At 30.5% G+C, this 59,643-nt stretch overlaps 6 protein-coding genes and 1 long non-coding RNA gene across 8 annotated transcripts; 4 read left to right on the top strand and 3 right to left on the bottom strand.

Annotated features, from left to right (window-relative positions):
* Positions 1 to 3,280: 3,280 nt before the first annotated feature.
* Positions 3,281 to 8,076, bottom strand: LOC126659680 (protein EI24 homolog). The gene is made up of 12 exons (XM_050353006.2): positions 7,866 to 8,076; positions 7,584 to 7,649; positions 5,753 to 5,903; positions 5,290 to 5,342; positions 4,992 to 5,129; positions 4,806 to 4,869; positions 4,642 to 4,727; positions 4,476 to 4,558; positions 4,275 to 4,351; positions 4,064 to 4,179; positions 3,594 to 3,693; positions 3,281 to 3,519 (listed from the first exon to the last, which is right to left on the bottom strand). The coding sequence occupies exons 1-11, from the start codon at positions 7,979 to 7,981 to the stop codon at positions 3,627 to 3,629; spliced, it is 1,017 nt and encodes a 338-aa protein (XP_050208963.1). The 5' UTR covers positions 7,982 to 8,076; the 3' UTR covers positions 3,281 to 3,519; positions 3,594 to 3,626.
* A 16,254-nt stretch (positions 8,077 to 24,330) lies between these two features.
* LOC130014941 (uncharacterized) lies at positions 24,331 to 25,233 on the top strand. The gene is made up of 3 exons (XM_056104091.1): positions 24,331 to 24,591; positions 24,729 to 24,820; positions 24,899 to 25,233. The coding sequence occupies exons 1-3, from the start codon at positions 24,331 to 24,333 to the stop codon at positions 25,143 to 25,145; spliced, it is 600 nt and encodes a 199-aa protein (XP_055960066.1). The 3' UTR covers positions 25,146 to 25,233.
* A 374-nt stretch (positions 25,234 to 25,607) lies between these two features.
* LOC126661522 (uncharacterized) lies at positions 25,608 to 28,001 on the bottom strand. Its single transcript, XM_050355372.1, has 2 exons — positions 26,202 to 28,001; positions 25,608 to 26,051 (listed from the first exon to the last, which is right to left on the bottom strand). Exons 1-2 carry the CDS (start codon positions 27,999 to 28,001, stop codon positions 25,608 to 25,610), a joined length of 2,244 nt encoding a protein of 747 aa, XP_050211329.1.
* A 3,140-nt stretch (positions 28,002 to 31,141) lies between these two features.
* Positions 31,142 to 33,682, top strand: LOC126659991 (uncharacterized). The gene is made up of 2 exons (XM_050353323.2): positions 31,142 to 31,330; positions 33,121 to 33,682. Exons 1-2 carry the CDS (start codon positions 31,245 to 31,247, stop codon positions 33,227 to 33,229), a joined length of 195 nt encoding a protein of 64 aa, XP_050209280.1. The 5' UTR covers positions 31,142 to 31,244; the 3' UTR covers positions 33,230 to 33,682.
* Positions 33,683 to 34,695: 1,013 nt separating this feature from the next.
* On the top strand, positions 34,696 to 36,443 carry LOC126661308 (2-(3-amino-3-carboxypropyl)histidine synthase subunit 1). Its single transcript, XM_050355130.1, has one exon. The coding sequence runs from the start codon at positions 34,714 to 34,716 to the stop codon at positions 36,112 to 36,114; it is 1,401 nt and encodes a 466-aa protein (XP_050211087.1). The 5' UTR covers positions 34,696 to 34,713; the 3' UTR covers positions 36,115 to 36,443.
* Positions 36,444 to 38,511: 2,068 nt separating this feature from the next.
* LOC130014924 (uncharacterized) lies at positions 38,512 to 40,859 on the top strand. The gene is made up of 2 exons (XR_008789712.1): positions 38,512 to 38,884; positions 39,869 to 40,859. It is a non-coding gene; the product is annotated as an uncharacterized LOC130014924 (long non-coding RNA).
* Positions 40,860 to 51,446: 10,587 nt separating this feature from the next.
* Positions 51,447 to 56,679, bottom strand: LOC126660851 (probable magnesium transporter NIPA3). Of its 2 annotated transcripts, none has more exons than XR_007635456.2 (9): positions 56,004 to 56,679; positions 55,106 to 55,162; positions 54,605 to 54,695; positions 54,368 to 54,528; positions 54,140 to 54,267; positions 53,911 to 54,048; positions 52,858 to 52,950; positions 52,254 to 52,376; positions 51,447 to 51,952 (listed from the first exon to the last, which is right to left on the bottom strand). XR_007635456.2 is itself a non-coding variant. In XM_050354543.2 (9 exons), exons 1-9 carry the CDS (start codon positions 56,158 to 56,160, stop codon positions 51,846 to 51,848), a joined length of 1,038 nt encoding a protein of 345 aa, XP_050210500.1. In that variant the 5' UTR covers positions 56,161 to 56,674; the 3' UTR covers positions 51,447 to 51,845. The 2 variants fall into 2 exon arrangements, 1 of the variants encoding a protein (XP_050210500.1); XM_050354543.2 differs by having other exon boundaries at positions 52,254 to 52,359; positions 56,004 to 56,674.
* Between the last annotated feature and the right edge of the window lie 2,964 nt (positions 56,680 to 59,643).

Below are 59,643 nucleotides of genomic sequence, written 5' to 3'. Positions count from 1 at the left end.
AAAAAAAAAGATGAACTAATAACAATATAATGTTGTCATAAAACTTATCAAAAACTGAAGTTAATCTTTGAGTTTATATAAAAAATATAAACATTTTACAACTTTGTATTTTTCAGTTATTTAGCGTTATTTTTTGTATATTAAAATATTCAGTGCAGTTTAATGATGATTAGTTTTATTTCATTCAATAATTATTTAAATATTTTTTTTAGTTTTGTGTGATATATATTTTAATTTATATAAAATATTTATTTTTCTTTTTGTAAATTTCTTTTTTTTCTTTCAAATATACCTCATTTGATATTTTACACAAGAAATAGAAAAAGAGAAGGGCTTCATTTACTAGAAATTTATATAATTATAAATATATAATTAAATTTTGACATATTCTATTGTTTCTTTTGGAAAATTAATACGACATGTAACATTTGTGTAAAATAATTATTCAATTTTATAAACACTACTTCCACTTTCTTTTTTTAACTAATTTACGCTTCATAATTTTAGATTTTTTTTCTCTATCAACTATTGAGTTTAATTTTGTAGAGACAACCATTATGCTATTTATATAGTGCTATACTCTATTTATAAAAAGCGAATTTAACAGTTAAAAGAGCGAATTTAACAGTTAAAAGTAAGAAAATGATAAAGAAAAAAACTGTCAGAATCGTGAGTAGAGTTAGGAAATAGCCAATAAATAAAAATGATAGGTAATGAAAGATTGAAAAAATTTGAAAATAAAAAAAAAGGCGAGAGATAGAAATAAAATGTGGAGAAGAAATTAAAATGGTGAGTGAAAGCCAACAATGGTGGTTAGTGAAAAAATTTGAAAAGAATTTAAAAAAGAGAAAGAAAATGGTGAATGATAGAGATAGAAAGTGAAAATAAAAATAAAAAAAGGGCACCATGTGTGTAAGAAAAAGAGAGAATAGAGAGAATCACATGTGAGAAAGAGAGAGTGATGGAGAGGGGACCACGTGTACATGGAGAGAAAAAAAGGAAGTACCACATGTGTCAGAGAGAGAAAGAAAAGAAAGGGACCACATGTGTGAGAGAGAGAAAAAGGTAGGGGACCACATGTAAGACATAGATCAAGTATGTATTTAGTGTAAATTATTTCTATTTTAAGCTATTAAATGTAAATGGCAACTTAGCATTAAATGAAAGAAATTAGCTGACTTAGCATTTTTGAAAAATATGTGCGTTTTTTGTATTTTAGTGTAATTTTTCCAAAATATAATATGCAAGAAGATTTAGTGCTTATTAAAAAAAGCACTATATTTAATGTTTTATTATAAAAGAAAAATTCAAATCTACAAAGATAATTATATACATATTTTAACAATTGACCATATGTAGTAGTATTAATTTTATCTTAAAAAATTTGTCCAACTTTTTATTCCTAGATGGCTAGATGTCTTTATAAAATTATTTTTTGAAAAATTTAAAACTGGGATTTTTACTTTTATGTCTGATTTATATTTTACCTTATTAAAATACTAATACTTCACTATGATATGATATAAACTATAATTGTCTGCTTCTAAGCATCTCCATTGCATGTTGTATTTTTTATGCTATTTTTAGCATAAAATAAGATAAAATGCTACATATAGCACATATTATTAAAATTTGCTCCATTGCAAAATGCTAAACTAAATGCTAAATTTATAGTTTTATAAGTGATTATCATTATTGATGGAAAATCTGTAAATAATTTAGATATAATAAAATTTAGCATATGCTAAACTTTCTAACAAATTTGGCACAAAATTTAGCATATGCTAAATTTAGCACATGAAATAGAAGTGCAATGGAGATGTGCTTTTTATACTAAATGCTAAATTATAGCATTGTGAGGTATTTTAGCACTAGAGTGGAGATGCTCTAAGAGCATCTCCACTCTATGTTCTATATTCTGTGCTATTTTTAGCACAAAAAGTAGCATAATTCTAAATATAGCATAAATTATTAAATTTTTCTCCATTGTAAAATGCTAAATGAAATGCTAAATCTATATTTTTTTTATAGTTAATTTTATTTTAAATTCAATAATCATAAATGTTCAACCAAAAATTCAAATATATGATCCCTAAAACCTACATAGATGATTATTAATCAATAAAAACGAATTCTCTTTTCTTTTTTTTTGTAAATCTTGAATAATCAATTTGGCTAAAATTTAGCCAAAAAGAGCAATCACGGTGATTTTTTTTTATCAACAATAAACAATTTATTCCACAAATTTTTAATAGTGGAGCTGAATTATAATGCTTCAAAAGAAAAAATAGAGCGAGAGGTAAAAGAAGAACGTACAGCACGAAACTTGTAAAAGAATAATGGAGAAAAAATAGGAAAGGTAATTCCTAAACTTTAGAAAAATACACAAGTAAATAAATTTCACACGTGATTATAATTGTTAATGGCAAATCTGTAAATAATATGGATATATATTAGACTTTAGCATATGCTAAACTTCCTAACAAATTTGGCACAAGTTTTAGCATATGCTAAATTTAGCACATGAAATAGCACAGCAATGGAGATGTATTTTCTATTTTAAATGCTAAATTATAGCATTGTGAGGTTGTTTAGCATATGAGTGGAGATGCTCTAATAGATTAAATAAAAATATATAGTTAAAGGAAATGATACAGGTGCTAGGGAAAACATTCCATTCCCGAATATAATTTTATTTTATGATTAGCTATCAAAAGGAGATTGAAGACTAAGAATAAGTTAAAGAATCGGGGAGTTGTCTATTTGATTGTGAGATAGGAAAATTCTGCGGTTCTGATGGAAAATCTCTTGTTTTTTGACTAGAAAAATATTCATTTTTTTTAACAGAGATATTATTAAATACGTTAGTGGTTAGTTTTTCAAAGAGGATAATGACACATCATTAAAATGATGGCAATCTTGTAATATTACTATTTAAAAGTGTAAATAAATAATAAACGAATTTACAAGATTGCCATCATTTTAATGACGTGTCATTATATAACAGGCTAGTCCACGGATGACGTGGTGGACTGAATCTACCTCTCCAAAATATAATTAAATCCAAGATGGTGAGCATTTGTTAGAATATATAAGTCACATAATTACACAGCAAGCACGTTTATTTCCACTAATGTGTCATCTCATATGATTTCCAGTCATGATCAAGATTTTTCGTACTATTTAAATTTTTTAATCAGCACCATTTGAGTCATGTTTATTTGCAATTTGTTGGCATGTTGTTTTACTAAATTACAGTTGCTGTACATTTTGTAACAAATATAAATATATATGATTCACATTGATAACGTGAAGTGTTAGCATTTGATAGAAACCGAACCAAACTAAAAAAAATCAGTTTTCATGATACAAGAGCTGTATAAACCTCCCGTAATGCGTAATACGAGATGAACGAGAGATATAACTTCGATCTACTTAAAGGTATAAATGCTTCACCTTTGATTTCTGTACAATTTTGAGCGAATTTGCTTCGATGAACCACATGCCGAAATGTAATTGCTGTTGCAGATAAAAACTAAATTAGAAGTTTCAACCAGTAGAGCAAATAAAGAAATAGATAATTCTCAACTTACAATTTTTACAAAGTGTAAGAATCAAGTAGTAACTTATTGTGCTTTTGTATCTTGAATTCGTTCTCGAGATTCCAAGTGGACGAGTGACAATATCCTCATCCTACGAAAAATTAGAGCAATGATAAAAAAAAGTGAGGACAAGCAACAAGATAGAGTTCAAATATTAATGAAATGCATATTTTGTTTCTCCGGAAAGATTGTAATCCAATTAAAAATGAAGAAAACAAAGAATGGATAAAAAGAAAAGATCAATCAAAACAAGCAGCAAATATCGGCTTTTTCGCTTCCAATGCTACAGCTTCATCTTATTTCAAAACTCGAAACAAATTGACATGTAAGAATTGACGGGTAAAATTCCGTACAATGTAGTTCCTGGTTCTATCTTTGAAGCAGAAATTGACTGGTAAATTGGGCGATATAAAAATTTCCAATAATTGTCGGTAAACAGATGCTCAGATTTAGATACTTACGACAGTTTATCTGCTGCGTAAAATATAGGAAGTCGTCCATATCCAACACCTTTCCATTTTCTTCTTCGCGCGGAGATAAGTTGCTCAGCTCCTGAGCCAGTAGCCGTCAAAACAAACTGCAAGACGCATTCATCAGCCCAGAAAATACAGATACAAGTGCTTGATACATCGAAAAGTTCACCAACTACCGAAAGTAAAGAAAAATATGTACCATAGGAAAAAGAATAGCCATGACGCCGTAGCTTACGAGAGGAGAGAAAAAGAAAATAGCTAGAACACACGGGCTTCCTGCAAAATCGATGAGAAACTAAAGTAATTAATATAACATGCCTGTATATGAGAAGCTGAGAAACAATTACCATAGACAACACCAATGAAATGAACAATGGGCTCCAGTTAAGAAACTCCTTACCAAAACCAGCAAAAAACGCCCAATTTGACTCGAAGAAGTCCAGCCTTCTGTCCAAAGCCACTTCAGACAAATTCCACTTATACCTATGTTTAGAAGCACGATTAAAACTTATCTTACCCGAAGCAGGTACAATACAACAATTATCAGATGGGATCTTATAACGTACTCGAAACAGTAGTAAGCGTACATCCAAGCAAGAAGTATAAAGTTAAGTGCTTTCCCTATAAATGGTATGAATCCAGTAGCATAAACCTACATTTGATTGTTAGGTGCGAATTAAAAAGAACATCAGCTAAAAACGTACAAACACGTCTCGAGAAAATACTGTACCTCTAGAAAAAAGAAACTCAAAAGCAGTAGTGAATACAACTGTTCCCCAATTCCAATCATAACCCTGCAAAATATATTATCGGAATTCACAAAGATGAGCCGGATTTATTTAAAAGAAAAGAATGTAATAATCCGCAGGAAAGACTGAACTTCAGAAACCAAAGAGTAAATATTTTCGAGATTTACCCTCCCAGACCAGCAGGCTTTTCTGTTAGAACTGTTTTGTCAGTAGTTGTTGCTGCCTCGTTCTGGCTTGAGGGTTCCAATAAATTACACTCATTACTTCCCATTGCAGCGAAACCGTATTTAGCAATATCATTATACCTAAATTAAGTTCAGTTAAAACGAAAAAACGGAACATTAAAAGATTGTATAAGAAGCACCTTGTATTAAGACATACACAATTGTAATATTTGATTTCTCTCTCATCAAAATGGTACAGCCTTTGACAAAAGCTAAGGTAAAAGGAAAGAGAGAACAATACCAGATATTGCTCAAAATAAAGCTAAATAGGTATAACGGGTAGAACCAAAACACCTGCAAATAAAATACAGGCAAAAGAATCAGGGCTTGTGAAAATCTGTGGAACTGAAATAATGCCTTCAATAGACATGGAAGCACATCTATTGAGCAGAATATGAATACAAACGTCTTTTTAGTGTAGATTGATTAACTGAAAAAAATCTATAAATTAAAAGCTCTTTTGTGCTGTCACATGAACCCTTCCAACAAAATCAAATTATGTATGTATTATTATTTCCTGCCATCATCAACATTTGACGGCCAGAATGATATGTATCATAAACCAGTCCAAAAAGGATCTGGATTCTGCGAGTAGAATTAAGTTTCTCAATTCATGAACCTTAAAAGGAAAACTAATTACTTTTCTACACAATAATAAGCATACATGAGAGCAAGTGACAAGTATTTATAAAGAGCATACTTACGTAAAAGAGTTGTATGAGTCCATGGCGTAAGAACGAATAAAGTTTTAAAATACTGCTGAATGTTGATGTTTCTTGAGAACTAATATTGGAGAGCTGATCAGGTAGAATCAATTGCAATGTGGGGATGACAACTGAGTTTAGGACAAACAAACTGCATGAAAAAGAAGAGCAAAATATTCAAAACATAAAATTAATGTAATTTTTCAAAAACAACAAAAAGATCTTTAACCGAAAAAGATAATGTACTTCAAAGCATAGTTGTCAAATCGAGATTCGAATCGAGAATCGAAATGCTTGATTAGAGAATCGAGAATCGGGAATCGAATCGAATCGTAAGATTCGGTTTATGTTTTTAATACTATATAAAAAATATTTACTTGCATAAAATATATGTAAAATTTTATATATTTCTAAAAAAATGAAGTATACAATTATTTAACTCATGAAAGTCTTAACAAATAAAAGTGTTTGACAAACAAATTAGCGTTTCTCTAGTGTTTTTATTTGAAAGGGTTATTTTTGAGTTAAGAGAGTAAGTGATAAGTCACTTTTAAATTCTTTGTATTTATTAAAATGTTCTTGTTTTCTCTTTTAATTTATGGTATATGATTTTTTTGTTTAGTTTGATGAATCGTAGTGAATCGCATGAATCGTAGATTCAGTAAGATTCACTATAGATTCGGTAGATTCAGCATAGATTCAGTTTAATTTTAGATTCACTCAGAAATTCGAATCGATTTGGGAGTGAATCGAATCGAATCGTAAGATTCGAATCGCGAATCGTACGATTTTGATAACAGTGCTTCAAAGTATGTTAGTTACAGAAATTTTAGGTGGATTATATGTCGATACTAATTTGAAGTTGTTTTCTCCCAAGACATAGATACTATGTTGTATGCAAATTTTTTAAATCCTGTGTTTTGGCATTTCATTTTCATTTCTGAAAAAGCTTTTGAAACCCCAAATCTTATATTTATAACCTATTCTTGTAAAAACGTATCGTTTTGCAATTTTCTATTCAGCGTTTCTCGTTCAGCATTTCTGTTTCTGACGTGCTACATAGCACAGATAGATGCCAAAGTCATTTGTGATAATCACCAACATGCTTATAAGATGTGCCTCAAATCCAGAGTTAGACGCAATAGGACCAATAAAAAGCTGAAACTGGACCTCTTAGTTCTCCACATACATATCAGATCACTCAACACCCCCCACAAAATAATACCAATAGGGAACTACAATCATTTACACTTGAATCCCCAACACCATCAATGCTCCCCCTAGTTACGTAATGAATTTTACTAAAACGAAGGGGAAAAAAGTTCCAACCACCTTATGAAGCGTCTACAATGCATGAAGAAGATCTGGTCTACCAGTTCAACAATTAAGTTTAATTTTGTGTAATTGGAACAAAATATCTTCAAAAAACAGAAACACTTTTATTCAATTGAAAAAAGAAAAACAACTTCAGTTTAGTTTCAGAAAAATAAAATCTCTTTATGTAATCAATCAAACAACTAGCAGCAAAACCATCACGGATCAGTCTGATCCTAACAAACTAGCCAACTTTAGCTGGAGAACAAAATTTAGATACAGAAGCTAACAGACAGCCTAAATTTTGTATCATATGCAGCTATAATTAGATGAACAAGAACTAAGACTGCTCGATTGACTACCTTTAGCTCTAAATTTCACACTCTATCACTCAATATCCGTCGGAACAGGCCCCGTAAATACTCCAACTAAGATACATTACACCATTACAAAAAAAAAAAAACTTAAATCAAATTATGAAAAACCAAAGCCAGATGAGCAGGCTGAGTGAGATTACCTTCCTAAGAAGATGAAGCCATTTAAAAGAAAGCATTGTCCTGTTCTAATCAATAGCTTTCTTGACCTGCCACCCAAAAACCAAAATTAAACAAAAACACAAACTTAAAAAAAAAACACAAAATAAAATTTCAAAATCTAGACTTTCAACAATCAAACACTTAAAAAAAGGCTCGTTCTTTTTCTTGGGTTTTCTTCAAAACTAATTAAAAAACAAAAAAAAAGTTCTATACTTTGTGATTACAATTCAATAAAATAAAAAACAGTTTGTAAAAAAGGGAACCTGTAACAAAGAATGACTACTCTGTGAAGACAGCAAGCTTCTGTAAATCCGTCAAGCCATAGTAAAGCTGCTTGCTTTGCTTTTCTTGTTGTTAATTCTCTTCTTGATGTTTCCATTACTGAAGGAAAAGATGAACAGAAATTAAACTAAAACGACAGGTATAAAGAGTTTTGACGACGCTTTGTATAAATACGTTTCGTGTAAGTCAATGATAAGGAGAGGCTTGGATTGCAATTTGCAATTTTATGACTAACTTTAAATTTTGAGCAAATTACTCTAAACCCCTCATGTTTATCAAAATTCACAATTTGGTATTCCTTCTTTTTAAAATTCAAACAATTTGGTATCTCAGTTTTGATTTTGTAAACTATAAGGCCCTTCTGTTAGTTCCGTTAATAATTTAAAATTTACTTTCAAATGATTTGGTACCTCAGAATCAACTATATAAACGATTCGCTACCTCAGTTTCAATCATGTAAACGATTTGATACCTCATTTTCAAACGATTTAGTACCTCACAGTTCATTCTGTTAACGATGTAGTACCTATATTTAATATAAGAGCCTTATAATTTACAAAATCAAAACTGAATTATCAAATCGTTTAATTTTCAAACAAGTGGTATCAAACTATAAATTATGATAAACATGAAGAGTCTTAGAATAATTTACTCTTAAATTTTTACCATTTTGAAACATGCACTGTTAATTTCTCTTAAAGAAAAAAAATATGCACTTCCAATATTTTACAATTGCATCCAATTGTATTTCAAAAAATTTTAAAAAAAATATGAAATACAGCAAGTCATGTTATTTTATTAATAATTTTGTGTTCACCAAAGGATCCAAATTTGGCATAAAGGATCAATTAAGATAAAAAAAAACTCTGACAGTTTAGTTCGTTTTATGCCTTCATATTCAAATTGTCCGACAATATTGTAACACATCAACTCCAATTTGTATGTAATGCACCGGTCATTTTTTTGACAACTCATCGGACGGGATAAAATGAGTCAAAATGTTAAGTTTAGGATATTTTTTTTCTAAAACCATAAATTTGGTCTCAATTGTTTTTTATGCTAAGTGCAAGGATCAAACTGAACCTTTTTTAGTTATTTATTCTTCTAGACTATTAGTTCGAGTTTAAGGACTAATTTGATAAAGGGAGCGGTCGGAAATCGACTTAAATAGCAATTTCCCCTCTCAACTTGTAAGCAATGGACAATTAATATATAAATTAATTTTGTGGGCAAATTAGTCATGAACTTGTTGATTATGGCCAATTAGCCCTATTTTGAAAAATTAGCTTAAAATTTGATGGGGCAAATTGCCAATTGAGAGACAAATAACTTACAAGTTTAGGGGGTAAATTGCCAAAATGGGGTAATTGCCCATAATATGCAAATTCATGACTAATTTGCCCACAAAGTTAATTTATGTGTTAATTGCCTATTGCTTAAAAGTTGAGGGGTTAAGTCGTCGGAAATCATATGATGTTAATATTTTGAATAGTAATAAATTAATATTATATATCACGGATTTTACTAATATCGTAAATGTGATTTTTTTTAATTATAATTAGAATAAACTAATTTATAATAAGTTAGTTAAAAATAAAGTATTATTTTCTTATAAATTAAAATTTAATTTAAATAACGGGTCATGTGAATATCGCTCACGTGCGTAGCGCGTGGCGAAAAACTAGTATTATATATAAAAGCACAGATGGGGGGAGGCACACTTACATCAATATCCTTTTCACTTTATAAAATTTAATTTTTAAGTAAAAACTATTAAGATAATTTATAGAATTAGAGTAGTAACTAAAATAGACTACTATGTTAAGATAACTTAGAGTACTAATTAAGATAAACTACTATATTAAGATAATTATCTAGAATGCTAATTAAAATATACTACTTTGACTATCTAATAATTACTATTCTAATTATTATTTTAATCATATAGAATTTAAAATAAGATAAATTATCCCGATAAATTACTATTTTAATCATTATTTTGTATTTTCTATTAAAATATAATATAATTATAAAATATAATATAATTATAAAATTTGGGTATTAATTCAACATAACAAGGTAAACTATTACAAATTAACTACTATTTCAAATTATGTTTGATAATTTGACGAGTCACACTACGAGTCACGTGTGAAACACGTAAAGCAAAACTAATCATTTATAAAATACTCTTATCTTTTTATCTTTTTTTCTCTATATATTTCAAACTTTTGGAATCATCAATTGTACTCAATTTTGCGATATTAATTGCAATTGTACCTGTTTAAAAAAATTACATTATGAAAATATTCAAATATGTCCTTCATATTTGATACGTAATCTAAATAAGCCGTTAATATTTTAAAAATAAATATATTAAAATTAAGACCATGTGTCAAATATAAATAACATATTTGAACCTTTTTCAATGGAAAATTTCAATTTTAAAAAATAGATATAATTAAAATTAAAAAATGAATAATAAAATAAAATTGATGATTTTGAAAGTATAAAATGTGGATTTTTTTTAATTAAGAAATAGAGTCCTTATAATCTACTCATAAAAAGTTTCAAATAGAAAAATCTACTGATAAAAGTATATTATTTAACTTTAAAAATCTTAATTTATCTTTTTCCATTTTAATAGTATTTAAAAAAGCTTTAATGTGAGTCACTAATCCACTTAGGACTTACTATTCAGTAGCTAAATTTGAAAATTAGGCATTTTGTGAAGCAAACTCATGTTTTCTTAAAAAAAAAATAAGGCTTCTCCCAAATTCATCTCAACTTGAGAGGGTAAAAATTTATGATCTACACTATTTATTATTAATTGAATGAAATAGATTAATTTAGGCACCGTTTGCATTGAAGGTTTTTAAAATCCATGAATTTTAGCAAAATCGATGGATTTTAAATCAATGGAATTTAAATCCATAGATTTTAAAATCCATCGTTTGGATTGAATATAAAATCAATGGATTTTTAATATTATTTATGGAAAATAATAAATAGTATAACAATCCATCATCTATAAAAAAATGGTGGATTTGGACTTTCCCACCTAGTAGGTGGGAAATCAAAACCCTAAAAAATGATGGATTGTAGAAAATGAGGGAATTTGTAAATGCATGGATTCTATTAATTTTTTTTTTTAGGCAAACGATAGATTTTTTCCAAATCCATGGATTGTATAAAATCCATCGTTTAGAATCCATCAATCCAAACGGTGCCTTAGTTAAATTCATCAAAAAAATCAACTTAGTTAAAGTTATTTATTTGCACTATTCATTTGGTAATAAATGATGTAGATTCATTTAACTTGACTTTTCAAATTGAAATAAATTTAAGGAAATCCTAATTTTTTAGTAAATTAATAAAAAAATCATTTTACTACTCCACTTAACACAAATAATCAAATAATATTAAATATGTAATTTTGGATGAAAATATTCTCAAAATGAATCTTTTTGATTTATTTATCCCTTAATTGAGGTGGCAGATATCTATTGGGCCATGATGTACAAATTGAAACTAAAAAGATAAAATGAGTCAAACTAAATTTTTTATTGTTCGATAAGTATATGGGGTGTTTGGTATTGAGTTTGAGAAAAGTATTGTTTTAGAACATTAAATATGATATAATTAATTGAAATATTTTAATTATTCAAAAGATATTGTAAATTTTATTAGTGTGATGTGATAAAATGTATCAAGAAAATAATCTTGTCATGTGTTTGAAGAATGAGTTGAATAGGACAACCACCACCTATGTTAAGTAGGCCCTTGAATTTGAATTCAATCATCTCTTTCCAACAAAATATCAATTATGATCCTCAATCTATGCTCATGCAACCAAAATTTGATAAAACTATGAAATCTGTTCATTCATAGATTATTTGTTTGATTAATGAATTGATATTCGGTTGTAATTTTTGAGAACTAATTGATTTGAGGAATATGCACTTGAAGGCTTGATCTAGTGGTCAAGTCTTTTGTGTATAAAGTAGGGAGTTTTATCCCAACACTTCAAGCAAAGGATCAAATCACCTTAAAATTTGATAAAATCGGATCGATTTCACCTTTTTAATCAAAAAAGAGAATAGAATAACTTAATTTTAAACATTAACCTTAATTAAGTCTAATTAATCTTGATTAAAACACTAATAAATTCTATTTAATTTACACTTTAATTAATACAAAATTGAGAGTTATTTCTACCATTTTTCCTAATTAAGTCTAATTACTTTCATAATTAACCTAATTACTCCTAATTAATAATTAATCCTAACTCTTTTTCTTCCATTCTTCAGCCATCTACCGCCACACACACAACCAGCAACGGCAGCCATCAACCGCCTGAAACCTCCAACCATCTCCGCCGACAAACCACCGTCGAAAAAAACTTTGCGGGGCTGCTGGAATTTTTTTCTAGCTGCCGGAAATTTTTTCCCAATATGAATTTCCAATAGTTTAATGGGTTTAGGGTTTAAATGACATAAAGTGGTTAAAATTAAAAACAATTCTTTTTTTAATTAAAATTAATATGGTTTTCAAACTTTTAAAATTATAAAGAAAGAATACATTTTAAAAATAATTAAATGTCAATTTTGTCAATAAAATAAATATTAAGAATTATTTTAAACTTTTAACTATCTAAAACCGGAGAGTGTATTCACTTTTGAGGGTAAGAGTGGGGAAGGGGGTATTTGATACGTTTTTGCCAAGTTTTGGGGTGATCTGATCCACTTTTGCGAATTTGGACTTATTTAATACTCCGTACCAAGTTCATGGGGTTTTTTGATCCCTTACTCCCGACTCTTCTTAGGTCGTGGTTTGTCTAGTTTAAAAGTAAAATAATTCATAAAAATTATCCTACAAAATTACTTAATTTTCTAAAATACGTTGTAAATCAAAATTTTGAAATTTTATCTAAAATTAAAAAAAAAATCAGCTTAAAAATATGTTTTTGGTATATATTTGATATCTTAAATTTGTTTTTTTATTTGACCATGAGGTGTCTTGAACGGGTTCCAACTATGCCTTAAAATTTGTTATCAATATATATTTGATACATCTTAAATATAGTACGTACAAAAGCGACAACTTTTTAGGAACTAACTGAAAACTTTTTTAGAAGTATGTTTTAATAAAAAATTTGCCGTATTTTGGATATTTCTATAATTTTCCCATAAAAGTATTTAATATAATAACTAATATAAAGTAGTTTCATCTATTTATTAAAAATATTTATTTAAGAAATACTAAATAATTTTACATCCAACAATCATTGATTCAATACCGAGTTTAGAAAAAGTAGCATTCTTTAACAAAATTTATTAACCAAGAACCACTTCTCTAACTTGAAATTACATATATGCAACAAAATTAATAATACATTAATTTTCTGAAAAAGAAAACTATATGTAAAATTAAAAATATTAAACATATTAATTAAAAATCTTTAAATGCGATTTCGAATGTTTAAACAGAGAGATTGTTAGGTAGACTCAGTCAACCACGTCATCTGTGAACTAGTCTATCATATTATGACATGTCATTAAAATAGTTGCACTATTGTAATTTTGATTATTACCTTTTTACACCTTTGAATAGTAATATTACGATAGTGTCATTATCTTAATGACGTGTAATATAATAAGTTTAGTCCATGGATGACGTGATAGACTGAGTCTACCTAAACATTTCTCGTTGAAACGAATAACTTTTACTCAAAAGTGATGGAGTTTTCGACAAAGCTCATAAGTATTGAATATTAGTTTGTTTCCAATTAAATTAGATCCACAAATTGTCTAAATCCCAAACTTTTACATTCAGACAGAATTAATAAAATTCCCAATTCAGATTATTAATGGATTATTTCCATAAATTTCAAATTCACATCACCAACCCTGCAAATACTATATAAATTATGCAATCCGAAAATTTTATAGAGGATTTAAAATCCAGAAATCTTATAGAGGATTTGAACTTGAGACACGACAAAAATACAATATAATCTTTCTCGTTATACTGAAGTCTAACGAGTGAAAAAATAAGCAACTAGCCATTTATTTGGCAGTTTCCACTCCTACCCCTGCAAGAAAAGAGTTTTCAAGATATCAATCGTATCAACCATAAGTTCCTTTGTGTAATTTAGCATATGGTATTAGTGGAATGAAAACAAATATTGGCCTTTTTATACATCCCATCATGCATGAATACAAATGGCTACCAGAAACATGATAAGAACTATGCAGCCAAGAATGATATCTAAGTTAGGGAATAGGGAATGGTTATATCAGTGGCATAACTAGAAATTTTAATTAGGGGGGGGGGGGGGGGCGAAATGTAATACATTTTTCATATTATAGATATAGTTCAAGTTTAATAAAACTAAGTGGGGCAAAGTGTCATATTTTCTTATGTAAAATTTACAAAAATAAAAAATTAACTGATAATTTTTTTTCTTTTGTAAATTAAGAGGGGCGATTGCCCGTCTTGCTTCTCATGTGGCTCCGCCACTGGGTTAGGTGATTGATGCGTATTTTAAGTGTTTAACACTAATCTAATAAAATTTAAAAAAAAACACTAATCTAGTAAAAATTTAACACATGTCCCATTAATTAAACTATACCTTAAATCTTACCAATATGTCACAAACATAGCTAAATTGGTATTAAAATCTAGTTGGATAATGCAAAAGAATAAGTTGTGAACTGTGTACCGAAAGTCTCAACAAGATGCATATCCGGCGAATGTTCCAGCAAACATATGATGAGTACGAGGATCGAAACGCAGAGTCTTCATGCCTGGGACAGGAAGTTGAATCAGATTTATGCCAAAATCATTTGCAATGCAGAATAACATGAACAACAGTGCAATTGCCAACAATAAAAAAAACAAGAAGGTAAACATGTAGCAATGTTCTTTGTCATTAGTTATGTATGTGTACTAACAAAAGGATAAGAAACCAAATTCTTAAAGAGAAAGTATAGGAGGATTTGCAAATAATGGATAAAAACAAGATTATGACTAAATAGAATTAATTACAAAGCTAATTTGGACAAATTGAGAAAGTAATGTAACCTAGAGAATACGTTGGTTTTATTGTAGCTATCGTGATCCTCCCTAATGAGGAACCGCCAAGAATCAACTGATCATCACCCAAAGCCAAGCATGTCACAGGGTCATCATGCATCCTGCAGTCAAGAGATTGTATAATCAAATGTAATTTCATAAAGATAAAAAAGTTATTGCACATTGTATTTATGCAACACAACGTTTTCAAAGTGAAACTATTTTAATTGCAGAAGATGAATATGATCTTATTGTTTTCCATTTTACATGCAGAATCTTTTGTCAAATATTGTATTGACTCATAACAATCTGTCTAAGTTAGGAATTCAATGGTTTTGCAAGCATTATAAAAGTTTCTAATCTCACCATGACATATACCACTTGATAATAGATGTTTGCTGAAATAATTAACTTTTGAAAAAATCAATCTATACTTTAACACCAAATATAAAAATCAACATAAACGTAAATAAAGAGAAGAATGTCGTATAATTTCATACTTTGATCTGACGACCTTTATTTTTTTAGCTTGGATATTAGACGTTAAAAAATTACTTTAAAATTTATTTTTAAAAATGCATTAAATCAGGGTCAAGCGCAGACGGCCGCCCCCTTTCCGAACAAACATTTTCATAGAGGTAGCCTCTATCAATAGTTATACACTCCGTTAAATTATAGTATCAATACTTTAGAAGATTACAAACAAAATTAGAATTCGTATGGATATTTAAGAATAGTTCAGATGTATTTTTTTATGGACTATTAACTTAAAACTTAAAAATTTAAAATTATTTCTATAAAACAAATATGATGTTTAAGCTATTATTTTTTACAATAGATCTATTTCTTTAGTATTTTATTTTATGTGTTTTGTATTTATTTATCTGATAGTAAATTTATTAGCATTCTTAATGTTAAGCTATAGAATGCCATTTAAATAAAAAATAAGTAATAAAAACATGTCTTTGTGAAAGTTAAGATTATGATGGTATGCCATGGCTGTAAGCAAATTTTTAAGACTGAAAATCAGCTTAATGAGCATATTATTGTTGTTCATGAAAGGAAAATATACAATTGTTCACATCCTAAATGTTTATTGTTTTAATATAAAGAAAGAAAGGTATGGACAACGCAAATAAAGGTGTATTTTAGTAGCAAAAATATTTGCTGCTATTTCTAAAATTCATTTTTTAGTCATACCCTTTAATTCAAAAAAAGATGCATTATTGAACCAATTTAATATAATTCATGCATTGAAATAAGCAATTACATAAAAAAAATGAACAAAGGATCACTTTACCCCCTGAACTTGGCACAAAGTATCAAAAACGTCCAAATTAGCAAAACGGGATCACTTTTACCCTGAACTTGTAAAAAATGGTACAAAACCCCCCCTCCCCACTCTCACCAAAGAGAGTGAGATACACTCTCCGGTTTTGATGGTGGTTTCGGTTTTCTAAGGTGGTTTTTGATAAAAAAAAGTTTAAAATGGTCCTTATTGTTTTTAAACATTTTACATTAATACCTAATAATTAAAAAAATAAAAATTAATCCCTTTAATTTAAAACTTTATATCACAAATTAACCCACAAATTTCATTACATACAACAAATTAACCCTCAAATTAATTTTTTTAACAAAAATAAATTAATTTTTTTTTAATTTTTTTTAAAAAAAAAACAGACCCGGGGTCTGTTCTTCTTCCTCAAGAACAGACCCCATGGATCTGTTCTTGAGGAAGAACAGATCCAGGTCTGTTCTTGGAAGAACAGACCTGGGTCTGTTCTTCCAAGAACAGACCCTGGGTCTGTTCTGAAGAACAGACGCCGGCGTCTGTTCTTCGAAGAACAGACGCGGCGGTCTGTTCTTCGAAGAACAGACCGCGTCTGTTCTTCCAAGAACAGACGCGGCGGTCTGTTCTTCAAAGAACAGACTCCGGTCTGTTCTTTGAAGAACAGACCGCGTCTGTTCTTTGAAGAACAGACGTGGGTCTGTTCTTCAAAGAACAGACGCCGGAGCTGCTGCTCCTCAGGAGCAGCAGCTCTTCTTCTCCGGCGAGGAGCTCTTTCTCGCCGGAAATTTAAAAAAAAATTGATTTTTTTTTCTGAAAAAAAGTTCAAAAAGGCCCCTGGATTAATTAGGAGTTAATTATGATTAATTGGTATTTTGGAATCTCACTCTCCAATTTAGTGCCACATCAGCATTGGGGGGGTTTTTGAACCGGTTTTGCCAAGTTCGGGGTAAAAGTGATCCGGTTTTGCTAATTTGGACGTTTTTGATACTTTGCGCCAAGTTCGGGGGGTAAAATGATCCTTCGTTCTAAAAAAAATTGTCTGTACATTAATCTAAAGGCTTAATCACCAAAAAATGCCAAACCTATACGTTTTGTGTCAATTATAGCCAAACCTTTAAAAATCACCAGATTTAGCCAAACCTTATATGTTATGTTTCTTTTTTAGCCATTTTTGAATCGAACCGGTTTTTTTGACACCGTGTCGTCCACGTCACCGCCAACTAAGCAATTGGCTGACATGGCAGCTGAAATATTTAAATAAGGTTTGGCCATAACTGACACAAAAAATATAGGTTTGGTATTTTTTGGGTGAATAAACCTAATTTTAAATTCAAGCAATTTTTAAATTTAATAATTAGTAAATTAATTATATCATTTATGAAATTTATATATATTTAAAAATAATTAATATTTCCTATTTAATACTAATTAAAATTAATTTTAATTTTTTATTAAACTTAATTAAATCTAATAAATTTATATTATAATAAATTTTAATGAATATGTAATTAAAAAAATAAATTAACGTATTACTTAGGAATTAATATTGAATTAAACTTGGTAAAAGGATTTAATGTTTATGATGATTTTGAACTTGATTTAGTATTTTTAATGTTGTTGAGATCTTGTTATGACTGGATTTAGGTAATAAATAAAATAGTTATGTATAAATTAAGGTAATTTTTTGGCTATGCCGAGTAAAATGACATATGCGTTTATGCTTATAAACATCATGATATATATTGATTACACCACAATGAGCTTCACTTTATAAAGAAAAAAAATGAAAAAATAATTAAACTCGTCCTTTAAATAAACAGTCTATTCAGTAATTATTTTATATTTATATGTGTATAGTTGACTTATGAACACTGTCGTATGTTTGTTGTGTATATTACTCTCAGATTGTTCGTTGGAAGACGAATAATTGGGTCTCAAACGGCGGCGGTGTCAAAGAATCGACGACTGGAATTTAAAAAAATAAATTTTAAAATGAATATGACATTTTTTGTTTTTATTAGAATTTAAATTAATTATATATCCCTCAAATATGTAAAAAAATATTATAATTATTTAAATTTAGTAAAAATAAATTAATTTTAATTAGCGTTAAATAAAAATATGATTTTTTAAATATATATGAATTTTATTATAATATAATTAATTATTTAATTATTTAATTTTAAAATTAGTTTTATTCATCAAAAAATACCAAACCTATGCATTTTGTGTCAGTTATAGCCAAACCTTATTTAAATATTTCAGCTGACATGCCAGCCAATTGCTTAGTTGGCGGTGACGTGGACGACACGGTGTCAAAAAAACCGGTTCGATTCAAAAATGGCTAAAAAAGAAACAGAACATATAAGGTTTGGCTAAATCTGGTGATTTTTAAAGGTTTGGCTATAATTGACACAAAACGTATAGGTTTGGCATTTTTTGGTGATTAAGCCTAATCTAAAGTACCTATACAATATATGAATTCACTATCAGCATCAAAATATGCAATGAAGAGATGTCAAAGATTTGTCTCTAAAAAACAAGACGTTCTCATGCAGTACGACCAAACCAAATTGCTAACTGTAAAAATTTAGAAAATATAGTTTTAAATTTTAATTTAATTTTTATGATTAGTTAAACGAATCGATAATCAAACTTTAACAATATCATTTTTATTATGGCTAGGTCCATAAATTTATTTATAATCGGTTTATAAATATTTTTATTAAATTAATATCTTTTTAAAACTTGTTAATATCTATGATTGCGACTCTTTGTTTGTGTTGCATTTTTTCAATAAATTAATAAAAAATATATAAAAAACAAATATCATCCATCCGTCCTAAATACACTTCATATTTCATATTTGTATTTATTATTGAAAAAAATTATTTGTATTAATTGGTTAAATGTGATGATAAATTATATTGTTTTAAAAATTTAAATGACTGAAACTTTTCTAAAAAATTAAGATTATTTCTATTACTCAGGTAAACTACTTTTAAATTAATATATTAATTATTATTTGATATTTTCTATTTATGTTATATATTATTATGAAATTTAAGTATTATTTGAAAATAATAAACTAAAACAATCATCTAAAATATTAAATAAATAAAACTATTTCTAATTAACGACTATTTAAATTATTATGTGATTTGATACTTAAATATAATTTATAATTATTAATTGAAAATATATATAATTACTCTAATCTATATTTTTATTTATTTTTTTAATATTCATATTTTATAATTTAATTATTTTTACAGTAAGTGAGTTTATTGCGCATAAATTGTTATATTAATATAAAATAATATAATATAATATTAATTATTAAATTATTTTTTATTTATAGAATAAATAATTAATGGATAATAAAATATAAATTGGCAAGTTATGTGATGAGTCACGCATGAAATATGTAAAACAACACTGATAATTTAAAATAAATAAATAAATAACTTATACTATCAGTTTTTTTTAAATCGATACATATTAACAGTTCAAATATTCAAAGTTCATTAGTTCATATACTTTTTTTATTTAAACCATTTAAACAAAATTAATGTTTAATCATATTCATATGATTTATTTGGTTTAACTTTAAAATATAGAACAATAAAGTGTGCGTTTATAGTTTTTGATGAAAATGAGAATATTGCGATGATGGAAATTGATGATGGAAATTGCTTTGGTTGAGGGTTGAAGATGTTGTTTAAGGCTTTCTCTGTTCTTATATTTTGCTGGTTGATTACAATTTTTCTGGTTTTGTGCTTTTGTGAGGGACCTGTTTCAATTTCTCCAAACTCTTTTCCTATCTTCTATCAGATAAACTAACAGCTCTTTTGAAGCTTATGTGGCGACTTTATTCATCATCCAGGCTTTCAAATAATCGCACAGAACTTCACAACTTGGTATTGTTTTGGTGCAGCGTATGTGTTCGATAGGATGCCTAACTGAGACCTGACCTCTCTTTTTCCTTTGCTTTTGGGGTTTTAACGAAGGATCGTCTAGCCTGTCAGTTAATATGACTACGTTAAGCTGGAACATTCGTGGGTTATGATAATGCCAAGAACAACTACAACAAAATTCTCCAACAACAATCTGATTTTTGGAGACAAAGAGCGAAGAAATTCTGGTTGTGTAACGGTGATCATAACACCCGCTACTTCCATGCCACAGCTTCATCTAGAAAAAGGAAAAACCATATATTACAGTTGAAGGATGTCAATGATAATTGGCTCAAATGGGATAGCGGATTGAGCGACCATATTACAAATTACTTCACCAATCTCTTCACATCTAATGATACCTCTCGAGCACCTGTTATCCAACTACTCTCTAATCAGATTTCTGATGACCAAAGGAACATGCTTGATGCTGATTTTCTTGCTGAAGATGTAAAAGCAGCTTTGTTTGATATGCACCCAGACAAAGCACCAGGTCCAGACGGTATGAACCCTGCTTTCTTTCAAAACTTTTGGCATATTGTAGGCTCAGATGTCAGTAAGGCTTGTTTGCACGCTCTTAGAACAGGCGTTTTACCTCAAGGTGCAAATGACACATCTATAGTTCTTATCCCAAAGAAAAAAATCCCAGAATACGTCACTGACCTTCGTCCAATCTCTTTATGCAACGTTGTCTACAAAATTATTGCCAAGATGCTCGCAAACAGATTAAAGAAAGTTCTCTCTAGTGTGATCTCTGATGCTCAAAGCGCGTTCATTCCTGACAGACTCATTACAGACAACATCATGGTTGCTCATGAGGTCATTCACTTCCTCAAACGAAAAACCCAAGGTAAAGAGGGCTTTGTATCTCTCAAAATTGACATGAGTAAAGCTTTTGACAGAGTGGAATGGAGTTTCGTCCTTGAAGCTATGTCTAAAATGGGTTTTTCAACGAAATGGATCAACTTAATTAATATGTGCATATCCTCTGTTCGTTACTCAATTGTTCATGGAGGTCATGAATATGGTCCAATCACTCCTCATCGTGGTCTTCGTCAAGGATGCCCACTATCACCCTTCCTTTTCTTGATCTGTGCTGAAGGACTATCTAGCCTCATCTCCTCTTACGCAAGAAACGGTTTGATTCACGGCTGCAAAATCTCCAGAAGTGCACCGCCAATTACTCACCTCTTCTTTGCAGATGACAGCTTCCTTTTCTTCAAAGCAAACATCCAGGAAAGTGATCACATTAAGAAGTGCCTACAACTTTATGAACTTGCTACAGGTCAACAGGTTAACTTCTCCAAATCATCAATCTCTTTCAGTCGAAATGTCAGTGAGTCCCTTAAGCAGCAGCTTTGTGATAATATGCATGCTACTCGTCTTGACGACCCAGGCAAATATCTCGGTTTACCTTGCCTCATTGGTCGTAGTAAGAATCAAATTTTTTCTTTCATTAAGGACAAGCTTCGAGCCCGTTTACACGGCTGGAACAGGAGGTTTCTATCCAGGGCGGGGAAAGAGATTCTCATTAAAACAGTTTGTCAAGCTCTTCCCACTTTTGTGATGAGTGTTTACTTAATTCCTATCGGTCTATGTGAGGAGCTTGAAAGAATGATCAACTCTTTCTGGTGGGGTACGAAAGGCAGAGGCAGGGGCGGCATCAACTGGACTCGTTGGGACAGTTTATGCACAAAGAAAGATGAGGGCGGTTTAGGCTTCCGCAAACTTCATGAATTTAACCTATCCATGCTTGGAAAAAACAGTTGGCGTTTGTTAAGCAGACCAAATTCCCTTGTCGCCAAAATTTATAAAGCTCGCTACTACCCTACTTCTTCTCTCCTTGCAGCTCAAATAGGTAACAACCCTAGTTACATATGGAGAAGTTTGATGGCAAGCCGGGAAATTATTCGGAAAGGTGTCAGATGGAAGGTGGGTGATGGCTCTTTGATTCAGATTGGTAACGATGCTTGGCTTCCGGACGGCTCAGATCCATATATTCAAACAGTTCTTAGTCCAGATTTTCAGAATAAATCTGTATCTTGTCTCATGAATGATCACAGATGGGATATTGATACAATTTCTGACGTGTTCAATACAAGGGATAAAGAGCTAATTCTCAAGATACCGTTGAGCTCGCAGAGTGACGAAGACTTGCTAATGTGGTCTCCAGAACGTCATGGTCACTACTCTGTCAAGAGTGCATACAATCTATCGGTACCCAGTGCTGCCCCATTATGTAGAACGAGCAGCCTTGCCATTTGGAAGATTTTGTGGCGGATTAATGTTCCCCCTAAGATCAAGAATATGCTATGGAGAGCTTGCACAAATGTCCTTCCGACTAAAGACCAACTACGTAAACGGAGAGTTGAGGTAGATCCAATGTGCCCAGTTTGCAATCTAGCTGTTGAATCAACCCTTCACATCTTCTCGCACTGCTCAATGGCCACTGCAGTCTTTCACCTTTCAGGTTTGCCACTTGTTGGTCTATCTTCTGCTTGCTTTGCTTCTTGGTTAAATGACATGATCTTAAACCACAACTCTAATAAGCGCGAAATTATTTGTATGGTCATTTGGGGTCTCTGGTACAACCGTAACGGGATCGTATGGAACAACAAATATATGTCACCTGTCAATCTTTTCAACATGGTTTCTTCTTTCCTTTTTCAATGGCAAGAGAGTCGAAAGTCCAATAACAACTCCGTTTGTTTCCTAAATGGAGATGGGGACAGGCACTGGACATGTCCTCCCTTAGGCAGCTTGAAATGTAACTCTGATGGTGCTGTGTTTTCAGATAATAACTGCCTGGGTTTTGGTTGGATTTTGCGCGACAGCACGGGCTCAATGATTGCAGCCAAATGTGGTACACTCCCAGGTCCTCCTGAAGCAGCTTTAGCTGAAATTTTAAGTTTAAAAGAGGTGCTAAGCTGGCTAAAGTTACGTCATTTGTCGAATGTTATTATCGAACTTGACGCTCTACAAGTGATAGAAGCAATGCGTGAAAATGTCGATGATCGCAGCTACTTTGGTGCAGCGGTTAAAGATTGTAAGCTTCTCTTTTCTAGTTTGTCTAATTGCTCCTTGCGATTTGTCTACCGATCAGCGAATTGTGCTACTCATAGCTTAGCTAGAGCTTCTCTTTCTATGTCTGGTCCTATGCTATGGGAAATTTTCCCACCAACATTTTTGTTTCCTATCTTGAGCTCGGATGCTCTCTTTTAATGAAGGTTTCATTTTGATTTCAAAAAAAAAAAAAAAAACAAATCAGTCCGATTTGATTTTGAAACACATAACTTTATGAGAGCCAAAATAGATATAAGTTTTGCCATTTCAAAAGATAATCGATGCAATATAAACTGGACATCTGTTGCTATAATTATCAATTAGAGAGACCGACAGCCACATAAGATAGGTCTTGCATTTTTTAAATGAAAGTTTCTAAATAAAAACTTGGCAGATCTTCCAATTTTTAAATGGAAATTTCTACTTTCACTATTACAAATAAAAAACTACAAGCAAATTACTTATGTGTTACCAATGAATTATATTTTAGATGTTATAAACGCTAAATAGCTAACTGTTAAGTTGTGTTTTCAAATACTTTATATATATATAAACAAGTTTATTTATATGTTGCGGTCGGTATTATCAATTTTTTTATATTTTAATCAATAAATCAAAGAGAAAATAACAGAAAAGCCAAGAAAAAGCCTTCTATTTTCGGACAATACAATGTTAATTAATTGTTTTTCTTTCTTACCACATTAATTTCACAAATTACCAGCTCCCTTTAATAGTTTTCAGCCAGCACCACCTTCCTCCCTTCATCCCAAGCCTACACGTGTCTAGCAAAACACACATGTATCGTGCTCTGTTAATTTTCAACTTCTTCTCTTCTTTATTGCTCTTTTTACCGTTTTTTCAAACTTATGCTGATTCCTCTCTTTTCTTCTTCCCTCTCGCACACGATCTCTCATGATTTCAATCGTTTATCCTTCTTCATTTACAGTTTTCTTTTTACTTCCTATTTTTTAGCCATTATCAGTGTAGTGTGTAACGTGCATTTAGGTTTTAGGCTCCACATTTGCTATTAACTGCATTTTATCTATAAATAGCAACATGGTTTCTACAAGATCAACTCCTACAAAAGAGAAGAAGGATTTTGTTGTTCCTGTAAAAATGAAGCGGAAATTAGTAAAAAAAGCTGAAAAAGATGTTGAAGGAAGTGGTGTTGCTTCTGCCTCTGAGAATGTCAAAGTAAAGGGAAAAAAGGTGGATGAAACTGGTTTGAAAAAAAGGCGTTTGGCTTTTGATGCTGTACCTGATCATCAGAAAGTTCAGAAATCCTTGCATATTGAAGAACCAACTCGTTTGGTTCAGGTAATTTTTTTTATATCTGTATTTTTCATGTATAAGAGATGTATTTTGATATGTAATGTCATGTTCCATTTTAAGATTAGTTTATAAAATAAGTTTATTAATCCTTGTATCATTTATGTATATTATATGTATCTTAGATATGTGTTTTTTTAGGCTCTAAGATTTGTGTTTTTCATTTTAATTCTTTTCAGTTGATTGTTAAATATGACCTGCCAGAACAACAGTTCAAGTAAGTATAGTTTTTGTAATTTTATTTATTTTACATATATATTGTATCTGACATGTATTTTGTGTTTTTTTTATGCAGTGATTGTGGAGTTTTTGCATTCTCTTTTGCTGAATATATTGTGCATGGGAGAGAGCAAGAGCTTACAAAAGAATTTGATGTGAATTCCCATCGAAAGCGTTTGGCTTTTTGTCTTTATAAGTATGGAAAATGGAAGAATATGTTTCATGTTGTCAGTGAATCAGAGAGTTATCAGGACAAGGACCAAAAGGATGGGAATGTGAAAGCAAAAAGATACAAGATTCGAGCTGGAAAACTGAAACTGTAGTTGTTATTTTGAATGAACAATGTTTTTTTATGCTTTTTGTGTGTTTTATTTTTTAGGTTTGTTTGAACACTGTTTTTTGTTTGAATTAATGAAGTAAACAATGTTTTTTGGATGAATTAATGAAGTAATCTTTTACTTTAATATTCCTTTTTATTCACACTTGCACTTTTTTTTAAGTTGAATGTATCATTTATGTATCTTACAGGTATAATATATGTATCTGAATTTAACATGTTACCAGATATACATATGTAATTGTTTTTGTGATGCTGTATGTATTATTTTGTGTATCATATATGTATCAAACCTGTATAATATATGTATCTGACATTTAATATAATATCAGATATGTATGTTCTACACAATTAGAAATTGACATACATCACTCTTTAATGTATCAGAATTGTATATAATACTTGGAAGTTTAAACTATAATGAAAAACACTGAAAGAAATGAATAATCTAGGTATCTTTTGGCTTGTTTCGGCATGTCTTCCTATTATGTCCAGCGTGTCCGCATTTTCCACATTGCCCTTGATTTGGATCGTTTTTCGGATTTCCCCACTTTGACTGGTACCTACCCTTTTTAGGCCTTCCAGTTCGTGTTCTATGTTGGGGTGGTTTGACAATCATGTTCTTGATATGTTCTGGAATAATCCATTCTTCTTCCTTCTCCAATGGATATACAGTTTCAGAATATGTCGCTAACATAGCTGCATTTGTATAGTATCTTGAGCAGTACGCATAAGGTTCAATCTTCTTGTCGGCTAGAAATGCTATGGCATGTTTACAAGGAATTTCATCGATATCAAACTTTTTGCATGTACATGTTCTCTCGACCATGTTGACTGTGTACTTTTTACCATTCTCGAGAACTGTTATGATATCATCTGAAGATGGTTTCACCTAGTATAATAAAAACAATAGCAAGATACCGTTTATATACATATTTGATACATTAAAAAAGACAGAAATTTATGAACTTCACAGAAAAGCAGATATATAATATATACAACATAAAATAGTGCTGTACTATCTAATATGAGTTTTACATACCTGTAGTTTCAGTGAATTAATGTAATTTTGCAGAAGTATATCTTCATGGATGGTTGAAAGTGTTGTGACTGTATCGATAGCAATTTTTCTGTGTTTGTATGAGTACTCTTGTTGGAGGTCATGTAGGTGCATAAATAAGGCTGTGATCGGCAGTTCTCTTGCATGTAATATTGCTGCGTTTAATGATTCAGCTAAATTAGATGTCATAGTTTTATACCTGTTTTTGAGAGAATGTACCCTTGACCACCTTTCATATTTGATTTGCTGAAGAAATGGTCTTACTCGAGCATCTAAGCTGTCCAACACTTTCATGTGGTAGTCAAATTCAACCTCAGTGTATGCTCTTGCTGCTGCAAAGAAAGGTTCTTTAAGTTTCTTGGCATTTCTCTTGAAATTTGTCTTGAGGTTATTGAGAAGGTGAAACATGCATACGCCATGAGTAGCTTCAGGATAAATCCTTTTAATAGCTGACTCTATGCTGAGATGTCTATCTGATACAATGCAGATACCTTCTCTTGTTCCAAAGGCCTGTTTTATTTTAGTGAAGAAATAATGCCATGAGTCATCATTTTCTGAATCCACAGCAGAAAATGCTAGAGGAAACAGCTTTCCAGCTGCATCTTGAGCTGTTGCAACAAGAAGTGTGCCACCAAATGTTGCCTTTAAGAATGTAGCATCAACTACAATTATTGGTTTGCAATACTGCCATCCTGTAATTGAAGCTTTTAATGCTGTAAATACATACAAAAATGTGCTGTCATCTCTCAATTGTATGTCTATGCTAGATCCCGGGTTTCTAGTTCCAAGCATATATAAAAAAGTAGGCAGCGATTTGTAAGATTCACAAGGCTTTCCTCTTAACATTTCAAATGCCAATTCTCTTGATCTCCAAGCCATCATATAACTGATCTTGACTCCATGTAAAGTCTGCATATCATTCCTTATATCTACTGGTGTGTATGTTGCTTTGACATTGAGATACTTCATTTTGATGGATGCCGCTATGTGTGATGCTGATGCTTGTTTTTGATTGCTGAATCTGGTCTCTATCGGGCATGTGTGGTTCATGTCTTGTTTACGAATGATGAACTGTTTTGTGTGAACATTAATTGACGCTTTCAGATACCATTGACATGTATCATCGATACATTTTACAAAAATGTTCTTTTGGCATGATTTAACTGTCTTTTGTTGGTAGTGATTATTGATTGCATGAAGTCGTAAGCATGCTTGAAGAGTAGCTTTATCTTTGAAAGTTTTTCCAACTGTCAGATCTATATCTTGTAGTGGATCTGATACTGATTCTTGATTTTGATCATCGTTACAGTCTATTGTATCAATTGCAAGAAGTTTTGTATACTGACCTATTTCGTCGAATGTATCAAACATGTATCTATCGTGTATCGATATGGTATCTTGGTCTCTGTTTGATTCTGAAATAGCTGTTGAAATACTTGCTGCTGCATCTGGAAGAATTGTCTGTATCTGGCTAGTATCACTGATAACTACTATGCAGAGAGGATACATAGTGAAGTCGATTTCCTTTTTCTTGATTTCTAAGTAAAATCTGAAGCTTGAATCATCACTGATTTTGAGTGGTGGATACTGAATCTTTACTTGATATTTTATCTCAATATTCTGTTTTTCCAAATTTACTTGTATTTCTTGTGCTATTATATGTAGAAGATCCAAATATGTAGAATTTTGAGGAATCATGACACCAATAACTTCAAAATCTGCATATTGATTTGCTTCAATCCAATTGCCTTTGTGTTGTATCATCACTGGAATAGATTCCATGATGATACAATATTTGAGATAAAAGATTTGAGGAAGAAGACGATGCTATTTTTGAGGAAGAAGACGATGGTATATTTTGTGTATTTGTGATGTGTTTTTGATTTGATATCTTTTAAAAAAGGAAAAAATCAAGTGTTATTTGAATCAGCTAGGAAAGAAACCCGTGTTTTAAGAGAATGCAACAACAAATAAGGCGCGGATCCCGTGGTAGATTCTCACTAACAGTAATGAGCTATCTATTACACGTGGCATCATATGATAGGGATGGTGGTGGTGAAAAGTTTTGATTGTTTTTGGTAGTAATGTAAAATAGGAGAGTTAGGTGGTATTTTGTGAAATACTGATTAATTAATGTGGTAAAAATGTGATTTTCTCTAAATCAAAGGACAATGTCTTTGTTTTAACTTTTAAGAGGTTAAGGGTTCAAGTCTCCTTAACCACAAAATAGTGTTTTACCAATGAGCTATAGTTCAAATGTTATAAGTTTTGAGCAGCAAACTGCTAGGTCGTGGGTTCGATTCCTCCCACAAGCGCTCCCCCTTTCCAGATTATCAAAAAAAAAAACTTCAATCCATAATTAACAGGGTAATAATGTAAAAATAAAATAAAAGATAACCAGTCGGCTACTATTTTTTTCAAGTGGTTTTTCCGATCGGTGGAAGAGTGGAACCAGCTAATTTAAAGAAAAAAAACAAGAAATAAACATAAAAAGAAGACTATTTGGCTCAAGAAATAACCAATTTAATTTTATAATATTATTAATTATCATACATTTAAATTTGAATATTTATATAAAAGTATTTTATTATAATTAATATTCATAGTGCCGATTATCTACATTAAAGTTTTATTGAAACATGTATTTTTTTATGAAATTTAGCACTCTATATTTAATTTTTTAGTTTTATTAAAGTCTGTCTAAATTTGAATGGCTATTAATTGTATGGTTCTTAGTAAAACAATGATCAAATGATTTCTTTTTTCAAGAGCTTTAACTGGTTATACAGTCGACAATTATAAAATAAGCTCTGTGGATTTCTCTTATAAAGTTCCATTTGATAACTATATTTTCTTTTGTTACTACTAGTCTCTTTCAAGTCTGGCAATTAAAAGGTGAGAAAGAAAAGGTATTTAATTATTATAACTTCATTAATATTTTTATTTCCATAGCTTATATTTTATTTCTTACTAGTAAATATTATCATTAGTAAAATAGTAAGATGGCCAAGCCTTACTATGAAACTTGGTTTGATCTGTTTTGCTTATATTGCATATTAACATAAAATCAAATCAATCACAAAATGTAGATATATTTTTACGTTAATTTTAATTAAAGAGAAACCTAGCTGTTTTTCTTTATGAACAGAGAACATATTAAAGTCACAAGTAGCGGATAAAGAAAACCAAAAAATAAAAAATGGAGCATTATATACATATAACTTTGAAAATAAAATTATAAACAAACAACTGATGTAAATTGTGCTCATGCTTGAAGCAAAAATAGGTCGAACATTAAATTCAAAAACTTTTGAAAATTGTTTACGGTTCAACCAGTTAAACTACTTAAAAATAATATAAAAGTGAACAATAACTTTGATATCCGTATATGCCTACATCAGCTTTGTTATAAGTTATATAATATATAATTTTTTTATTAAATTTTATAAAGAAACCATAAATTTAATATTGTACTTTTATAATATTATTAAGCACAACATAAAATTAAGAGAGCTATAAAATATATTCACAAGAATACTAAAACCGGAACATAATTCTATAAAACTATTATAAAAAATAAAAATAAATATTTATTATACTCTTTAGTTTTTATAATTTTTGCATAGTACTTGAAAACGGCATGTGGTATCTACAATAAAAAAATTGTTTTTATAAAATTTTGTATTTTATTATTTTGAATTTGTAGCATTTTAAAAAATATTTTTATATTAATAAAATTAGAGAAAATGAGCGGCGGCGGCGGCTCCGGAAAGATTCTTTTAAAAAAAATTATTATTATTTTCAATTTTTTAAAAAATGGTATTTTTGTACTATTAATAACATTAATATCTAATTAATATTTGAGTTTAAAAATGAAGGATTGTGTTAAACTTTTTTTCAAATGAAAAAAGTACAATTTTGATGTTTTTAAGGTAGGGATGAAATTTAAAAACTCAAAATTGGGTACAAATGGTCTTTTTATAAGATTAGGGTATAAACGAAAAAAAGTGCAAGGCGCAATTTTTTTTAAGGAATTAAGCCAAAAAAGAAAGACTTCAAGAGCTAAAACGTTATTCATATAAAATAGGTCAAATGTTGTAAAACGGCCAAACCTTTCACAAAAATTTCACAAAAGTCCTGGTCTTTTAATTTTGTCGATTTTGGCCAAAAACTGATTAGTTGGTTTCACAAAAGTCCTGACCTTTCAATTTTGTCGATTTTGGCCAAAAATGAATTATTTGGTTTCACAAAAGTCCCGACCTTTCAATATTTGGCATGCCCACATAGGCGTCACATAGGCAAATTGAAATCAAATTGAGAGTTGGCCACAATTGAAACCAAATAATTTATTTTTGGCCAAAATCGACAAAATTGAAAGGTCATGACTTTTGTGAAACTTTTATAAAAGATTTGGCCTTTTTACGACATTTAGCTTATAAAATATGGGCTTAAGGTCTGAAAAACTACCGACCTTTCATTTTTTTTTCAATTGCACCCTCACCTTGTAATTTCTTCAATAACACCCTATTTCGTATTTTTGACTTTCAATAGCACCCCGACCTTGTAAAACAATCAATTTTACCCTATTTTGTATTTTTGACTTTCAATAGCACCCTAAATCATCAAATTAAACTCATTTTTCAAAGACTTATTTGAATTTTTTAAAATTAAAGGACTTGTTTAAAAGTGTCCAAGTAGAAAAAAGTATGATTTCACCTTTAAATTTAATTTTTTTGAAAATTTTCATCCTTATAATAATCAAATCATCTAACTTTTTTAATTTAGAGTGCTATTGAAAGCCAAAAATACAAAATAGGGTGCTATTGAAAAAATTACAAGGTGAGGGTGCTATTGAAAAAAAATTGAAAGGTCGGTAGTTTTTCAGACCTTAAGCCTAAAATATGGGATTTGTCTGTAAATGTTGACACCAGGCTCGATCTTAACAGTAAAATATAAAACACTGCATAATTATAGCTGACATAACATAAAATTCTTCAGCAAAGCATCATCATTCATCATCATCAAATGCCTCCACCGATCAAAGAACCCTGCAAAAAAGAGGCTTGTGATATTCAAGCTTGTCTTTCCAAGAACAATTTCCTCCCTCAAAGGTATTTTCTTTAACGTTCTAATCAGAAAATTTAGTCTTTTATTTGTTGTTTAGTTCGCGATGCTCTTACTTTTTCTGATTATGCAAAAGGGTTGTCTAAAGATTAGAAATTTGCAACCTAATCGATTTTGGGTCCATGGATTTATTAGTTTAATTCTTTAAAATCCAAATATTTTATTTTATTTTGATGGAATAAAAAAATGTTTAATGTTTTTTGTTTTGTTGCATATGGAATTTATTGTAAAGAGAGAATGATCATGCTTGCTTGTAGCTTCAAATTAAACTGCAATTCTAATTCTTACAGTTAATATAATTCGTACTCTACGGAATTGAATTTATAATGTTATGTATTTTTGTGTTTGTGTTTCGATTGCACTTTGGTCTGGATTATGGCGTATTAATTACTTTGTAGGACATATATCAAAAATTAAGTTGAAGGGCTTATTTGCAGTTTTCATATGCATACTGCAAATATATTTGTTGTTCTAAATGCTAATGCTGTTCTATTTGGATTACGTAATTGAAGCGTATTTGGGTGTCGTTCCACCACTACAAGTGCTTAAAGATCCTGTATCATTTACCATTCCTCCAGCAACCGGAACTTATTCTATGAACTTTCGGTTGAATAGTTTAATATTAAATTAGAAACTCGATCGTGATTGTAATATGTTTGTTGATGCTGCTTGTGCTAGATGCTTTATAGAATGGTTTGACCATAGTGTTTGCGTCACCGTTATTTCATCTTTGGTTAATCAAAATTTTCAATAAGAACATCTATAGTTCTGACTTTAAAATGATGTGTTATGTTTTTGCTCTATCTTCATATTCCCCAAATGCCGGAACGGGTTGATTCATGTCTTAGTCGTTCTATATACGGAGTATTTAAAATGTCTTCGTGACTATCCCTTCAGCTGAGAAATTCTATATTTATAATTTATTCTTCTGAAAAATGTTGTTTTGTTACTTTTTGATAGCAACTATTTCATGTAAACTCTTCTCCACCTCGCCTTCTTCTTCGTTATTTATATTGTCTTATCAAACATTAGAAATTTATGATGGGAACCAACACGGAATATATGCTGCCTTGGTGCAGATGGTGAATAAGCTTCTGAAGAAATTTATATTTCATCGAAAACTCTCTCTACCTTCTATTTTTTGCTTTCTTTATAATAAGTTATGGGACATTGCTTCCAGTTCTTGAGTTTGTTATCATGGTGCTGTATGTTGCTGATAAGATATCCATGACCCAACTTCAGTTGTGTATATACTATATGCATATTTGGGGAATAGAAGTACTTAGAAGCTATACTGTAATACGTGTCAATTCAGGCCTCAAATTTATTGCATAATGTGTTGCATAGAAACTTACCAAGTCCAATATTTTGTTTTTACTTATGGAAACATTTCTGAAACTCTGAAACTTTATAATAATAACATATTCGTATAAATATATTGGTTTTGCATTTTTCCATTTCCGTGCAACATATAGATCGGTACTAGTATCAACTGCTCCCTAGGTATGTAGTTGGATGCCAGTTACATTCTGACATTGGTCTTATTACTCGTTAATGTTCTTGAAGTCCTCAACATAGTCCGATGAGTTCTTAGTTAATTGAAGATTGTGATATACGATTTACAGTCTACTTTTATTTACTTCTTAACATGATCTGAACCTGTTACATGGTTTAGTCTCTCAGTTTTATCATCTACATAATGCTACAACTACCAGATGCTCTATTTTTGTTTCGGTATGTTTCATTTCTGATTAGAGTTTTGAACGGGTACATGCAGGTGTGTCAAAGTCATTGAAAATCTACAGTCTTGCTGTGAGAAATGTGAGAACAAGTCGACCCACTGTGGTTCTGTGTCTAGCCTTCTAAAGCAAATTCCGAAACGATAATTCATATCTGTGTGAACCACAATTATATCAGTCATTTCTCTTCCAGAGGACGGCAAATTCGGAAACGATAGTTCATAACTAACTCTCTTCTAAAATGAGGCATTTCTGAAAATTTTGCAGATACACAAAAAACATAGCGAGGAAACTGTTCTTTGTTGGAAAGTCCTCGATGTAGTACAATCCAAGGAAACGATTCTTGTTAGGGTTGTGTGATTATCGGGATGTTTAACATGTAATATCTATTCTAGAATTCATTTGATCTGAAAATGAATTTCTTTACTGATATTTTTGATATACATATTGATCAAGTTTACAAAAATAATTAAGAATAACCAATCAATTTGTGGCATGATTGATGTCTTTACTTCATGAGAATTGTGTAAATTTCTGAATTCAAACATATAGATGATATTATTTATCATTTATTTATTTAAATGAGAGTTCATTGTTTTATTTTTATAGTAAGAAACAAGCTATTTTCAATTGTGAAGTTCATATAAACTTGTTAAATCTTCAGTATAGGAGTGTAAAGTCAAGCCAACTCATAAACTTTTCAAAAAATACAGACTGAATCAAGCTCGAATTTGAGTTACTCGAGTTAATTAGCTAGTCGAGTATAAATATTTAAATACTCGACTCGATAAGCTTGCGACCATTATAGAAGTTAAATTAATTTAGTTTCTTTTTATAATGTTAGATATTTATAATAATATTTTGATTTTAAAATTTATTTTTAGATGTTTATAAAGAAAATCAAATCAAGTTCGAATCTCATTTATTCTACCGAGTTCAATCTGAACTCGTCCAATAAAACTCAATCGAGTTAGAGTCGAGTTTTTGAGTTTTAGATTCTATACTCAAAGTCCAGCATGAGTATGTATGATAGTGTTTCAACTAACTAACTAGCACTATCAAACGACATGTTGTTTCATTCTGTCGAACGACAAACAAATAACGGCCGCAAAAGGAGGTGCAGGGCGCAAAAAGAGTCAGCTTAATGCAATAAAAAGGCTTAAGGTCTGAAAAACTACCGACCTTTTAATTTTTTTTCAATTGCACCCTCACCTTGTAATTTTTTCAATAACACCCTATTTCGTATTTTCGGCTTTCAATAGCACCCCGACCTTGTAAAACAGTCAATTTTACCCTATTTTGTATTTTTGACTTTCAATAGCACCATAAATCATCAAATTAAACTCATTTATTGAGGACTTATTTGAATTTTTTTTAAGTTAAAAGACTTGTTTAAAAGTGTTCAAGTAGAAAAAAGTACGATTTCACCTTTAAATTTAGTTTTTTTGAAAATTTTCATCCTTATAATAATCAAATCATCTAATTTTTTTAATTTAGAGTGCTATTGAAAGCAAAAAATACAAAATAGGGTGCTATTGAAAAAATTACAAGGTGAGGGTGCTATTGAAAAAAATTTGAAAGGTCGGTAGTTTTTCAGACCTTAAGCCCAATAAAAATGGAGACTAGGGTTTATGGTTTACTCGATCTCGAAACTTTACTGCAATTCAACTGAACAGCAAACCAATCAGTATTCCAAGCTCATAAATTTTGCATTTTGTTTGGTTATGGAGAGCATCGATCAAAATATACAAGCTCTTCAACTCTCAACCAAACCCAAACCAGCGCCCCCGAAACGTTTCATAAAAAACCAAATCCCCGACTCGATTCTCAACGACCCATCACTCAACGCAGCAATCGCACTCTTACCCAAGAATTACAATTTAGAAATTCACAAATGCGTCCACAGAATCCGCTCCGCAAACGCCAAGCGACTCGCTCTTCAGCTCCCCGAGGGTTTACTTTTATACTCACTTGTTCTGTCCGACATCTTCACCGCATTCGCCGGCGTTACGCACTGTTTTATCCTCGGCGACGTGACGTACGGTGCGTGTTGTGTTGATGATTTTTCTGCATTGGCATTGGGTTGTGATCTTTTAATTCATTATGGTCATAGCTGTTTAGTTCCTATTGATAATACGAAGATTCCGTGTCTTTATGTTTTTGTTGAGATTAGGATTGATGTTGAGTGTTTGGTTAGTACTGTTGAGATTAATTTGATGGATTATCGACGCGTTGTGCTTGCGGGTACTATTCAGTTTGCTTCGGCTATTAGAGAGGCGAAACCCGAGTTGGAAAGGTTGGGTCTTTCTGTTTTGGTGCCTCAGTCAAAGCCTTTGTCAGCTGGGGAAGTTTTGGGTTGTACGGCGCCTAGGATAGGTGGAGATTTTGATGAGACGGTTGCGGTTTTTGTTGCGGATGGGCGGTTTCATTTGGAGGCGTTTATGATTGCGAATCCCGGGATTAGGACGTTTAGGTATGATCCTTATTTGGGGAAGCTGTTTTTGGAGGAGTATGATCATCGTGGGATGAAGGATGTGAGGAAGGGGGCTATAGAGACGGCTAAGGATGCTAAAAATTGGGGGGTTATATTGGGGACGTTGGGTCGGCAGGGGAATCCGAGGATTTTAGATAGGTTGGAGAAGAAGATGGTAGAGAAAGGGCTTTCTTACACGGTCTTTTTGATGTCTGAGATTAGTCCTGTTAGGATTGCGTTGTTTGAGGATTGTGTTGATGCGTGGATTCAAGTTGCTTGTCCTCGTCTTTCTATTGATTGGGGAGCGGCGTTTAAGAAGCCACTTTTGACGCCTTTTGAGGCTGAGATTGCACTTGGGGACTTGCCAGGTTGGTGGGAGAAGACTCCAGCTTGTGGCCATTGTGATAAGTCATGTTCTGCATGTAGTAATGGCGGTGAATATCCCATGGATTACTATTCTCAAGATGGTGGAGAGTGGAATTCTTCATATGTGAAGAAAACAAATCGGCCTTTACGAAGAACTGTGGTATCATCTGCTGGCGAGGCTGCTGCTTCATAACATTGTCGTGTCGGCCATAAGATTATACGGCAAGTATGTCCAACTCTTCTTATGTATTTAATCTCCTTTTCATGATTTACAGTACACAGTTTATAAAATTGGAGGTTACTGAGGATTTCCTAGGGTCAATTTTGGTTTTTGGTAGGAGCATTGAGGTCTGTTGAGGAATTGCACTTGACTGGAATTAGAAACTGCAAAAATTGCCATGAGCTTTCAATTAGCAGTCCAGTTTAATATCTGTTTATAAACTGCTTGTTCGAGTTTTTCTTATAAAAATAGAAATGTGATTTATGATGTTTATCTGATAAATTAATTGATCAGATTGTGCATTTTGATTTTGATAGAAAATTCATTTAATTTTAATTTTTCTTCTAGAAACTCATTAGAAATTGTAGTTCTTATGTTGAATCCTTCCGAGTGTCTGCTTTAGATATTAGTAGAATATATAATTTTATTATATAAATATTGTTCATTTTAGCTGTCTTTGAAATTGGAGGGGTCCTTTCGGTTTTCATCAAATCTTTGTAGATTCTAACTATTTGAGAATCAAACCAAACAAATTCATAAGAGAGAAAAACTTTCTTTATTCATAAATTCTTTATTTGCAAGATTCAAAATTAATTTTTATTTTATGAAAATTGTTTTATATATTTTATACTAGTATTTCTTTTATTTGAGACCTATTGTGAATAAGTTTATACAATAAATTTTAGACATTTATAGTTTTTCTTTATGTCATATTGGAAATGCACCATGACCAGTATTGAAAACTAAGTTCACGCGTGAGAACGCGCGCACGCACACACACACATGTATATGTATATATATATATATATATACACACACACACTTATTCATGGTGTTTCTCTGATCAATTAATAGATCAGATTGTGCATTTGATAGTAAGATCATTTTTTTTTATTTTTGTTCTGGAAACTCGTTTGATTTGAAATTTGTATGTTGAATCCTTCCAAGTTCCAAGTGTGTTCTGAGTGTAGTTTATTCAGCCTGCCTTAGCGGAACAGCGGTATAGTCAATAAGCTACTCTAAGAGCATCATTTTCGTGTGTGAAGAAAACGTGCTATTCCACTATGTTGTATTGGATCATTGCTTCGGTAGCACCATGACAGATATCATTCTAGTTGTATTTGTTACAAGTGTTGGCCTTGCAACTGCAGTGGTGTGCACTCGAGCTGTTGGATTGTTCACATCTTTGTCTTCTTTCGTTTATTTGTTTTAAATATCGATCTAAATGTTTGTATCTTTTTCGTTTGGAGGCGAAAGAAAAGATACATGCCTTTATGCAGCTACTAAACGGATTCTCGTACAATCTCATCTATTCTCTGCGTATCATCCTCAATTTTGTAGCCTGGCAGATGGTAATGAGTTTCATCCCCATTTATTATTTGTGCAGTTAGTGGGTGATATGCCAACATTAGTTTGATTCTTGCACTGCCTTATTTGAAGGTTCTTCTATCGCAGTCCTGTAAGCAATCATATTAATTAATTTATTTAAAGTTATCAACTTCATTTTTACAACATTGATCCAAGTGGTACAGCACAGCTGTACAGGTTTAAGAAGCATGATCTGAAAACCTATAAGTTAGTCTAGAACAAAGCTTGATTGACTGGGTTAATTTTCTGATCCCATGTTATCAAAAAGACCACCTCCGCCTCCTTCTCCGCCACCATCCCCAATCCGCCCTGCTCCACCACCTCCTTCAGTCACTTCTGAAGATTGTGAAGCAATGGATTGAATCATCATTTATTTGCTGCTTCCGTCACTCGCACCATTGTTGATATGAATGTTATCGCTAAAAAGTGAAATAAAGCGTGCTTGAAGAGACCTGTCTCCTAACAATTTGCTCTAAGTCTAGCCATAAAAGAATGGCAGCGCCACAACCTACCTAGATGCGGACATCATAAATGGTTCGTTGGTTTGTTTTGTTGCAGACATTGAGTTAAATTTTCAGTATTAATGTAAATAGAATTAAAAGCAGGTTAAAAGTGCTTAAAGTGATCAAATAAAAATTGTAATTTTTAAAAATTACACTATTTTTTTAAATAAGTTTTAAAAGAAAATAACAACGTACCTTCCTCTAAAAATTATATAAACAATATATTACAATGATTTTTTTTTTGAAGAGATCATAAATTACAACAATAGTTAGATGATTATGTACATGTATATTACAACAAGGTTTGGATGATTCATGGAAACAAAAGATTATGCATGAGGAATCACAATATATGGAAATTATATGATCACTATTTGCATCAATCATTTAGTTTTAGACTTAAATTAATGGAAAGTCTTTTTAAAAATTAACTAAAAATAGGATATTGGAGAAAATTAATAGTTACGAATCATTTGATGTATAACTAAAATTTTTCTATGTAAATTTGAGGTATTCATTGATATAATGCTTTTTGTTTCTCTGGTTTCATCAAACTCAGTTTGAATTGGATGAGCTCTTTTTGGATCCAAACTTAATTGGGAAAAAATGAAAAATATAGGAAAAGGGAAAAATAATCCCATAATTACGGAAAGATAAAATTAATTAGGGACAACACTTAATTAGATTTCTAAACAAAAGTTAGCACTTATTTTGTAATATAATTCTCAACCAACACGTGTTTTCCATATCAAATTTTCTCTCAGCTCAAAATCCTAACATCTCAATTTCTCTGAGATCAAACTTTCTCTCCTCAAACAATAAATTTGTCTCTGAAATTTGTCTCTCAGATTTGAAATGACGAAATAATAAAGGTGATTCTTCAATAAAATTTGATTTTTCAATTCTCAGATCTAAATAACGAAGGTGATTTTGATTTCAGCGGAAGCGTTTTGAATAAGAGACTCCCCTCTGTATTTTCGTATTTTTATTTTTGTATTTATTATTTAATTTAGTATTTTTTTAGTACTTGATATATTTTTTTATTTCTTATAAAAAATTTCATTTTTTATTTGATTTCAGCTCCGTTGAAAGATTTTGATTTGATTTCAGCTCCGCTGAAATCAAATCGGTTTTGATTTAATTTCAGCTCTGCTGAATTTAGAGATAAAATCAATACAAATTTTCTTATTTCATTTATTTAATTTTTTTAATTTAATATTGTATATTTTCTATATAATCTCTATATGCTTATATTATTTGCATTATTTTCATCATGTTGACTGTATTTTTTTAATTTATTAATGTTATATTTAGTGGTTTTAGAGATTTGGTATACCTTCTGTCTATTTTTTTTAATACCTTCTAGAATTAAGGAATTTTAATATAATTTTGAATAAGTTAATTTCTGAATGTTATATTCAGTGGTTGTAGAGATTTGGTATACCTTCTGTCTATTTTCAATATACCTTCTAGAATTTGGGAATTTCGATTGGATTGTGAATAATTTAATTTCTGAATGTTATATTCAATGGTTTTAGAGATTTGGTATACCTTCTGTCTATTTTCAAAATACCTTCTAGAATTTGGGATTTTAAATTGGATTTTGAATAATTTAATTTATGAATGTTGTATTCAGTGGTTTTAGAGATTTGGTATACCTTCTGTCTATTTTCGGTATAATTTATAGAATTTGATTAATATAATTTTTGGATGTGATTGAACTATACTTCCTATATGTTTTTTGTATTCCGTAATTCAGTATTACAACCTTTTTGATTCTGTATTTGTTATATTTCTATGTGTTTTGTATACTTTATGTATACTTACATAGTTTTGTTTTTTTCTTGTTAATTCAGAAATGGAATCAATACCACTAATCGTCCATTACATTGGAAAATGGGATGAAAAGTATAATTTCACAGATTACCAGATCAAGGGTGTAAGAATACAACATGATGCAATGATGGACATTTTGTTTAGTAAATTGAAAGTATACAAAGAAGATACGTTACTAGACATTAAATACCAACTCAAAGAGGGTTACTTGCCTATATTGAAGATGATGACAGTTTGTACTTCTACATTGAGATCAAGAAGGATGAAAGTGACATTATAAGATATCCACAATGCATTATGTTTGAAGAAATAAAAGGTCATGATAAAGGCGATGAATCTTCAAAAATAGTTGCACAATCATACTTCACACATAGCGGAACATCAACAACGGTTCAAGATGATCGTCTATCAAATGAAATAGAATCATCATGGAAGATAAAAGATATTTTTCTCACCACCGTGACTTTCTTCTCCTTCCCATCAAATTCTTTATTTTTAAAGTCAATTTCAAATTGTTTTCCTAGAAAATGAATCAATGTCAAAAACAATAACAACACCCAATTGATTTAAACAACCTTCTGCCATTCTTTCGCTTACCACTCCCACCACCACCGCCATCCTTTTTTCATTTTAGTCCTTTCCCTTACACCACCGTTACTTTTGAGTAGAAGAACAAAAACGCTGCTAAATAAGTGGTGGCGAGCCGTGAGCAGTGGCTAGACGTGATTCTATCGCTGCCAGAAGAAAATTGAGAAGTAAATTCGCAAAAGTTCGGTCGAGATAGAAAAAAATTTAGTTTAGAAAGTTTGCTGCAAATTTTGTGAGAGGAAGATGGTTTTTATGTAGTTGATGAGAAGATACAGACTGCGAAGAAAAGAAGAAAGAACAGACTCGGGTTACGCGTTTTTCAAACATGTTTTGTCAATCACGTGTAAATGCAATTAATTGTATTTTAAAAGTGTTGATCCAATAAATAAGAGACACGCGTATATTTGAGAATATTTTTCTTAATTTAGATAATTTTCAACTTTTCCCAAATTTATTTCATCAGCCCGTTGTTTTAGAATTATTTTCCAAAATTAAGTGCTACAACTAATTTTCTCAACTTAATTTTACTATTAAATGGGTTACAATACAATCTACTTTGTATTATACCATTTTAACCATTCTAAATGGACTTTTTACAAAAATATCTATATTCAGCTAAATATTTGCAAAAATATAATTTAATTTATTTATTTTTACAAAGATACGCTTTTTGGTAGATTATTGGTAGATCATTGGTATCTTATTTTAAAATAAAAAAGTTAAAAAGAAGCATTTTTACAATAGCACCAAGTTAAAGCGTATTTTTATAAAAAAAAAAAAGTTTTTAAAAAAGTGCAGAATGTAATTTTTCCATTCTAAATCAACAGCTCTAAGCTGATATGTTTAGTTGTTTCAAATTGCAGGTTGATTTTTTTAGTAGTGAGTTAATTATATAATTTTTCATCAAAAACAATTATTTAAACAATTATTTAAAGGGGTAATGTCATAAAAATTCACTAACTTTATACTTTTTCTCATTTTAATCATACACTTTAGATTTTCTCATTTTCATTCACGAACTACCACTTTTTCTCAAATTCATGCACGGTGCTGAGGTGTCACGGCTCCATTGGTGTAATTCGCTGAGGTGGAGGTCATTTTACACCAATGAATGAGTGCCACCTCAGCAACGTGTATGAATTTGGGAAAAAATGGTAGTTCGTGTATGCAAATGGGAAAATTTAAACTTCGTGATTAAAATGAGAAAACGTGTAAAGTTTGTGATTTTTTTTTGACAAACCCTTATTTAAAAATCCCTAGTTAATTTAGTATTTAATCAATTAAATTAATATTGATTAATATTTTAATAATAACATCAATAAATAATTTGTCTGGTCAGTGTGCAGTCCATGAATGAATTTCGTGCATTGAACCCCACCATCACTTTTGGCTAGACTTATTCATGTAATTGAGTATCCTCCCAGGCCCGATCTTTGGGGAGGACTTGGACAATGATTTTTTGGTCCAAGTCCGACTTCGAAAAAAGCCCTCTATTTTATGGACGAGCTCAAACTTTCAATTTTATAAAATTTTTGTGTAAGCCCCCGCGATCCCGCAAAAATATAGCATTAGGGCCGGATTTGAGTCAGAAATATAGAGCCCTAGCCGGTCTCGGGTTGCACCAGGGCTTGCATAAAAAAATAAAAATTCAAGCGGGTCGGTTCGAACCTGACCCATGTGCATGTCTACTTTTGGTTCTTTGTTTTATGTTATATATATAATCTTAATGACCAATAATATTATGCATTTATAAAAGACTAGTGGCTCGTAACGTAACTCGTCAATGAACATATTAGTATATTTACTATAATTATATCAATTTTTTTATTTATAATTAGTATTAAATTAGTTAAGAATTTTTTTAACTTAATTTTATTAATAATATCTTTAAAAATAATAAGATAGAAATTTAAATAATATTATATTAACGAAATATAATATTTTAATTTTGTATTCAATCAAACTAAAAGATAGGTATTCGGTATTCCTACTAATTTGGAGACAATTTAGTTATGCTTTACATACTAAAAATTAATTTGTAGATAATATAGCTTCCTATTCTAATTAGAACATTAATTACAATAGTGATTAATTAAATAACTAATTAGTTAATTACTGTAAAACCTTTATTAGTAGTAAACTGAAAAGGATTGTTCAGTAAATTTGCTTGTCCCCCCCCCCCCCCATCCGTGCTTTTATATATAGTATAGATGATAAGTATTTTAATCCATATAAAAGGATAAGGCAGTGTATCTAAATATAATTCTCATACGAATGATAATTATATTTTTATTTCTTTTATATTTTTAAGAATTTATCGTCCAAGTTTCGCGAATTTATGAATTCATTTTATAATTAGTTGTAGACGATAATAAAGAATTCGAGTTAAAGTGTGTGATTGAGTTAGGGGTCAAAGTGGTCGTATGATCACTTTGTATACAAATGAGTAATTAGAAAAAAATTGGGACATAACCCAATTTGCTTTCGTTCTTTCAATTAGGGCGCCGCGGTTAGAGAGACGATGCTAGGGCTTCGTCCGTTTCGTCGATTTTGATAGAAATTTCTCGTTCTAACTCTGATTTCTTTGATAAGACGCACGTATTTTGAGGTAATAACCGTGAATTCGAGTTCAATTTTATATAATTTAGATAATATTCAAATATATAACGTTAATCGTATCGAATCGATCGAATTCATTTCTATTTAACGTTTAAATTGCATATTAGGATTGAATAATGTAGAATTGGTGTTTATGGACGTTTTTGAATATTGAAACGAATCAGAATCAGCCCGGGAAACGACCTCAAAATTGTGCGTAAGCGTAGCGTACATGTTGTACGAACGCACAACAAGAGTTGTGTGAATGCAAGGCATAATTGATGTGCAAACGCACACTAATTGTTATGGGAACGCACACTATTTTTTGTCTGAACGCACAATAATGGTACCGTGCCAACGCAAGTACTCAGCCGTGCGGACACACTGTGTGTTCTGTGCGGACACACTGTGTGTTCTGTGCGGACACACTGTGTGTTCTGTGCGAACACACAGTCAGTTTGATGGGCCTTTCATTAGACGTTTTCGCCTACATTCAAACGGTCCAACCAAAATTGGTTTTAACGACTTCTAAATGTAAACGAGGACGTTCGGAAAGTTAAATGGGGTGTTTAACGCCGAGCCGAGTTTGAATTTTATTTGTTTAAGTTATTGTTTGATTAAAGAAATAATTTATACGCAAGTGGAATTAGAGTTTTTAAAAAAGTCGTTTATAGATGAGACTTGTTAACTCTATAAGTTATACGATACGATCAAAGGTAAGGATTCAATACTTGATTGTATTTTTTTACGTTTGAATCCCAATTAGATTCGACGAAACGTGGAGTCGTTTAGTCAGAATACTAGGGTGTTTGACTAACGGGCTACCAAGAGCATACGTTTGGGAAAAAAATAGCGTTTATGTGAGTTTATAATTTAATTTTGAATAATAGTTTAATAGTATTTTATAACTACAATTGTTGTTGTAAATAATGTCACGCATATTTTTATGTTTGCTTAAACTGATGTAGATGAGATGGAACGTGCTTTCTATTGGACGTCAATAAGATTGTGATCAACAGTGTTGATTTAAGTCTTGTGTGTCTGTGTATAATGTTTATTAATAGGGAAAAGGATGCATTACATGTTAGATATGAGGTTAACTCGGTAGAGGCTCTCAGACTAAGGTCTCGGTGGAATAAACTCTCGGGACATGTATCTATTGAGTTAACTCGGTGAATTGTAAATCTCTCGGGACTCACAACTTGGGATAAAGAATGGTATAGGTTAACTCGGTGAGCAGCGAATCTCTCGGGATCTTACCAAAAAGGAATATATTGATGTGTACAAAGATATAGTTCAGTATTTGATACTTAGTGCAAAAGCGACTGGTATTAGGATTATCTTTGAGTATAGTCTTTGAAATTGGGATTAGGGTGATCCGGATCTAGTATTTGACTATATATATGATATAGTTTTCGATTGCAACATTTATTTTGCTATGTTCACTAGTACATATGTGAACTCACTAAAAAATTTATTTCGTTGTTTTCTTTTTGCCTTTCAGGTTATAGAGGTACAACGTGGTCGGAATTTCATAATAATTTCGGAAGTCGTCAGCTTTAACTCTAGAGCTGCAAGTAGTTGGCAATCGGAAAGTTTGTCTCTTCATTTTCAGTAGTTCAATTATTTTTATAAATTCTTATATGCACTAATATATATATGTTGTTTGAAAAGCTGCGATATTTTTATAAAAAACAAACTGTTACCAGTATTACATATTTTATATTGGTATATATATTGTTGCATGATTTGGTATTATTTTGAAATAGGGCGGCCTAAGTTATGAGGCAAGTAAGTTACGCCCTTATTTCCAGTGTTACAATGCCGGTTTTTTCAGAAAAATATTTACGTTAAATATAAAATAAAATATTTAGTTGTACTTTCTGAAAACAAATCATATATGATATATGGTTTTAAAATGCGAAAGATTTACACTGTTTTTAGCTTTACTGCGGAGTTTGAATCTACCACTCTCATTTCCTAATGCCGGTCTCGACTCATAAATTTAGGTCAAACTGTTTCCTGGTTTTCCGGTTATTGACGGTTTTTCCTAGTCTAAACAAGTTGAACTAGAAATCCAGATTTTAGAATGGAAACAGATCGGACAAGCCTGTGATTCACGGTTGAACCGGTTAAATCTGCCAGTCCAGTCCGGATTTAAAACACTAGTCGACGATAAGAGCCTTGGTACTCAATTATGTCGAGGGGGCTTAGTGGTTGACAACAACATTTAATTTTTTCATTGATGACAGAATTCATGTCGACGACAATATTCAATTTTCTTCATTGATGACAGAATTCATGTCGACGACAATATTCAATTTTCTTCATTGATGACAAAATTCATGTCTATGACAAATTTTATTTTCAAAACAGAAAACGGTCGAGGACTCCATCTTGTCAATGGAAAAAATGTCTACCTCGACAGGATTATTATTTTTGCCCAAATTCTTCACGTTTTTCTCGATTTATTTACCAATCGATCTAACAAGTTCCAAGAACAAAAATCTCACAAAACTAACACTTTTTAAAGCATAATAGTACAAATTATTGACAACTCAAGTGTTACGCGATAAAACACATATACAAAATATGTGTATCAGAGATATAATCCTATGAAATAAGACACATAAAATAAAATAAAAATCAAACTTGTCAACTGTCTGTCTCAAATTCAAAATTTTAAAATCATGAAATGTTTTGTCTCAAAATAAAAGTTGTTGGCATTTAATAATGATCTAATGCCTAAAAAAACTCCGACCTTTTATCCCGTTTTTAATCCTACTCCGACGTTGAAAACTGATCAATTTTACCATATTTAGTCTTTTTGTATTTCAATTATATTCTAAAATATTAAATTGACGTCTTTTTCATTTGGAAAAAATTAAAAAACGTACTCCATGTCTAGCATATATTAATTTTATATGTTGAAAATTTATTTAAATTTAGTTAAATTAATTAAGAATTTAAATTAGCTTTAGTTTGATTATGGTTTTTAGTTAATTTTTACAAAAAAAAGACTTATTTATACTTTTTTGAATGAAAATAAATTTGATTTTATCTTTAAATTTAGTTAATTAAATGATATCATCTTTTAAATAAAAAATTGTGAAAAATTTAAAAAAAATAGGGCAAATTGAAACGAGAAAATATAAATAGGGTAAAATTGACCAGTTTTCAACGTCGGAATAGAATTAAAAAGGGGTTAAAAGATCGGGTTTTTTTAAGATATTAAGCCTTTAATAATTATGTAAACAATATATTACAATAAGAATTGAATGATTATGTCGATGCATATTAAAATAAGAGTTAGATGATTCATGGAAATAAAAGATGATGCATGAGAAATCACAATATATGGAAATTGTGTGATTACTATTTGCATTAATCCTTTCGTTCTATACTTAAATTAATAGAAAATACTTTTTATATTTAATAAAAATAAGATATTGTAGAAAATTAATAGTTTTTATCCATTTAATATAATATTAAATTATTTAATAAGGTATAGGAGGCGTACCGAGGATCATTTCCAAATGCAAAAGTATTTGTCATATTCAGGTTTTCTATTTCTAATGAGTTAGCTACCTTGTCCTCAATAGATTGTAGTATTTATCAATGTTGTCAAACCCGACCCGGTGCTTGAACCGATAACACTAAAGTGTTAAGGGTTTAAGGTTCAACCGGGGTTCAATCGGATTTAAACCCGTATTATAAAAATATATATATACTTGTATATAAGCACTAATACTTAATAATATACTCCCTCCATTCCACATTGTTTGACGTTTTAGGGTGTTAATGAAATTCCAAAATGTATGACGTTTTAAACATTTCAACCTCTTTTGGACTAATATAACCTTTCTCTTTCTTTCCACTAATTAGGAAATTCTTTCTCTTTCCTTTACCTGTACATGTTTCTTCTTTCTTCAAAAATCAAAGACTCAAGAATGTTTCTTCTTTTTTGAAGAAAATTTCAGACTTTTATTCTCTGCACTCCTTAATTCCTCTTCCTACTACACAACTAAATCTTTTATTAATTCTGGTTCTATTAAAAAAATTGTCTTGTTTTTCTTCTTCTTTTTTGAATTTTTAGCTGCAACTTTTAGCATCTTGTTTTAACTTTGCGGAAAATAGAAGACAAATATTTATGTTGGAAGTTTGAAAGAACCCAGAAATTAAATCTTGTTCTTGAGAATTTTAATTTCTTAAATTTCTCAGAAAAAATAATTTCTCTTCTTTACCTTATTATTGCCGATCCAAAATTCTCTCTTTACTTTTTTTTTCTTCTGAAATTGCATTTTTTAAAGTTTTTTTAATCCTAATTTCATTTAAATCTCAACAATCCATGGGAATATTTATTTATTTTTTTATAAAACTGATTTGACTGGCAAAATCAGTGTAGAGATGTTTAAAAAAGATGAGAGAAGATTAAAACAAAAGGGCAGATGATGTGTTGGGTTATCAAGGGCAGTTTAGGAATATTTGTGGGTATTAAATGCATCCTTAATATGTGTGCTTTTTCTAAAACGTCAAACAATATGGAATGGAGGGAGTATATCATACAATAAAAAATATAGACAAGAAAACAACTTGGTGTAATGGTTCAGGGCGCATTACTTAATTTCACAAAATGCTGAGTCCGATTCCCCCTATTTTCATATTTATTTCTTTTTTGATAAGGACAATAGGTTGGTTTTTGTACTGTTAATCGAACCGGATCCGGGTCTTCTAGTTAAAGACCGGTTAATGCTCCCAACTCAACGGTTACCCGGCCGGTTTAATACAAAAACCACGAGTTTCTATATATAAGGGTTTTAGATCTAACCCGAACCGCTGATCAGATCGGTTCAAAGGTTTTTAGGTCGAACTAACCGGTCCAGTTCGGGTTTGACAACTAAAATATTTAATACATCTTCATTTTAATACCACATAAGATGGCTCTAGTGAAAATCATGTATAGTGCCTTTTCCAACGGTGGAATTTTTTACATGCACATTGTGCAAAGTAACTCTTAAGATGCATAAATTGTAACGCGGGACTCACTCTTCTCTGAATTTTGCTGGCCATTTCATTACAACATTAGCTAAATAGCATGTAAATTGCTTTCTGCTGCTCTAGTACTTACTGCATACAGGCAATAAATTATGATTTTGTTTTTATATTTTTGGTTGCTTATTTATATCTATCTTTTTATTAGAATTTTCATTAGTTTGCCAAATTTATTAAATGTTTTCATATTTCTAAAAGAAAAAATGATCTTAAGGTTTAATATTTCATTATGGTAGGTATTTATCAACGTCATGGTTTTATTCTAATGTTCTTATAAAATCGGTATGATTAGATTTATAAAAACTGATAGTTTTTAATAATTTAATATAACATGAAACATTTCGTTATTTGTTTGTTTTATATGAGAGAATCATTTAATATAGGCCTAATTGTTAAAAACTTTCAAAATTTTAAAATTGCAATTTAAACTAAATTTTTAATTAATTTTTATATAGTATCCCAATTTTATCATTCCTCTGTAATTTAATCTATTTTATTAATTAATTTAATTTTTTCAATCATTCACCTCAATACAACACTTTTTTGCTTTATTCGACTTTTTTTAAATTTTTTGCTTCAAACTTTTTTCTTCAACCACCGAAAGTTAGAGAATATAAAATTCAATTTTGATATTATTTTTGATTTTTTTGAAAATAAAAAGTTCAATTTTAAATTTTTTGAAATAGATTTTATTAATTACAGATTTAGTATATAAATTCAACTAAATATTGGAATAACTAAATTGATTAGAAAAATATTGTCTAGAATTACAGCGAAATATTGAGACAGTATTAAAACAATTTAAAATTTTAGTTTAAATTTCAAACACTAACAAAGGTTTGAATTTTTTTAACAATTAGATGTTTAATATAAGGTTTAGTACCTTAAAAAATTCTGACCTTATAACCTTTTTTCGATCCTACTCTAACGTTGAAAACTTGTCAATTTTAGCCTATTTCGCATTTTATCGTTTCAATTATATCCTGAATTATTAAATTGACGTCTTTTTCATTTGGAAAAAATTTAAAAACGTTCTCCTTGTATAGCATATATTAATTGTACATGTTTAAAATTTATTTAGATTTAGTTAAACTAATTAAGAATTTAAATTAGTTTTAACTTGACTATAGTTTTTAGTTAGTTTTTAAAAATAAAGGACTTATTTCTACTTTTTTGAATGGAAATAAATTTTAATTTTATCTTTAAGCATGGTTAATTGAATGATTTCATCATTTAAATAAAAAAATTGACAAAAATTTAAAAAATTGGGGTACAATTGAAACGATAAAATGATTGTAAAATTGACATGTTTTTAACGTCAGAGTAAGATTAAAAGGAGCTATAAGGTCGGAATTTTTTAAGACATTAGGCCTTAATATAATATAACATACTTATGTCTATAAATCTATCAAAATTGAATTTCTCTTCATTTATTATCGGAGTCTATAAGTTGAATATTGTCATAGTTATCTATTTTTTAAAGGTTAATTACAAATTAATACACGAACTTTATCTAATTTACAATTATAACATGAACTTTAAAACTTCGCAATTACTAATTTTTTGGCAAATTGGTACACTAAACTAGAAGAACAATAATGTGGACATTGTATTGTTCCATGATTGGCCGGTATATCAAATGTAAAAAAAAAAAAAATAATACGGTAATTACCGAATTTCAAAATTTGTGTTTGTGATTACAAATTACAATAAGGTTCGCATATCAATTTGCAATTGACCCATTTTTCAATTAGCTCAGCCACTGTGTTTTTTTTTTAAATAGCTAAACATCATCTCCACATTTCATATCTTTGTCGGTTATATATTCAATAATAAAACTTAGTTTTGTTTTATCAATTCAAAGAAATACTAAAATCCTACTTGATCCTAATTTTTTGAAATGAGTTAATAGAATAGAACAAGCTTTATATATCTTTTCATTAAAACATAATTGTATTTTCTGTAATTATAGCCTAAATTTGAGAAAGTGATTGTATAACATTTTGTTAATTTATGTATACTATTCAATCATAGAACTTTATTAATTATTTTGAATTTTATTTAAAAAGTTTTGAAATATATTTTATATTCTATTTTAGAAATTCTGAAATGTTAGTTACAATTTTGAAATTATCATGAAATTTTATTATGACATCTAATATTAATCATTTTATAATGTCTAGCTTATTTTGTCTTATTTCTCATAGCACAGACCACATATCACTGTAAAAAAATTCTATTTAACAATATACACAATTAGAAAGCATCATACTTGAGATTTGAATAGAAAGAATGACTAATATCGAAAAATCCGATTCAATATATTAATATTAATTGATAACATGCGCATATAACACATGTTACATCGAAATGGAAAAGGATACTATTTAACCATTTAGTTTCTTAAAGTTTCTATCATTAAAAAATGTTCCGCTTTTTCGACTTTTTTGTTTATGGACGAAATTTTTAAAATCGTCAACTTTTAACCAATTTCTAATTTTTCAGTTTAAATATGAGACATTTGTTTAAATTGGAGTGAAAAAAATTCAAATTTGTCATTTATCTTTGAAATTCTTGATGATATAAAAGACCAATTGAAATAATATAAAGCAATATGGAAACATATTCAATATATTTTTCCACTCGAATTTGAACAAAAACTACAATTAAAACTGAAAATTAAAAATGTTAATTTTAATGTTATAGGATACTAAAATGTAGTAAGGACGTGTAAATAGTAAAAATATAAATCTGTATGTATAAATATAAAAACTTATTTTTAAAACATATACTTTTAAATCAAATAAACATTAAATAATATTCTGTAAAAATTGTGGATTTTATAATTATATTCCTCATACAAGCAACCCCCTTCCCAATGAACAAATATATACTACTCTTTCTATTTCAGTAGAATTGTTCGTCTTTTCTATAATTTTTGTCCCAATACACATATGTGCTTCTGATAAAGTAACAAAGTTATAACATTAACTGTATTTTCTTAAACTATGTGACAATAATTTTTTAAAACTATGCGATAATATAAAAGTGAACAATTCTATTGGAACGAACAGAATATATATAACATGTGAGTGTTAGAGAGTGTGAGAGAGTTAAGATAATTAATAAATGTCATCATTTTAAAATTATTTTTAAAAGAAAAAGTTAGAACTTAAAAGATTGATTAGGAATTCCTGTTAACTACCAGACCACTGCATCAAACAGATAGTACAAAATAATTCACAGAACTCATTAATGAGCCATTGCCTGACAGTTTTTTTTAATTATTAAAGCCATGAATTTAGTCGTAATTAATTCAAGAGGCATAATGAACTTTGTAGATTTAACTACCAAATCAACTAAATCAAACAGATCTAAAATAATTCATTAATGCGCCATTCTGTCTGCCAAGGATAAAAACTGAAGGGCAAGAATTTTACAGATGCTCCACAAGCTAAGCTAAAATCTAATTCTGGAAGAAATGGAAAAAAGATGGATTATATATTACCAATATGCTCAAAATTACATTGGCCATTTCTATCTGTATGAACTTGGAAGAGTGGATACAAGGCAAAAGTGAAAGCTAACTCCTTACGCCGCCAAAAATTAAGATGGAAGATAATGATCATCTGCTTCCCGTCTCTAAATTCCGACTTCTTCCTGTAAAGAACATAATGGATGAACTTCCATAAAATACAGGTTGATGTTGGATAGTCCCTCCCCAAAATATCATGTTTGGCATAAAGGAGCTCAATAATGTCAGTTCTGTGATCTCGATGTCTCTTGCCGCCTGAGAGGGATGCCTTCGGACCCAAAGTCGTCGTCTTCTGTGTGCTTAGGTAGTCGCACCGGTAGAGAAGCTGGCCCTGTATTACATATTAAAACATACATAAGATTTCAATAGCCACAAATTAGCTATGTTACATGGAAATGCTGTAATCGAAAATGATGAAACAATATATTTTTTTTATAAAAATAGGTAAAAGATAGTTTTTGAGTTTCAGAAGAATTTTTAGAGATGAAAATCAAAAGCCGAAACATAGGACTCAATAAGTTTCCGTACAACATAGCTTGGTAGAAATGGAGGGGTGAATACCTTTCGGAATAATGTTAAACCACAATAACAGTACAAATGTAACAATGAAAAACAAGGTCAAAATCATATACCATCAACCATATCCTTCGTCTTGTGAAGCAAAAAGGTTCCTGAAAGGATGGTCACAAACCCGCACATTTCAGTGACAATCTGTGTTGGACTCTGCCTATCCCAATCCTGCGAAGAAAAGCACACTTCAAAATTGATAATCTACTGTCAGGTTAAATGAAAATGCAAATGAAAATGGCTGGGAAAAAACAGACTAATCATATAAGCACAGTTGACGGAAGCAAGTTTTTGAAATATTGACACGAGAGGATAATACGTCAAAGTTAAATTACCAATGACAGCAGCTTAGCCTACTATCCCAGCATGAACCACAAGCTGGCAGGCTCTTCACTTGTTACCCAAATAGTTTAAGAACGTTCCCTATAGATTTGAGGGACAAGGATTTAAGATTTTACCGAACCAACTACTGACCAGTTCCTAGTTATCTTAGTTTGACCAGCTGGGATTCCATTGTTGCCGACTACATAAATAAGAATTCAGAACACCTAAAAATGGGGGAATCTTAATTGCAGATGCTTCTTTTTAAAATCTAATATGAACCATTCAAAAGAATTGCACAAAGCATCAATAGCATTTAATCTTGTATCGGTCTTCAGAACAGCTTACCTTGAACATAATTACACTAGCCACAATTGTTAGCGACGTGAACATAACATAGTATATAGGAGATACGACAGCGGTGTTAAATGTATCAAGTGCCTGCAGCAGAAAAATCAGAGGCTGAGAAATTAGAAAAACGAACAGTTAAAAGGTGGCAACTTCACAGAGATTTAAAGAGTATAAAGCAAGAAGTTCCAGCGGATGTCGCGTGCAAACGTATAAAGCCCCAAAATTTAGATTGACAACATAACATCTATATAGCACTCTGGGAAAAGTTCACTCAAATGTCTTCTAAACTTTCTTAAATGCAAAAGAAGACGATTAAAAAATAAGGTCGCACATAAGGTACACTTAATGTGAAACTGATCGTTAATAAATCCTATATCACAGTTAAAATATCAGCACATAGACCAAAAAAGATTTGTGAATGCTATGAGAACCCACTTACTAACCAATGGCTCCTAAATCTAATTCATTTTCATCATTAAGTTGCTTTATTGGATGTTTTCACTATTTAAATAAACCTTTTAATATTCATTCATTCTTGACTCCGTTTTTTCATCCTATATTCAAGGGAATCATATCCTTTCCTTCTATATTATTCTTTTCTAATCCAGTCATCTTCATCATTGATATGTTTTCAGCAAAAAAAAAAAATTGGTGTAGCACAGAAACAACATGATAGCTGCAAAAGTTCATCAGTAAACAGCATAGACCACAAATTTGCATCACTTTCCATACTACCAAATTTCTTCATCTTCTGTAATATCATGTTTTTATCAGAATAACCATAGCGGTTTGATAAAAGGGTTTCTTAGTGCGTAAGACTTCCCATAGCACCACATTTCAGAAAGGCTAAATGTTGACATCAATTCCTTGGTTAGCATCTATGACCTCCAATGGCAAAGATAATATTCAGTATCAGTAGTTCATGAAAAGCATTTTCTCAGAGGATTTATGATGATCTAAATATAAAATTGCCATGGTCAAATACTAAAACAGATGAACTTGTATACAAAAAGCTAAGCATTACAGAAAGAAAAGAACAGAAACAATTACCTTGTTCAAATAATTCATTTGCGTAACCACACAAGTAATTACAACTAAAGCGAACGCCCAAGTTTGGGGATATACGAGCTGATTCATTCCCGATAATGTCAACTTTATTGCAATTCCAAGTGCTTTAACACTCATGACCTGCCAAACAAGAAAGATTAAACGAACATTGTAAGAAAAGGAACACTGAAAAGGCAAACTGAAGAAAGCATTAATCAATAACAATACTTACCGATAAAGAACCGACAAGAGAACAAACGCCTATGTAAACCATTATATGTGTCTGGCCATATTCAGGGATATATTGGAATATCAGTATAAAGACAGCTGTTATGACCAAGGCTGCATAGAAAAGAAAAGCTGCAAAAAGGAAAAAGAAAAAGCAGATCAAATATTCAATACTTAAGCTTGTTTGTAAACTGAGTCCCATTTTAGCATAAAATTAAGTGTCAACTATTACCAGGTTCAGTAGCAAGATCCCAAACTTCTTTTACAGATTCAATTTCGCGTTCTTGAGGAGCATGCAAGACAATTGTTGTAGAACCCACAACACAAAGAACACAACCAAGAATTCCAAAAATATGTAATTTCTCATTCAAAATAATATGAGCAAGAGCCGCGCTGCAAAGAAACAAGAAGTTCAGCATGACTATTGAATAAACTTAAATACAATTACGTGCTTTCATGAAGAACGTGCCTGATAATAATACTGAGAGCGCCGAGGGGAGTAACCAATATAGCAGGTGCAAAAGCATAAGCAGCAAAATTAGCAATTTCCCCAACAATCACTGCAGAAATGGCAAACAAATATTAATTTAGAAATAACTCAACTCGACCCAAGTTAGACTACATGAATTATTTTTCTCTATGATTTTGTGCGACCTCTTCAAAAAGACCAAGACCAACTAGATCATTTGAAGCCATTACTTTCCAAATTAATTTAGAATTTTTTTGAAAAAAAAAAAACAAAGCAAATTATGTGGATCACAAGCCCATACAAGAAATTAGAAAGATAGGGTGATAAAGAGACAACATAAGTCGTATGCAATACTTATTCACAAATTCTATACAAAAGCTTGCATTTCCTATATGGTGGGAGAGAAATTTTGACTGGTAACGTTACATTGTTCTATGTCACACTTAAATAAAATAAAATTGTTGGGGAAAAAAACATAGTTTGTACAGCAGTATAACTCACTTGTTATCATGCCCACCCACCAAAGTGGTTCGTATAAGTAAGAATAGCCTCCGCTTCCTGTATTTACATTGAAGAAATTGAAAATCAGAGAAATGTTATAAAAATCATAATTACACAATGCTAAAAGAGAACAAGAAGCATCATGCATTAATTCAGATAACTTCCCTTAAACATAAGCAACAAAAAGTCAAAAAGAAACACGCAACAACTGCTCAATTTCTTTCCTATATACACCCACATTCATCAAGAAACGAACTGATCATCCAAATGGCAGCAAGTACAATGCCATAGAAAAACCCAAGTAAATCTGTCCTAAAACCAAACATAGATCTTCGTAAATCAGGTTTCACAAAACTGCATCTTTGATGGAGCAAAAAGTACAAATGTTTCATCATATTTTAGAAAAACACAAAGATTATAACCTCATATTGGTATCTGATCCCACATTTTTTAACATCAATCTAGAGAAACTCAACTCCATTGGTATTGAATTCCCAAATAACTAGTATTGAAAATATAACTCTTGATTTTTAACTTGGACTACCTTGTCTAGAAACAATGTAAAATAGGATAATCTATCTGAGTAATTTGTATCTAACCAGCTCAAACACTTGAAAGTCGAATGTATGCTACAACGATTAGCTCCATAGAAATCTACTCATTAGTGTTACTTCAACTTCTCTATTTTCCTGATCCGGGCCTATTACGAGTAAAATTCACAATCTATATATCGAAATGCCCGAAAAAGAGAAAAAAACAATCACATTATGATGCACAAAAGAGCAAGATAGATCCAAACCAACTCTACCAAATCCTCTACACAAATCAATCCCATATTAAACAAGCCACTGATTTCACCAAACCTTAGAAAACTTCAACCAAGTAAAAGAAAATATACCTGCCCTAAGACCAGAAGCACCGGCCTTTTTCAAACCCTTCTTCTTAACAATGAAGCTAGCACCAATGAAAATGCTAGAGGATAATGCCATAACCAACCCCTTGATATTATCGGAAGACATACCCTTGTAAGAGTCTCTCCAGCTCTGTGTAGCCATGGCACCAACTAACTAACAAAAAAAATACTCACCCACTTCAACAGAACCCCAAAATTTCTAATCTTTATCGCCTTATATCACAAAAAAATCATCTCAAACTCCCAACTCAAAACCTACTGACCAAGAATCAAAATTGGCAAATACCCAAGTCCCCATTTGTGATTTCTAGATCAAGAACAAGATTTTTAAGAGATACCCATGTCATTTTTCAGTTGATTAGATAGAAACTTGAGAGAATTTTCAAGTGGGTAAGTGAGAAATGAGTTAAAGAAGAAATCTTTGAGGAAGATTTGACTTGGGTTTGGACTGTAAAGTAAAGATTGAAGAAAAGATTGGATCTTGAGAGGAGAAATAAAGATTGTGTCGGCGCTTAAAATGAAGTGAGAAGCAGTGAAGAAGAGAGGAAATTAGAGAGAGAGAGATTGCTTGGATTAGAGAGAAAGGAAATGAGAAAATTGTTTTACTCAAATTTTTTGTTTTACCAAAATAATGACTCTTCTCCGACTCTCTCTTTACATGACTACTCATCCACTTCATTTTTTTCTATTCTTATTACTTTTTTATTATGAATTATTTTATTTATTTTGAAAAAAAAAAACTATTATGGCTCTTTATTATAATTTTATTTTCAAGAAAAAATAAAAGTTGAATTTCTTATTTATAGTTTGAAATATTTAATTTGTTTGGTTCAAATGTTACTAATAGCTATTACTGATATTTAATAGTTAGTAGATGAATAACTGATAGATAATATTTGTTTCGTGAAATCTAATTAGATGTTGTTGCAATGACGGAGATAGGGGAAGGCATGGGAGTATCATGATCCCCTCTAAAATTTCAAAATTGTTAAAATTAGCACCGATTTTTTTTATTTTTTATAATTTGACCCCCTCCCCAACTTTTAAAATTGTCTACTTCATATATTATAGGGTTAATTCCAATAAAATACCAAACGTTTGAGAATTTTGTCAGTTATAACCAAATCTTTCAAAATTGTCTAGTTTAGCCAATTTTGGGATATTTAGAACCTTTTTTAACCATTTGCAAAAAAAATCGAAATTTTTATCATCCGTGAATGGACTAAACTAGCCGATTTTGATTGATATGGAATATTTGAAATATTTTGCATAATCAATCAAAATCAGCTAGTTTAGCCCATTAACGAATGACAATTTTTTTTGACTTTTTCGCGAATGGCTAGAAAAGGTTCTAAATATCCCAAAAATAGCTAAACTAGACAATTTTGAAAGGTTTGGTTATAACTGACAAAACTCGGAAACGTTTGATATTTTATTGAGATTAACCCTATATTATATATTGTAATTTGGTCTTCCCTATGTTGAAATCCTGACTCCGTCACTGTATTGTTGAAATATAAAAGCTCTAGTATAATTGTTGTCGATAGCTGATATTGTTTTTGCTAATTTAACATTGATAGAAAACATTTCTAAAGAATGTCAAATGCAATCTGGCAATTGAAAAACGGTGATCAATAGTCCTAGTATTGCTCATGAAATCTTCAATTTATTTTTAGTTATAACCTTCTCTTTCCACATCCAGTCGAGCTATGAAGATCTGCCTATAGTTAAAACATGAACTCCGAAATACTTTCCACCGAGATACTTTAGGATTTTAGGTTTCAGGTGATCTCAAGCAGGGTGAATAGAGAAATTGACAGGCTTATTGTGCTAGTAATTATTAGTTGTTACTTGTTGTTAATAGATGATAGCCGGTAGCAAGTAGCTTATACATGTTTTATGAGATCTTATTAATTGTTGATCTTTATATGTTAAATGACCCTAAAGAGTATAATTCTTTCATTATAACGACTTATACTATAAGTAGATTATATTTTTATATAATAAAAATAAAAATTATATAATTTTTCATATGATGTGGACAAACTTTTGGTGTTTAATTGTGAATCAAAGATTTAAATTTTTTTAGCGGAATTAAGAATTTAAAGAGAGTTTAAGAGAGATGAAAATTGACAAGGGTTTAGAGTGGTCCGGATTACAAATCGATCTTACTCTACTACTCAACCAAAAATTGAGATTTAAAATCCACTAATCAAGATAAACATTAATTATGAAATTTTTCAAAACTAATCTCTAACTTATAAGGGTTGAGTTTTCTCAGAGTAAAACTCTAACTTACAAGGATTATGAGTTTACAATCTTACACCAAAGTTACAACAAACAACGAATTGAAAAGATGTGAGTTTATTGTTTCAAAATTTATAAATCATTAACATTCAAACAACGCAAATGGATTAATATTTATACACATTGGAAACTCCAAATAAAGCACAAACAAACAAAAACTACTCTACAGGAAAGAGCAGGGTTGTGCCCGCTACCCTCATGTCGCGCCCGCGGCATGTGCTTCTTTGGCGATATCTCTAACGGCTAGCGTTGCATGTCAACTCTTTATGAGGCCTTCAAAAATGTATTTGTTGAGCTTCAATGGTCTCCAAAAATCGCGCTCGTGACTCCTTTAATGGTCAACTAGGGTTTGGATAATTGAAAGTGTCGCACCCGTGAAGATCCCGATTCGCGCCCGTGACTCATGTGTCACACTCGTGACTCTAAGATATCACGGGTGCAAAAATGCTACCAGACAGCATGAAAAACGAAAACTTGATTTTTGTTAAAAGGCTCCGAATTGAATCCCAAGTGTTCTTATGAGATCCTACACACTTATAAACAAATTAAAACACTCATAATTGATTGTAAAAGTCAAAATAAAGAAGTATGAAAAGACAAAGGTCTAACATTCTCTTCCTTTTTGAGTTTGATAATCAACATGCTAAAATGACAAAGTTAAGTAAGAGACAAATTGAAACCCCCCCCCCCCCCTCCTCCCCCCAAAACACTTTATGCACATATGATAAAAACAAAGTTAACTCATAAGTAAGAAATTTTTGAAAAATACTTAGCAATTTAAACATAGAGACTAGGAGTGTGCAAAAATCAAACCGAACCGAAAACCGAACTAAAAATATTCGGTTCGATTTTAAAATTATTATTTTTCCATACATTGCGGTTTGGTTTGGTTTTGAGTTTTAGAAAATCGAAAAACTGAAAAAATCGATATATTTAAGTTTATTGATTTTTTTTTAAATTACTATTATTTTTATAAAATAATACTATTTTCTCTCATATTTAAGTGGTATAGTGTATAAAACATTATAAATTAACTTAGATTTAATTTTTATATTTAAATTTTCTATTTTTTAAACTTTTTTTTTTGCTTTTTTATGAGTAAATTTTTTAAAGAAATGAAATTTTTTCCTGTTTCGGTAAAACCAAACCGAACCGATGTTTTTGGTCAAAGTTCTGACTGGTTTTCAAATTAAAAAAAGAACGATCGGTTTTGATAATTTCACTTCCAAATCCAACCGAAAATCTGAATGAACATCCTTAATAGAGACTACAAATACCCAACAATTTAAGCATAGAGATTTTTTCTCCTTTGTCAAAA

The sequence above is a fragment of the Mercurialis annua genome, linkage group LG8 (genome assembly GCF_937616625.2).
Source record: "Mercurialis annua linkage group LG8, ddMerAnnu1.2, whole genome shotgun sequence".
In the NCBI taxonomy this organism is placed as follows: domain Eukaryota; kingdom Viridiplantae; phylum Streptophyta; class Magnoliopsida; order Malpighiales; family Euphorbiaceae; genus Mercurialis; species Mercurialis annua.
Note: the sequence above shows the minus strand (reverse complement) of the source record. Positions and strands in the feature narration are given on the sequence as shown.

Excerpts from the sequence above, each read along its gene's own strand:
- LOC126659680 (XM_050353006.2), bottom strand. The coding sequence starts at position 7,981 with ATGGAAACATCAAGAAGAGAATTAACAACAAGAAAAGCAAAGCAAGCA. Across the intron at positions 7,650-7,865 it reads GTAGTCATTCTTTGTTACAG|GTCAAGAAAGCTATTGATTA; the intron begins GTTCCCTTTTTT and ends TTTGGGTGGCAG. Across the intron at positions 4,180-4,274 it reads TGGCTATTCTTTTTCCTATG|TTTGTTTTGACGGCTACTGG; the intron begins GTACATATTTTT and ends TGCGTCTTGCAG.
- LOC130014941 (XM_056104091.1), top strand. The coding sequence starts at position 24,331 with ATGGTTTCTACAAGATCAACTCCTACAAAAGAGAAGAAGGATTTTGTT. Across the intron at positions 24,592-24,728 it reads AACCAACTCGTTTGGTTCAG|ATATGTGTTTTTTTAGGCTC; the intron begins GTAATTTTTTTT and ends TATGTATCTTAG. Across the intron at positions 24,821-24,898 it reads CTGCCAGAACAACAGTTCAA|TGATTGTGGAGTTTTTGCAT; the intron begins GTAAGTATAGTT and ends TTTTTTATGCAG.
- LOC126661522 (XM_050355372.1), bottom strand. The coding sequence starts at position 28,001 with ATGGAATCTATTCCAGTGATGATACAACACAAAGGCAATTGGATTGAA. Across the intron at positions 26,052-26,201 it reads TTAATTCACTGAAACTACAG|GTGAAACCATCTTCAGATGA; the intron begins GTATGTAAAACT and ends TTATTATACTAG.
- LOC126659991 (XM_050353323.2), top strand. The coding sequence starts at position 31,245 with ATGCCTCCACCGATCAAAGAACCCTGCAAAAAAGAGGCTTGTGATATT. Across the intron at positions 31,331-33,120 it reads AACAATTTCCTCCCTCAAAG|GTGTGTCAAAGTCATTGAAA; the intron begins GTATTTTCTTTA and ends GGGTACATGCAG.
- LOC126661308 (XM_050355130.1), top strand. The coding sequence starts at position 34,714 with ATGGTTTACTCGATCTCGAAACTTTACTGCAATTCAACTGAACAGCAA.
- LOC126660851 (XM_050354543.2), bottom strand. The coding sequence starts at position 56,160 with ATGGCTACACAGAGCTGGAGAGACTCTTACAAGGGTATGTCTTCCGAT. Across the intron at positions 54,529-54,604 it reads GCTCTCAGTATTATTATCAG|CGCGGCTCTTGCTCATATTA; the intron begins GCACGTTCTTCA and ends GTTTCTTTGCAG. Across the intron at positions 52,360-52,857 it reads CTAGTGTAATTATGTTCAAG|GATTGGGATAGGCAGAGTCC; the intron begins GTAAGCTGTTCT and ends TTTTCTTCGCAG.